At 30.8% G+C, this 72089-nt stretch overlaps 5 protein-coding genes across 11 annotated transcripts; 3 read left to right on the top strand and 2 right to left on the bottom strand.

Moving 5' to 3' along the window:
* The first annotated feature begins 13492 nt into the window (after positions 1-13492).
* Positions 13493-18179, top strand: LOC108331993 (KH domain-containing protein HEN4). Of its 4 annotated transcripts, none has more exons than XM_052875780.1 (8): positions 13493-13666; positions 13849-14583; positions 14912-15340; positions 15427-15681; positions 15980-16285; positions 16934-17013; positions 17137-17245; positions 17863-18179. In XM_052875780.1, exons 2-8 carry the CDS (start codon positions 13882-13884, stop codon positions 18004-18006), a joined length of 2025 nt encoding a protein of 674 aa, XP_052731740.1. In that variant the 5' UTR covers positions 13493-13666; positions 13849-13881; the 3' UTR covers positions 18007-18179. The 4 variants fall into 4 exon arrangements, with proteins under 4 accessions (XP_052731740.1, XP_017422549.1, XP_017422551.1 ...); XM_017567060.2 differs by having other exon boundaries at positions 13534-13692; positions 13877-14583; XM_017567062.2 differs by having other exon boundaries at positions 13535-13666; positions 13877-14583.
* A 4203-nt stretch (positions 18180-22382) lies between these two features.
* LOC108329966 (amino acid permease 6) lies at positions 22383-26558 on the bottom strand. Its single transcript, XM_017564386.2, has 7 exons — positions 26130-26558; positions 25610-25843; positions 25296-25389; positions 24992-25206; positions 24718-24863; positions 23043-23270; positions 22383-22961 (listed from the first exon to the last, which is right to left on the bottom strand). Exons 1-7 carry the CDS (start codon positions 26380-26382, stop codon positions 22536-22538), a joined length of 1596 nt encoding a protein of 531 aa, XP_017419875.2. The 5' UTR covers positions 26383-26558; the 3' UTR covers positions 22383-22535.
* A 12092-nt stretch (positions 26559-38650) lies between these two features.
* LOC108329866 (uncharacterized) lies at positions 38651-50293 on the top strand. Of its 3 annotated transcripts, XM_052875777.1 has the most exons (17): positions 38651-38723; positions 38808-39252; positions 39362-39740; positions 39853-39938; positions 41186-41343; positions 42135-42199; positions 42327-42521; positions 42678-42732; positions 46136-46327; positions 46430-46563; positions 47051-47237; positions 47365-47424; positions 47497-47742; positions 48582-48840; positions 48915-49120; positions 49308-49358; positions 49757-50293. In XM_052875777.1, the coding sequence occupies exons 3-17, from the start codon at positions 39637-39639 to the stop codon at positions 50045-50047; spliced, it is 2289 nt and encodes a 762-aa protein (XP_052731737.1). In that variant the 5' UTR covers positions 38651-38723; positions 38808-39252; positions 39362-39636; the 3' UTR covers positions 50048-50293. The 3 variants fall into 3 exon arrangements, with proteins under 3 accessions (XP_052731737.1, XP_017419711.1, XP_052731738.1); XM_017564222.2 differs by lacking the exon at positions 38651-38723 and having other exon boundaries at positions 38730-38922; XM_052875778.1 differs by lacking the exon at positions 38651-38723 and having other exon boundaries at positions 38730-39252; positions 49311-49358.
* Positions 50294-53794: 3501 nt separating this feature from the next.
* Positions 53795-58594, top strand: LOC108330797 (xylulose kinase 2). 2 transcript variants are annotated; one of them, XM_017565353.2, is made up of 11 exons: positions 53795-53948; positions 54055-54709; positions 54857-54945; positions 55518-55582; positions 55953-56008; positions 56203-56323; positions 56449-56502; positions 56968-57021; positions 57115-57206; positions 57288-57462; positions 58163-58594. In XM_017565353.2, the coding sequence occupies exons 1-11, from the start codon at positions 53890-53892 to the stop codon at positions 58393-58395; spliced, it is 1653 nt and encodes a 550-aa protein (XP_017420842.1). In that variant the 5' UTR covers positions 53795-53889; the 3' UTR covers positions 58396-58594. The 2 variants fall into 2 exon arrangements, with proteins under 2 accessions (XP_017420842.1, XP_017420841.1); XM_017565352.2 differs by having other exon boundaries at positions 56428-56502.
* A 1046-nt stretch (positions 58595-59640) lies between these two features.
* LOC108331832 (tubulin alpha chain) lies at positions 59641-61509 on the bottom strand. Its single transcript, XM_017566798.2, has 3 exons — positions 61283-61509; positions 60574-61179; positions 59641-60442 (listed from the first exon to the last, which is right to left on the bottom strand). Exons 1-3 carry the CDS (start codon positions 61373-61375, stop codon positions 59786-59788), a joined length of 1356 nt encoding a protein of 451 aa, XP_017422287.1. The 5' UTR covers positions 61376-61509; the 3' UTR covers positions 59641-59785.
* Positions 61510-72089: the final 10580 nt, after the last annotated feature.

Raw genomic sequence — 72089 nt, 5'->3', positions numbered from 1 at the left:
GTATACTGGATAACCACACACGTCATAATTTATTAGAATCTGTAGGTTGAATTTATTTTACTTTAGATCAAAATTAGGATCAACTAATCACAGTTAGATAAATTATTTTATGTTTTTCAGTAAATTTAAAGCAAACAAATAAGATAGGATTAACCTAATCAAATGAAATATTTGTTAGTTAACTTGAAATAAGTTATAGTGCATTTAGCCTATTGTTTTATTATATGTGTTTTTGAAAAGATAAATTACTAATCACTTCTTTTAGTTGTTGGTTGAAATGACAGAGGAAGGAAATAAAGGATAAAACATCCTCTGAAAGTAGTGAAATTTGATGTGTTTTTTTTACTCTTATTCTCTACCATTCATCTTGTAAATACTTATAAAATGGTATTTTAGAATTCACATTACATTAAAAATAGTGGAATTCAATTATTTTAACATTAAAATGATTTATTATAAATAATTATGTTATAAATAAGTTTTATTATTTTTAAAACAGATCATTTCTTTATAAATCATTTTTTTTAGATTTTTTTAATTATTAGAAGTTTTTCTTCTCAGTTTGTCTGTTTGAAGAATAGAGATAACAGAAGTGTTTCTCGCAACAAACTCTTAAATTTGGATCAATCAATTTCTTCATTTCCATAAATTAAATTTTTGCCTCTTTTCTCTCGATCTAATTTGTTTTGTCCTTGCATGCATTCCTTTTTTGGTTGTCCTTGTCGTTTAAGTCTTTTTAATATAAGTCTTTGTTGGTTAATGATCATAATGATATAGTTTGATTGTTCTTATGATGTTTCTATGTGTAGATAAAACATTTTGTAAAGATAAATGAGTTATGGTGTTTTTGGAGATATTAAAGTTGTTTAAGAGGTAAGGGAAGCTAGTCTATTGTTGTGATTATGCTTCTATGATGATATTTACATTGCATGTTGATGATGTGATAAATATGATATATAATCTGTTACTAAATCTATGTTATTTATTATAGAATTGGTGATTTGTTGTGAATATAAGTGTTTTTGTGTGTTGTTGGGAATATGATTAAATGTGGTTTGATATAGAAATTGGATGTGAATATTCTAAATTGAATAATTGACTTAATTGATACCAAGTAAAGACTATTTTATATAAGATTCAATTAAAGAAAGAAGTATATGTGTCACTTAGAGTCAATTGGTCAATTGAACAACTTAGAGTTTTCTCATGTTGTGTTTGGTATTTTTCATGACATTAGGCAAAATTAGTGGAGTTGGACACTAGTTCAAAACTCAAGTTTGGAAGCATTTTCGCTCCAGACCGTTGGACACCAGGTTGTGTTGTTGGGCTACACTTTGACAATGACCTTTTGACTTGGTTTTTTCTAAGCGAGCTTGTGCTTTGCTGGTCAAAACCAACGTTAGTTAGCTCACTGACTTTGTACTGTTGAGCACCACCCTATCGTTAAACGCAAATCTTTAATTTCATCTAGAGGTGTTGCATGGGCTTTTCTCTTTGAGCACAAGTGTGGCTCGCTGGGTGTCAAGCCCCTGGATAGCTAGCGTTGGTCGTGCCTTTGATTTTCTCTTGACACCAATATATTCTGCATCTTTTATGAGTTGTTTTTCATGAGTCTTTAAAATTATTTGTTTTCTTAATGTGCATTTGGTTTCTAAATTGGAACAAAGGTGTGGATGAAGGAATTATAGGACATTTCCAAAGAGAAAATCCCTTTGAATATGTGTTTCCCTATGGTGTTCCTTGACGTGAGTACTGTTTCAATTTGTGTAGCTATCCTGAACTCTACTAATCATTTATGCTCGTTATACTTATGTAGATAAATAATTAGGTGGTGAGAGTGACAGGAAGTTCTATCAAGGACGACCCCAAAATTTTTATGACTATGATAAAGATTAACCTTGTGTATATCATCTTAGTATAACAGTTTGGTAAAATAATGTTTTTATCATCATAAGTATATGACTTCATTAGTTTGACTTAATGGCACGTATTCAAATAAATTAATTATAAAGAGTTTGATTGCATGTATGCTTGTGTGTGACAGTTAAATGAATCATTGCATTGTAAATATATGTTATTCCTTTTTTCATCTATAGCTCATCATGTTGTATGTTTTGTTCTTCTCTTTGTAATGATAACTTTATTAATATGAGCAGATGAAATTGTAGGTATATAGATATCTTTTGTGAGTGAGAAGCTAACTATATGAGTGATGGAACAATATTGTATAAGGTTAAGTATAATTTTAGAATATAATTATAACATAGTATCTCAAAATGTACATGTTTTATATTATTGTAATTTTATTTGTTAGACAACTATACTGATATAAAATATACTTTTAATAAACTATTTTTTGAATATCTATAATAAAATATTTTATTTTAGTAATATTATGCTATTAAAGTGAAATACTATACTTGATTTCATTTTACTTCTTATACATATTGCACAAATTATTCATAGAATATTTTTAAAAGAATCTATAACTGATACGTAACAATAGTTTATATTCAATACATTATAGAAACATAGCATAGTATCTTGAAATATACATGATTTATATTATTGTAGTTTTATCTGTTGGACTATAATAATGATATAAAATATATCTTGGATAAACTGTTCTCTTAATATTTATAATGAAATGGTTTATTTTAATAATATTAGATCATACATCTTCTTTCATTTTGCTTCTCGTACATATACCACAAATTATTCAAAACATCATAGAGTTTTTTAAAAAGAATCTACAACTGATGCATAACAATAATTTATATTCAATACATTATAAGTATTTTTTTTTTCTACTTTAACTTTTTACAATACAGTAAATGAAATAAAATGCTTTTATTTGCTAGTCATGCTATTTTTTTTTTCAATCAAACAATTTCATCATAATTGTTGGTATTTTATTATATATATAAAAAAACGCATACACCTGTGTTTTTTTATACTATTTTCTAATATCACGTATGATGTGTGAAAAATTATGTTTGATCATGATTTTGAAGTTAACTTGTAACCATGCATATGTGTTAAATTTGTAAAGAAAAAGGAAATTGAATTGAAGAGATCATATGTGAATCGGGTAAGAGAATACATTATTAGCCTCTAGTTAAACAAATAATCCCATTTAAAAAGTATGATGGTAAAGAATACAAGATATGCATAGTGGTTGTACAATCCAAGAATACCAATTCTAACATCTCTAATATTATTATGAAATCAATCTTTTCCCATCAGAAGATGTAGAAATACTGAATCAAACCAAATAGTTAAATCACACTTAACAAATCTAAATTAAAATGATTTGACTAATTTAAATAATTAACTATAACTAGAGATATTTTTGTTTGCAAAAAAAAAATATCTTCCAGCACTAAAAAACTTTCAAAATGTAGAATTTTCAAAACTTTAACTTATTCATTACAAAAGAAACTTTACAATATAGCATAAAGCTTCCCAACTACACCTGACATGTCATTAAATATATTACACTCAACTTGTTTTAACCCAATGAGAAATTGCTCAAGTGCTCTTAATATTTTAAAGGCCTCATGCTTCACTAGTTTTAGGATAAACCAAAAGGTTTAGATGCACCTCTTTAATAAGAAGAGTGGTACACTTTGATAATGTATTATATTGAAAATGCTTATACTGAACTATGAGTTTTATTATATGGAAGAATCGTTAAAAATTTTATATCGATTAAAGAAAAATTATTTTACCTTAATTAAAAATAAGATTAATTTATAATATATAAATGAATATAAAGTTTACTAAGTTTTACTTAAAAAAGAAACAACGGAAAACTTCAAATACTGTACGAGTTAGCATGTGAGGGAAATGGTGGTTGAAAGTTCCAACTTTTTGGAGTAAAATAGGAATGAATGAGAAACGTGGAGTGGTGTGGATGAGAAAAATGAATTGATTAGATATAGTGGTGGGCATGAGTGCTATTTGTTCTATTCTTTTATGATTCTCTCTTCACAGTAGAAAAGAAAGGATTAAGGTGAAGAATATTCATGCTCAGCTCATAACATTGTAACACAAGTCAACTGCAACTGTTCCAAGTAATCTATTACATATATAATTGCCTTTTAATTCTGCCTTTTTCGTTAATTCGGTGCAATGCACTCAGAACCACCAAGTTTGAGTGGCTGCAGCATCTTCAAAATACTACACTTTCATATTCGATCGTGTTTTCTCTGTAGTGCCCTCTCTCACATGCCATTATCCACCAACAGTTGCTCACTTACTTACATAAACTTCATTGTACTATTCAGTATTTAGATTTGTTTGAACTTTGTACGAAAAATTTCAATAATTTCAAAAAATTAAAATATATAGTATTTATAATTATTATTTTTTGTTTCTTAAATAATTTATTTGAATTGAGTAATTGAAATATATTAGATTTTAATATTTTTGTTTAAATAAATAATTCAATTTCTATTTTAAGGAACGTTTGACTATATTCTTGGGTTCCAGTTGAGTTAATTCGACTTTCAGTCAAAGACGACTCATTTCAACTTTTGATTCGTGATTGACTCCAAAATATTCAACTTAGGTCAACTATGCTCGACTTTTAGTCTTGATTAACTTGTCTCAATTTTCAACAAGGATCGATTGATTTCAACCTTCAATCTATGTCGATTTGGCTTGACCTCTGGTGTCAGCCAACTTGGCTCAAACTTTGAAACAAGCCAACTCGGTTCAACCTTTGGTCGGGTTTGACACAACTCGACCATTGACACGACTTGACTTCGGGCTGGGTCGATCCGACTCGACCTTTAGCATAAACTAGACATTACTAGCACATATTGACTCAGCTCGACTTTTGGCACCAATCGACTTAGCTTGACCTTTGATATCGGTCGACCGAGCCCGACCTTTGGCACCGAGTGACTTGACCCGACCTTTGGCACCGATCGATTCGGCCATGGTCAGATCGACTCGACCTCTAGCTTAGATTGTCTCTGCTCGACCTTCGGTTTGCTCCGTCTTTACTCGACCTTTGTCCCGGATTGACTTTGGTCCACCTTCGACCTTATTGACTTGTCTCGACATTTGGTCACACTAATTTGGCTTGACCTTCAATTTATGTCAAATCAACTTTCATTCGATTTATATCAAATTGACTTGAACTTCTATCTATCCTAAATCGGTTCAATTTTCAGCTTGTGCCAACTTTGGTCAACCTATAGTTCAATCAACTCAACTTGACATTTGACTCAGACCTTTAGTCTAAATTGACTCCACTCAATTTTTGTGAGAAAAATGATAGTAAAAATAGAATGAAATTTCAAATTTCTTTTACTTTTAAAATATTTAAAATTCTTATATTTTATTCATTTAAAATATATTACAAAATTTCTTAAATTTGATTTTTTTTATTTTATCTAGTCATTTTAATATAGAAATAATTAAAATTTTCAAATAAAAAAATTACTCTGTCTCATCCAAACTTAACATTAGGTTTCTCACTTATTATTTTATACTTTTCCAAATTATACAACTATTCACTTTCCACCATATATTCAATTATATATATATATATATATATATATATATATATATATATATATATATATATATATATATATAATTTTTAAGTAATGATTATTTAAACTAATTTTTTTTTGCTTTTTAAATGACCATTAATTTAAATTTAGTTATTTTATAAATTAAAATAATTATTGTATGTTTTTATGCTTTGACATTAATTGTTATTTTTTTAATTAAAGTAATTATCTACAATAAAAAAACATAATGCATATATTTTTATTAGTCTATAGAAGAAGATTCAGGTTTTTAATGTACACCTGTTTTTTCAATAAATATTATTTTACCAATTTTAAGTGAGTAATTATTTAAACTTAACTCTTTATTAAATATGATTTTTTAATTTAATAAATAAAATTATAATTTTATTAATTTGCGTGAAAAAACTGAACACACATGATGTAATTATGTATTTTCACAAGTATTATATAAAAATAATTTATTTTGTGGGTGTGGTCATTATTTTTCTAATTTTACCTTTTAATAAGTAAAATGTTTTTTTCAAATAAAATAATTAACTTATATATTTTACCTTTTAGTGAATTTTTTGAAATTTAATAATTTTTTTCTATTTGATGTTTTTTTCTTAAAATTTAACCATTCTTTAAATAAAATAATCATTTATCTTTTATGATAAATAAATAAAAACTGTTTCTACAAGCCACATTTTTGAGGCCTAAAATAATTTAAATATTTTTTTCTTTAAAACGTTTTTTAAGAACAAACTAATTTTAAATATAATCATAATTCACTATTAAACAACGATTTAATAATTGATGTGATTCAACTTTCAAAACTTTTGAAATAAAATTGAACCTAAATTTGAAGGTAGATTTGGTAGAAAAATAATAAATAAACGTGTTTCGAAAAATTTATATTAAGCAATATACGAGTAACTTATATGTGACATACTATTGATAGAAATTCAAATGTTAATTTGAATTTAACGTTTAATAGAAATAAGAAAAAAAAACTACAAATATACTATTTTGAGAACATGTCATTTTTATTTATTTCTCTTCATCCGGAATCTATGTCAAAACGGGTAATCCGGCCCGATCCGACCCACCATGGGTTGGTCACTTAGTGAGCCAACCCAACTCGACTCATTTATTAGTGAGCCGAAAAAATTCGAACCCGACCCGACCCACCACGGATTGGTGGGTTAAGCAGTTTGACTCATTAGCTCACTTAATTAACTTTTTTCACCCTTTTCTCCTCATATTCTTATAACATTACTTTGGTCGATCAAATTGAAAGAGTAATAATTGAACCAATTGATATAAAAGAAAATGAAACAAAAGAAATATATTGTTATATATATTCTAAGCTATCAAGCATAAAATTATACTAATTTAGTTTAATGAGACATACACAACTGTTTGACCAAGAAACTACATATAACTCTTAACAAAAATATATAACACAAGATAAAACTGTCATGCTTGTAGATAGGTCTAAAAACATGATAAAACAAATGATATATTCTTGAATTATCCAATCTATAATATTATCCATCTATTAAATTGGAGTTCTGAATGGATAAATTATGCTCTCTTGAAGCATCTTCTTCTTTATCTCCATCTATAATATTATCCAATCTATAATCTTAGAGTTTTATTTGTAGAGGGGAACTTTTGAAAAGACAGCAACGCGAAAGGCTATTGCGAAGTAAATGTTGTACATTTTGAATAATTAATTTAATTAATTTGATTTCAATAAAAAATATAGGATTTGAATAATTAATTTAATTAATTTAATTTAATTAAAAAAAAATAGGTGGGTTGGTGAGCCAACCCGACCCACCACGGGTTCAATCTGTGTGAGCCGGGTTCTTAGTGAGCCGGGTCAAAATTGGCTCGCATCAAAAATTTTGCATTTTTTTCCAACCCAACCGGGCTTAAACTCATGGTGAGCCGAATTGGCTCACGGATTTTAACCCATTTTGACGGCACTAATATAAGGTGGTCTTAAGACTAAAGAGAAAAAATTAATTTATATTTATTTCCAATATTTATTTTTAAAGACTAATATATGTTATTCATTAATTATTCTCAATATTTAATGCTTTTGTTTTTTTTTAAGAAAAATTAAAATTTATTTTAATTATAAAAAAGTTTATTACTCATTAATTATATGATTTATTTGTGATTCATAATCTACAAGTTATGTTTCATATACGTCTAATTTAATAAATAAACATATTAATTGAAACACCATTGACTAAGATTAATCTAATCAATTATGATTGCATTAAATAACAAAAGCCCTACCTACGTGCAAAAAATAGAGAAGGGTAAAAGAAAAATCTAAAACAAAACAATAAAATTAAATAATTAAGATTTTAATTTATGTATTTAATATAATTTTAAAATTTAACTTTTTATTTGTTTTAAAATTATAAAAAAATTCGATACGAATATTTAGAGCTGTCAAAACGGGTAACTTGGTCTGACCCGACCCGACCCACCACGGGTTGGTCACTTAGTGAGCCAACCCAACCCGGCTCATTTATTAGCGAGTCGAAAAAATTCGAACCCGACCCGACCCACCACGGGTTGGTGGGTTAAAGAGGTTGGCTCATTGGCTCACTTAATTAACTTTTTTTCACCCTCTTCTTCTCAGATTCTTATAACATATTACTTTGATCGATCAAATTGAAACAATAATAATTGGACCAATTGATATAAAAGAAAATGAAACAAAAGAAATATATTGTTATATATATTCTAAGCTATCAAGCATAAAATTTTGCCAATTTAGTTTAATAAGACATACACAACCGTTTGACCAAGAAACTATATATAACTGTTAACAAAAATATATAACACAAGATAAAACTGTCATGCTTTGTAGATAGGTCTAAAAACAAGATAAAACAAATGATATATTCCTGAATTATCCAATCTATAATATTATGCATCTATTAGATTGGAGTCCGAAATGGATAAATCCACAGTATTATGCTCTCTTGAAGCATGTTCTTCTTTATTTCCATCTATAATATTGTCCAATCTATAATCTTAGGATTTTATTTGTAGAGGGGACCTTTTGGAAAGACAGCAACACGAAAGACTATTGCTAAGTAAAGGTTGTACATTTTGAATAACTAATTTAATTAATTTGATTTTAATAAAAAAATAGGTGGGTTGGTGAGCCAACCCAACCCACCATGGGTTCAACCCGTGTGAGCCGGGTCAAAATTGGCTCGCATAACAAAATTTTCATTTTTTTCCAATCCAATCCGGCTCAAACCCATGGTGAACTGGGTTGGCTCACGGATTTCAACCTATTTTGACGGCACTACGAATATTTCAATATATACATAAATTGCATAGAATATTTCAAGTTTGATATTAATCATCTGAAATTTAATGTTGTAATGTTAACAAATAATGTGTTGGATCACTATACATCACAATTTTGATACATGAGAAGAAGTTGGAACTTTTAAGAGAAACTATTTAACATAATCGGAATGTTTAAACTAAAATTCTACCATTACAATATCTGAACATCAACATAAAATAATTATAACAATCCAAACTAAGGCTGGGCATAATTAACTTAGTTACAATAAATTATAGATAATCTATACTATTTTGTACTACAAAAACTGAACTGTTTTTATAAAAACTGAATTATACTGTTTTTTAGTGAAGTTTAGAAAAACTAAAATTTTGAGTATAGTTAACTGTTTTAAACTCTGAACTGTATTTTAGGTTTGATTTGAAACTTTTACTTGTTTGCTTTTTTTTTTCAGCAACATAAAAAAATAAGAAACAAAGAAACAAATATACATGTCCGAATTATCTTTTAAATTATATATATAATATGGACAAATAAATAAATAGCTGGTTTTTAAAGTTCTTTAAAAAGTTAACTATAATTATTATTATAATAAAATAATATTATTAAATTTATACTAAAATTCATTAAATATTTTAAAAGAACTAAATTTTATTAAATTGTAATTATGAATCGATAATTATTTTGTAAATTAATAAAATTATATATATATATATATAATATGGATAAATAAATAAATAACTATTTTTAAAGTTCTTTAAAAAGTTAATATAATAATTATTAAAATAAAATAATATTATTAAATTCATACTAAAATTCATTATATATTTTAAAACAACTAAATTTTATTAAATTGTAATTATGAATTGGTAATTATTTTGTAAATTATACAAAATTATAATTATGGGGTGCAGTGAGCAAAAGCCTGACACTTATTACCATTCATAAACAATTTGCAGAAAAATTTGGATCACTGTTAATTTTGGGCGCAATACTAATATTTAACGGCAGTGCCAAAACATTCCGTTAGTTTGAGTTAAAATAGTTTACTGAACTAAACTATAGTTAACTAAAAAAATATTTAGTTCAATTCAGTTAACTGAACTATTTTTTAGTTCAGTATAGTTTTCATAAACTAATTTATAGTTAATTATAAATTTGTATAGTGCAGTGAACTATAGGGCAGTTTGCCCACCCCTAGTCCAAACAGATATAGGCAGTAATCAATTACACGACAAATAAGTTAATGCAAAAAATCGAACTTACACTTTATAAGTTACAGACACAACACAAAATCTGTTGTACCGTGTGATAGTTTAGTTAATCTTAGATTAAATGGTCAATAAAGTTATGAATGTTACGATGATTATCAAAGAGATCGAATGATTGTATCTTACATATTGAACGGTGATCCCTCTTAAACAATGATTAGGTCTAATGGATAGTATTGTCAAAATGGGACATTCGATTTGATCCAGTTTGGTCAACTACGAGTTAGTTACTTAGTAAGTCAAGTTAACCTGATATACTTATTAGCGAACCAAAGAAATTCGAACTCGAGTTGGTGGGTTAAACAGACTGACTTACTTAATTATAATTTTTTTAAATCCAAAAAATACAATTTTTTTTGTAATTTAAATCTAAATATATTTTACTCTAAAATGATGTTAAACTCAAAAGACAATTTAAAAAAAAAAAGTAACATACAACTCAAATGTAATCCAAAAGTAAACTCAAAAAACGAATAAATAAGTTTTTATTATTAATCATTTTATGTAATTTATTCATTTATAAGATTAGAGTATTAAATGGATAAATCTATAATATTTTATTCTTTTGAAATATTTTTTTATCTCCATTTACAATACAATAAAAAATGATTAACTAATAATATTGAAATACAAAATAATAAATAATTAAATTAAATTAAGTTGGTTGGTGAGCCATGACTCACTACGGGTTGAACCCAGGTGAGCCAGGTTCTAAGTAGGTCAGGTTAAAAATTAACCTGTATAAAAAAATTACATATTTTTTGAACCCAACCCGGTTCAAATATGTGATAGGATGGGTTGGCCCGCGGATTCTAATCCACTTTAACATCACTACTGGCGAAAATTACTCTATGGTAAAACATGAATAAAATCAATTGAATCATAATTAAGCCCCCAATAATTCAAAATTCATTCTGAAATTTATAAATACAAATTTAAAATAAAAATAGACGATTACCTTTATTATACATTAAATAGATATTTGACTTTGACGTTAAAATACTTTCTACAATTATCCTTTCAATTTGATCGAACGGACAAAAACAAACACCAAAACTCAAAATACTTACACTTTTTAAATGAATTTGGGAGAGACTGATTGAATGAATTTGAGAGAATTTGAAGATAAATTTTTTATTGTTTATTTGGGTGGATTTGGAAGTAAGTGAAAGTGAATTTGGAAGTAAATTTTTTTAATTGCCACATCAATCAAATTCTATACTAATTCTCACAAACTTTATTTCAAAATTCACTCTCATTCACCTTCAAATCCACTCAAATCTCTAAATCGATTCAAGTAAACAAACGAAGAGAAAATTACAATCCATGAAACAATAATGAAATGATACAGCTGTGAAAACTGATGATTTCTGATCCAACAGCTGCAACTTAGGCACATTATTAATCATGAATTTTAACCATATATATAGAACAGGACTTTTATGAACGCTTCAACATTGAAGTGAGATGCCAAATGCAATGAAACAATTAAAGGTAGAAAGAAACAAAATCATGTTTTGTTTTGGTTTCAAAGATGTCCCCTGTCGTATCTCGATAAGTCACTTCTTAAACAGATGCATTCGTTGTCATTTCCTATCAGAAGGTTGCACATAAATATCTACTTGGTCTCATTCAAGATTTGAAATCTCACCTTTTAAAAGTGTGTTATTTTTTTTATTATCTGCACATATTATCATTCGCACTTAATTGCATGTCTTTTATAGATAGTATATATATTGTAAAATTATATGAAAAAAATTCCATAAATGACAGTTAAGCACATGCTAGAAATTGCGGGAATCAATGTGACAGAAAAATATATAACATAAAAAAGTTGTTCAGAATCACAATGGTTTGAGAGTTTAACCCAATAAACCTTAATGTTGTATAGTAATTTTCTAAGCAACTCTTAAAGTGGTTTGCTTCTCTTTTGTGTTTTTTTTTTTGGCTTAATACCTTATTTTGTATCCAGTTTCGCTCGAAAATATCAAATAAAAATAATTAACGCTGTTTGTACGGATTTAACGGAAGAGATTTCATTGATATAAATTTTATTAAGTAAGGACGTAATTGACGCGCTTTTTAAAGGATGGACTAATTTGACATTTTTGAACGAAACTAGAGACAAAATAGGATATTAAGCATTTCTTTTTTAAAGAAAGGAGAAACCTGTTATGCTTTTGGGTATCTTCATCCACTTTATGGAGTGAAAGATCACATTTCCTGCATAACAATGTCTCTTCTTGGAAAAACTATATATAAGCACTTTTATTATTAAAGAAAATTGCTACTCTTAAAATTAACTTATAACAAAAATTTCTATTTCTATTTTTTTTATTTTCTTATTTTTAATTGAAAGTGAGATTTCCTTTATATTTCTTTTATAATGAGATATATATTTTGAATGTCAAATTAAATAATAATGATTCTATAACGAATACCGTGATAAATTCAAAACAATATATTTTTTTATAATGATAAAATAATAGATTTAACAAATAACAAATTTTGTTAAAATAAATTTTAGATGACGTTAATATATAGATTAAATTTTAAATTTAACTCAATTCTTATTATATCATTTCAAAGGGTAAAAAATATATAATATTTATATTATTTTATCCTCACTCTTCATTTATGATAATTTCAATTATAATCATGATCCGAATTTAATTTTAATTTTTTAAAATTGTAAGGAAAAGAGATTAGAAATAAGTAAGAAGTATTTTAATATTAACGTGTAAACTACAAATATGAGAAGAAACAAAAAAAAGACAAAAGAAAATGAAATCAATGACAGTTTCAAATTATCAGTTAGTATTAAAAAGTCAAGGTAATAAGAATTATATTATAAATAGTAAATTTAGAATATATAACATGTCATCCTTCTATATATATATATATATATATATATATATATATATATATATATATATATATATATATATATATATAAGGCACATATTATCAGTATAAATAAATTCAAACATAAAAGAAAATAACTCTTTTAAAGCGTGCGGATATTTTACATATGATAAAATTAAATAAAAATGTATAAATAAGATTCAAGCATTATTTTGTAAGTTAATTTGATAAGATTAAATAGATTGTAAACCTATTTATTAAGATTTCATGTAATTTAAAATTATAAATATATATTTTTTAAATAAGTACCAGCATTGGTCTAAATAAACTTATCTTCCACAAATACTCCGGATTGGATGCTTGATTTCCGATAAAACCAATAAACCCTTTGTTTATATCCTCACAAAACCAAACAAATAAAATTCAAAAACCACTTGGGCCAAATCTAGCAACCAAAAGCGGGGGCCCAATTAGTGACTTTGGGCTCTTCGACTAGAAGAAGCCCGTTCGCACTTTTAACTTTGCACGAGTTCACTGATTGCTTAGGTCACAGTGCAGAGGCAGAGGGAGAATTTTTTGGCGACACATTTCCGTCGTTCTCCGCCGTTCATAATCGACGACGTCGCTCTTTTGTTTCCGTGGGGTTTTGGAAGGTGTGGGGCGTACGTAGATCGACACTGTAATTTTTCTTGTTCTTCTTCGACTTTTATTTGCTTATGTTAACTCTATAACCTCACAGACACCTAGGATTGAATGATTTCACAGGATATGTTATTAACACTTTGTTATTTGTAGAAACATGCTTGTATTATTGCATTAAACTGATGTAGAATAGTGTTGTCATTGTTTTGGACTTGTGTCAGTTCCAATGGCGTCTTCTAAGAGGCCGAATGTAGAGCCTAACGGGAAAGGGAAACGCCAAAAATCTTCCGGTGGTTTTTCGTCGTTGGATGTTTCTCCAGGGACTGCGGTTTTCCGTTTGCTCTGTCCCGTTTCAAGAATTGGCAGTGTTATTGGAAAAGGTGGTGCCATCATTTCACAAATTCGCCAAGAAAGTGGTGTGAAGGTTAAGATTGAGGAAGCTATACCTGGGTGTGATGAAAGGGTTATCACTATCTCAGGTTCTGATAAAGAAGCGGAAGAAGTTCATGCAGAGCAGGTAAGGGAGGTTAACAATGATAATGCTGGAATCGAGGGGAAAGGGGATGAAGAGGAGAGGGATGGTGGTGATGGTGCTGGTGATGATAATGAAGAAAAGGAAGATAAAAGTTCGGTTCTCGTTGAAGATTCTCCCAGTGAAAAAGGGAATTCCGCCATTCGGAAGGCTATATCATTAGTTTTTGAGAGAATGGTTGAGGGAGTAGAGGAGATGAGTGAAGGGGATGAAGAAAGTAATAAATCTTCTACCCTTGTTTTTAGGTTACTTATTCTTACTACTCAAGTTGGATGCCTTCTGGGAAAGGGTGGTAGTGTGATTAAGAGAATGGCAGCTGAAAGTGGTGCACATATTCGGATCCTTCCTAAAGTCAAACTTCCAGCGTGTGCATCAGCTTCTGATGAGATAGTTCAGGTAGATGTTTGTGTTCCATTATCCCTTTTCGGTTCAGGGTTATTTAATTAAATCATAGTACCATAGGTAGTTTTATTTGAAGTAGAAAATATCTGGCTGGAATGTTTGCTTTGTCAAATGTTATTTAGTTAACTATCTGAACCCTGAAATTAATTTGATTGATACCTGCATCTATGCATTTTGAGTGGTACATAATGAGGCTGATGTGCAGAAAAGGGGTTCTATAACTTCCATGTTGGTGCTTGCTTGTTATGATTACTCATTTTAAGACCTGTTCATGGGAGTTACTTGTTCCGGCAGTATTTTTTATATGTATGCTATGATGTAGATCTCAGGAGGAGTAGATGTTGTCAGGAAAGCTCTTCAATCTGTTTCTCATCAACTATTGGAAAATCCACCACGGGATCATGAATTGTCAGCTAATTTTAACGGGTCTTCTCATTCATCTGGACAATTCGCACCTCACAGCCGTTCTTTTGGCGGTCAACCTTTTGGTGCTGCCCATGATATTTCTATTTTTCATTCTGGCCCTCCATTGATGTCCAAGTTTCATGAAGCTGCCATTCACGGTCGCACGAGACCTATGCAGGAAATGCTTACTTTTCGTTTATTGTGTCCTGTGGAAAGGGCAGGAAATGTAATTGGTAAAGGTGGAACAATCATAAAGACACTTCAGCAAGAGACAGTAAGTGATATCAAGATTGTAGAAAGTCCTCCAGATTCAGAGGATTGTGTTATTGTTATATCTGGTCCAGCGGTATGGTTCAAGTTTCCATTTTCTCATCTTGGCTATTGTTACGGAGCCATGTTTGTTTTTCACTTAAGTTAGATTAATATTTGCAGCACCCAGAAGATAGAGTATCCCCTGTGCAAGAAGCTGTATTTCGTGTGCAAACTAGAATAGCCAAGCCTATGCCTGATGCCAAAGAACATACAATGTTAGCAAGGTTTCTTGTTTCTTCCAATCAAATAGGTTGTCTCCTTGGCAAGGGTGGTTCCATCATAACTGAAATGAGGAAGAAATCAGGGGCCCATATCCGTATATTAGGAAAGGATAAGGTTCCAAAGTGTGCTTCAGAAGATGAAGAAGTAATTCAGGTGCAAATTATATCTTGTAATTGTTTAAAGATTAAATCAAACTCCTCCTCCTTGGATTCATGATTTTATTACAGAATAGAATGTTTGAGATTTATTTGGGAAAACTAGAGTGGATATGGTCATACTGTGAATTCCTCTAGTTTTCAAAATGAGGAGTCAGATTAACTTTTTGATTTCATGGTAGTGTAATTAATTTCATTAATTGGCATCACATATGCTTGGTGGTCAGTTTTGGTTAGTTTAGACTGGTTTTACCTTCTAGTGCTATTTAATGTTTTTCCTGTATATTTTCTGACAGGTAAACGGAGAAATTGAGGCAGTGCATGATGCTCTTATGCAAATAACTACTAGATTAAAGCATCATTTCTTCCGTGATTCACATCCATCTGTCAATTATCCTTCAAATTCTCCATTTGTGGATCAACTTCCTCCATTCCCACCTTATTTAGGAAGACGGGGACTGTCACCTCCTGGGATGTATTCTGACCTTGGTCCTCCACCTTATGCGGGTTTTCCTCATGATGACCGTCCTCCATTTTTGAATAACATACACAGACCAGGCATTCCTCCTCACATATCTGAAAGGAAGCATTGGGGTCCTCAGGTATTGGACTCTAGTTACTTTTTGTATCAGTTTTGGTTTAAACGCTACTGTATCATTTAAATTATAATCAAACACTTGGGCTACATGTTGAAGTTGGTGTAGTTAAAATAAAAAATTGAAATGGATAAGGGAGGGTGGGAGGAATGATCTTACAGGCTTGGTTAACATCAAAATGAATATTTATGATTGTATGTAATTGTAATATATTTGTTATATTTTTTTTCAACTGAAGGCATGTTTGCTTTTTAATTCTGAACTGTTTAAAGGTGCTTATTTTACAAAATATTTTCTTTCAGTTGTGACTTGCATAATTACTAAAGAGATACAAACAAAATTGCAACATAGATCAATATCTCGCACAAATTTTATTTTTAATTCTGGGGCCTTTTGGCAGGCTACAGCCTGAGGCTGATATAAGCTTTGTTCAGATAAATACCAGTCAATAGAAGAGTAGAGTACTAGACTTTGGACTAATATCCGGTTGTCCAGGCCAAATTAGCTGGTCTGTATCTCCCAAAATGGAACCTTCAGAAGGAATGACATTCCACTCTTTAGCTTGGATTTCTGAGAACTGATAAGCCATAATGTCTTAGAATTTCTCATTTATGAACTGATATGTCTACGTGTGTTGGTTTTTTTTATTTCTAGGGGGTACTTGAAGGTGGCTCACGCATTGGCTTGCCAGACTTTCCAGGAGGTCCTCCTAGAAGAATTTCAGGATTTGCAGGGTTTGTCTAGTCTATTGCATCATCACTGTCAATATGCTTGTTTTCCTTATTATTTCTTCTGAATTTTCAATTTGTCTTCTATTCTCTGTATCTCTCAATACTGAGGTTATTTACCCGTTGCAGGGGTAGCCAACCAATTATCACAAGTACCACTGTTGAAGTTGTTGTTCCTCGAGCACTGGTGCCTGTAATATATGGGGAAGATGGTGAATGCCTGAAACAAATACTTCAGGTGAACCCTTTGCATCTGATAATTATGGATGTTAATTTTGTAGATTTTATCTGATGGTTAGACCTAGTGGGATAAGTTTTTGTTGTATTTGGTTGTTAGATGATTTTAGTGCTTTACAATTTAAATAAGCTGCTTGGCCAAACATGCATCCACACCTGCACCAACACTTTATTGTATACGTCTGTGTTTACTGTGGTCAAGGAACTTTAATTTTTGGACCCTTAAGTTTGTTGTGTGTTGTCACGTAGCGGAAATCACTTTTTGATACAAGACTTTTTTGTTGTTATTAGTTTTTACTGAGTGATTTTGGCCCCTCTAGGTGTTTCTAGCAATTATGTCCATCTATTTTAAAATTAAGCGACCTTGGTCCTTTGGATGACTTACATTTTTTATACACTAAATGCTTTAATTGTTTAAAATGAGAGAAATTGAACATTCAAGTTAAAGAAGTGCATCCTAATCTCTAACCCAATACAACATGACAGCAGTAAAAATGAACAATGAAAATATTAACTCCTTAATTTTAATTAGAACATAATTTGTTGGATGGTGGGATTATGATGATATCATTATATAATTCCTTACGAATTTTGACATTTACTATGTGATCTACACAGATCTCTGATGCAAATATTACTATAACTGATCCAAAACCCGGAGCTGTGGAAACTAAAATTATAATATCTGGAACCCCTGAGCAAACTCATGCAGCCCAAAGTCTTATTCAGGCATTTGTCATGAGTGAGAGGGAGTCTGGTTGATCTCACTATTTGGGTAATATACTAATAGGTTTGTATCTTTAGTCCGGAAGTTGTAATTGAGCCTTTCTGCTTAATTTTCTTCCTGTCTTATTTTTTAGTAGGCATGTGGTATAATCTGTGAAATATTATCCTATAGAAATATGACTATGCCCCCCTCTGTGCTTTTATGTGCATTTATTTGGTTTGATTTTTTCCATTATGAAGTTACAACATATGTTTAATAGATTTCATAATGTCCATGTCCAAGCCTTCTAAATCTCACAGAAAACGTAGGTGAAGTGAATGAAGATAAGGGGTTTCAACGTCATTGGTATATTTAGCTTAAGCAAATTGGTGTATGCTTTATTCCTAGTCTTGGACATGTAAGAATACTAATTAGCCGTCTCTTCTCTGCATTTGGACACCGCCAAAAGAAAGATACAATTATTTGCTCTTCTCTACAATCACTTGATCTGCTGTACAAGAGACTAGCTCAACTATTAGCATGATCTTAAGAGTTTAATGTCTTGTTTAGATTAGATGGCAACTAGTGATATAGAGAAAGGAGTAACAATAAATAAAAGTGAAGCTGTTTGTATTAGTTGAAAATAGAGAAAATGAATGGAAAGAGAGGTAAATATTTTTGTTATCAATAATTTTTATTTTAATATATTGTTTAGTAATTAAGTCTTATATGATAATAATTAAAAACTTAAATAGTAATAAATTGATATAATTAATTATGTAATGAAAAATTGTTATTATGGTTTTTACATTATATATTGTTGACTTTGAATGGAAGCTTTCTCGTCTTTGCATGAAATCGACTTCTAACATCGGCATTCCCTTTTTCCTTGCTTACATCTATACTGAAATGGAAATGTAGTTGAAGCAATGAGAATGGGAAATTGAAAAAATAAAAAATGTTGACGTCGTGAGCCTTCCTATAGTAGAAACCTGCTCAAAGGATCATGTTTTCTTTCCTTGGTGTTTTAGCTCGTAAAGAAAGGTGGAGAAGCATTTTTCTCATCAGCTCGCCCAAAACTATCCTGCCAACAGTGATGAAAAAAAATCCTTGTACTTCTAGCAAATGGATGTCTGCGGACAAATTACAAAAAAGGAAAATGTTCGAATTTATTATTTCAAAAAATGAATTTAAATTATCAAATTGGGCTACGATATCTGAATATATTACTAATTTAATTGAAATTTAATTTCAATAAAACCATTTCTGTTCATGTGAAGGAATTCAAATAAAATAATAACATTAGCAAACCACTATCTTGACTTTTCAGGAAGACATGGTAAACCTTGTAAAAATCAATCGGTTGTGGTTCTTGACTAGTTGGGTGGGAAGGACGGCATTACTTAGTCTTGTCCATAATTTAAGGCAGCTTTTTTTTCCTGCACATTTATACCCTTTACAATTCTAATTTTACTCTATTTTCATTGAGTTTCTGAATAATTCAGAGATATTTTGAAATGTAGAAATTGGAATGCAAAATCTAGATTTCGAAATATAATGATTACATTTTGAAATGTATAACCTAGAATATAAATTACAAAATTGTATTTTGATTTGAATTGTATAATCTGTAATACAAGTATTTGGGTTAAATATGTTTTTCGTCTCTGAATTAGTATGCTATTTTGGGTTTTGTGTCTCTTCAGAAGGTTTGTTCATTTTTGTTCTTAGTTTGAAAACTCGTATTTTCAGTCTTTAAAAAACAATGACATCGTTAGATTTTCTGTGAGGTGATTAACGGCGAGTGACGTTTGATTTTAGTTTCCCTCATAATTGTGTGTCGTGTTGCTCTTTTTTTTTTTTTTTTTTGAAATGAGCAATTACAAACCGATAACCTCGTACTCACCGATGTCGGTCAGTTGCAAGTATGGTCCACCGACACTGCCACCTCGTCCAAACAAGTTCGCTTACATTTGTATGACATCGACAACCTCGTACTCTTCAAAGATTCCTCTGACAACGTTGTTTTGTGGCAGAACTTCAATTTTCAGACTGTCACACTTCTTCCAAACCAGCCTTTGAGAGGGAGCACCAACCTCGTTTCCTTGGAGCTTCAGCAGAGATTGACCTTCGATCATGATGGTAATGTGAGGGTCTACAACATGGTAGATGGACAAGAGAAGTGGATGGCGTTAGGGCCGTTTCACCCAAAACCTTGTTTTATTTATGGCATTTGTGGACCCAATAATTATTGCACAAATGACCCAACAAGTGGTAAAAAGTGTTCTTGCCTTCCAGGTATTTCAGGAAACTGGTAGAGGAAACTTTTTGGATAAAGTTCTTATGAAAAGTGGTAAATAAGAAGTTAAAACACATTGAGTTTCTCCATTTAGAGCATGAAGAAGACAAACCTACTTGTGCAGCACTCATGGTGGCTGGTGGAGGCAAGCAACGACACAATTTTGGGTTTTTCGCGAAGACAAAGATGCTGCGGTTTCTGGTTTCAATTTTTTATTCAGGTGAATCTTACGCGACTAGGGTTCACAAACTTGTGGTTTTCTGTTTGTAGGTTACTGGATTTCGATGTGGAGGCGCGAGACGCGATGCATGGTGGTTGTTGGTGACAGCGTGGTGGTCCGATACGAGAAGGATGGTGACTCTAGGGTTTCTTGGCAATTGGGATTTTCTGATTTCTAGTTTTGTAGGTAATGAAGATGAATGTGCTGCAGTGATGGAGTTGATTTCACGGTGGTTATGGAGGTTGAGGCGTTGTCTGTAGTCCATAGTAAAACTGTGAGTGACTTCAAATTTAATCGTATTTAATCTCATTTCAGAAAGAAAAAGCAACGTGGCACACAGTTATGAGGGAAGCTGACATCATACGTACTCGCCGTTAGCCACCTCACAGAAAACTTAACGCCGTTGCTTTTTAAGGACTAAAAATACGAGTTTCCAAACTAAGAGGACGAAAATGAACAAACTTTTCGATGAGGGACGAAACTTAAACTTAAAACATATTTAACCCTTTGTATTTTAACTTGTATATTTTGGATTATAAAATTTATATTTTAAAGAAATACATTTTGTATTTTGGATTGTAAAATCCAGAATATATTTTTCTCTTATAAAAGTTGAAGAGGTGGGAGAGAGGGATGGGAGCGGAGGAAGGGGTGTCATGGGAGGTGGAAGAATGAAGGGTTTTGGTGGAGAAAGAAGTGTTTCAGTGGAGGTTGAGGAAGGAGCCTTGGTGTGTGCAGATCGGAGATGGAGGACGAGCACCGGTGGAGATGGAAGAAGCAGTGCCGATGGAGGAAGAAGAATGAGGAGAAGGGTGCATTGGTGGAGGAGGAAGAAGATAAAGGTAAATATTTTATTTCAATAAAGTTAAAATCTACTGAAGTGCAACAAGAAGGTGTCATGGCTGTTTCACCTGTGCCTCCTAATATTTCATCGTGCAATTTTAGAGGTTATATTTTCTTTTATTAAATTTTAAAATCTGATGAAGAATTTTTTTTATCGGATTTCTGTATCACGCCTGTGTATATCAAAGTAAATCGGCATTTACAAGTTGACTTAATTGAGTCAATTCAATTTAAATTATTACATGTTAACTTTAATTATTTATTAAAAAGTAGTCAAAACGTTAATTCAACAAATAATATTATTAATATTGTAAATAATATTATTAAATTGTCAATTTACATAATTTACATAATTAAGAATAATAAATAATTATAATAAACAAATATTAAAAATGATAAATGGTGTAGCTATTAATGAATTGTGAGTAAACCTATTTGTAATCCGATTTTGTTTAACCTATTAAGTAAGTGAATTTCAGTTTTATCCATATTTTAAAAATTTAATCATTCTACGCACAACCTGACTTAAACTGGTTTTAAATTCTTTTTGACACCTCTTCACCTATTTCTTGATTCCACCTTTTTCATCATTTTTTCGCTCACAACTAAGTTACCATGTAACATGAATACACCGTAATAAATTTTGTTTTAAAAAATTCTTCTGTTTATGATATTGGAGGAAATAAACATGCAAAAGTAGTTGTTAGAAATGATTGACATGGAATGAGTATGAATGCTGAGAATGGACTTTGTTACCATGCTTGGTTCCACATGGACGGGTCTTGCCATCAGAAGCTTAATTAGATTGTTTTCCACTGACACGTGAATCACGGTTTGGGATAGTTTTCCACTGCAACTTCATCATTATACTTGTGCCATTACAGGATTTCTTGACCAGTTAGTGAATACGAGTCTCCTCACTCTAGAATTTGTACTACATACGTTTAATGTAGATACAAGCCTAGTGCATACTCCACTGAATCAACACTTTGAAAGGATGATTACTGAGTTAAAGGATGTATATATATTATGCATGTACTGTATGTAGATTACTGAGTTAAAGGATGATGTAGACTTTCAACACTTTGAAATTATTTCTGACGTTTATACAGTGCAGTGCAGATGGGTGTTATGTCTATTGTTTCTTCTATAAGCACTTGATATAACAATTCATTATCCCATTCACAAACTTAAACTTATTAAAAAAAAGTTACAGAGAACAACTATTGGTGGGCTTTAAAGGGCTGATATTTCTTGAGATCTTGAGCGAGGCCTTGAATGGAGCCAGCAGCTGAAATAATGGAAACAATCAAGCAAACCCAGCTCAATATCTTGAGCCATGTCCATGTGAAGGAAAACTTTTTCATCTTGGACTGCTTAATGTACATCTCTATGGGGAAGTAAACGGTCAATGGCCAGAAGGACACCGAACCAATCAGTCCTAGGAAGTCATTGAAGAATGGAAACATCATAGCCAAGACAGCAGTGATGATAACATATGTCGTTCTCCACACCACCCTGAAAAAGTTCACACTGTAGCTTCCACACAATGGGAACTTCACTGTATGCTCCCCATTAACAAATTGGCTGTTGGGCCACCTTTCCTTACTCCAGTTCTCTACGAATCCAAATATTGGCTGACAGAAAACCTGATGACAAACAAGGCATAAATGAAACACCATTCATCAACAAAATAAGAATTAGGAAATGTGTTTGATTGTAGTTGTTACCTGATATGCTCCAACCAAGTGCACGGCTATGCAGATGTTAGCAAAGTCTATGAGCCAAAAGGGCTCGTAGAAGCCGAACCCGGTGAGGAAATTTCCTGGTGCTTCGTTTCCAAATGCTGCATAACCTAAGCAGCCACATAGTACATAAAACAAGGTTGTTGTCATGATGCCAATCAAACTTGATCTTTTCATGACCTTGTTCTCTGGAGGGCTCGATTTCAGGGTATCCTGCAATTATATTTGATGGGGTGGAACCAAAATGTCATCTTAATTATAGGTAGAAACAAATCATAATAATTCTTCTTGGACTGTTACATAGTTACACATGTACACAGAAAACGTTGATGAACACTTATAATAAATGATAGATTTATAGGATGTATAATGTGATAAGAAAAAGAAGATAGGATGAAAAAACAGGTGTATGATAACTGTAGATGAAATCAAGGTAGATGTCTATTAACTAAGTAACGTTCACATAGATGAAATCCTATTGAAATGAATCTGGCAACAGTTTTCTAGATTTTACAGTGTATTTCATTTCTCTTCTAGCAAAATAATTTTTTCCAGATGTAGTCTTTACTTTTTTGATAAACAGTATAAAGGATTTTTTTAGTGATGCACTAACTACAGGAAAGTGGTAAATGCTAACACATAAACGCCGAGTAACGAACATCATGAGAAGATAATATAATTTGACTTGGCATCTTTCCCATGATAGAATAATTGCTTTTTGGTTAAAAGGACATTCATTATATCATATATAGTGTGCTTTCCACTAACAAATAGATACATAAAGATTGAGAATATTTAGTTTTCGATTGGAATAGATTCTGCCACTTTAATGGATAAATAAAGTATCGTTTTTGACAAAAAACGTGCCAATGTTATATGTTAACAGTTAAGTATACACATATGTAAAATGTTTATTAATTTATATAAACAATGATAAACATACAACTCTATTTAATACCCACGAATTAAATACTTAATTTTTTCTTCTTATAACATAGCATATCTTGAAAATATCATATTTCAATTTATGTTAGATTTGATTGATCCAAAAAACCATTTTAATAGACCTATATAAAGATAAGTTTGTGTATCTGTCATTTCTCCAATTATTTAGATAAGTATAAACTATTTTTTAATTTAGTTCACTGAGTTAATCAATTCTAATTAAAAGGGATTTTAGTCAATAACGTTTTTTTATTCATCGATATCATTGATATTGACCAAGTGGTCAATATACCAACCAAGCCATTTGTCACCCCTGCCATACTTTCACGTTTTTCTTGAATTATGCATGCATTCAATCATGATTCCAAAGAACAAATGAACAATAGTTATCTACTGCTATAGGAAGCATGGAAATTTATGCTTAGACACTGCCACTTCCAAAATCTTTTCTATATTTAATAGATCTACTTGTATAAAAAAATATAGTAGATATATAATTTATTCGTTAAGATTACTTATATTTATAAATATTGATGATTAAATCTCACTGGTTTATGTATGTAATCATGCATGCAAAACCAGACGCAATATATAAATATATATATATATATATATATATATATATATATATATATATATATATATATATATATATATATATATATATATATATATATATGTTTGATAAGAAAAAGAGAATATGAGTTATAGTTACCTGTATCTCAATGAGAACGTTAGAATAAGCGTAAGCAAAGGCAATGTCACCAATAGCTTGAAAGGTCCTCCAGACCTTCTCAGATCCTGTAACATCCACACCAACTTGCACCCCAGTTAAGGTTGTCCGTACATGATCTCCGCCACCTTCACCATTCACCAAACATGATCATTGTAACAAACTAATGTAAAGTAACTCACTCTGTTTTTGTTTTTTAGCATCCTACTACCTAATAATACAAACAAATTACAGTTCATGTTATGATTGCTATTACCTGCAACTTTGGCAACAGAGAGGCCGAGTCCAATGGAAGAATAAGCAAAAGACATGACTGCTGCAACAATAGACAGCCACCAGAGCTTGCTGAAATTCGGTATCTGACTAAGCACGATTTGGATGCACGCAAAGATAATCATGAAAGGGTTGTTTGACGTGAAGCACTTCTCATGGTGTCCATGTTTGTGAAAACAGTTTGACCTTTTCACCGCCCTGGTTAAGCAAACAGAATCATTTATCACATAGTCCAAAGTTTGGATAATGTTAATTAATATACTATACTTTATGCGGTTTTTGCTTACACCATACTGATTGATGCCGTTATTGTGTATCCGATAGTTACACCGACCAGATTTATATACTGAGCTAATCCACACAGTTGGAATTTCCTCCCACCTACCAAAACGGCAAACGACAAATTATACCACAAGTTAAAGTTTCTGGTCGGTGCTACCTTCATTTAATGACCTGTTTTCTTTGTTCATTCAAAGTTGTGAATAAATCTAGTAAATTAGTAAAGTTACTGGGATTGGATGATCTAATTTCAGAAAAACACACCTGACAACTACCCTATTGGATCAATTGCATGGATGTCATAAAGTTTGAATTTTTTTACCTAAGACGGATTTCACAACGTCAGAATAGGTGTAGTTTCTCTTGCCATGAACAGGGTCAGGTGTACGATAACAGTCTGCCAGAAGAGTTGATGTGAAGTATGTGATGAAAGAGAAGGCGAGGAGAACCGCAGGGCCAGCCACCCAACCCAACTGTGCAATCGCCCATGCAAGCGACAACACTCCAGATCCTATCACTGCGGTTATGATATGAGCACTCGCAGTTATCCATGTTCCTTCAAACACAACCACAAAAAAAATCAGAATCAAACCTTAATTTCCACGTAATCCAATGCAAAACTCAGACAGAAACAAAAAAGTAAAACCAGACACTTTGATACTTAAAATAATGATATCGCACAAGTCATTCTATGATTACATGGTCGTATAAAAACATTTTATACTGATACGAGGTATATAATATTTTATGTATGACTGTGAGTATGTCATACGTATGTGTGTGTGTCGGATTTTGTGATAGTTATATCTAGCTATAGATATGTGATCAGGATGTGTGTTTACCAGTTCTCTTGTCACGTCCATCATCGTCGAAGTTTTTGTCACCTTCACCAAAAGCTTCTGGGGTTTCCACGTACATGCTGTTTTTCTGAAACTGATCAAGATTCATGTTTCGGAGTGAGAGCAAGGAAAAGGGAAAAAGAGAAAGAGGGTGTGTTTGTTTGTTTTTCTGTGCTGATGGTTGGTGTGGTTGGTTTGGTTTGGGAGTACTTATAAGAGTTTGGATTAAGATGATAAATGGCAAGATGACACACATTTATATTCATATTTAATGTATATTTATATTTATTTGACACACATAATTAAAATAAAATAGTATAAAAAAGGAAAATTTCTTTTAAAAAAGAAATGAAAATATAATCTTAAAAAAGCATTAACTATAGCATTCATTATGGTTTGAGAGAAAAGAATAGATAAATAGAGAAGTCAAAGAAGTGTGGTTAGTGGAAGGTGTGGCACATGTAGATAAACGATAGGTGCAGCATTTATGGAAAAGAAAAGTGAAAAGCTTAGGGAAAGGAAAAGGCCATGGAAGTTGATAAAGGTGATATAAAATCTGAAAGCTTTTGTGTTAATGGTTAGTTGGAGGTTCAGATGATAGGTGGTGTAAAAAGAGTGGAATTTTAGACGCGTATTAGAACCATTGAAGGTGGCAAATCTCTGGCACATGTTGAAACCGTGGTCCCCACACGTTTCTTCATATTTTGTTTTAGTCCATCCATTTAGAGAATTTTTAGATGGCAACCACTCATCATGGTTTTCTCCAAAGTGGCAGAAAATCCTCTGACTAATGCACCATGCATGCCCGATTCCTTCACCTTTTTGTTCTACTCACTTCTCTTATTTCACTCTGCTTGCCTACATAAAGATAATAATAATTTCTCAATATTTTTTAACAACGTTTTAAAATTATTTACGTTTACGTGTTCTTATGTAATTATGTAGGTTAATATTTATGATTATTATTATTAATTATAAAAATGAGATAATTTTAAAATATTGTAAATTTTTTTTTTCAAAATCCAACATATATATATATATATATATATATATATATATATATATATATATATATATATATATATATGCTCTGACCTAACTTCTACGTTTTCCTGAATTAAATAATTATAGGGATATGATGAAATCGAAGAACCTATACATCAGGCACATGCATCCATTCAATTTCTGAATCTTTGTGACGATTTTCGATAAACATCAATTATACCTTTATTCATAAACTGTTAAAAAATACAACACTGATAAAACATGAAAATATAATTTCATATGCGACATTATTGATACTAATAAAACAATAGAAACAAGTGCACCTCATAACAAATTTTTGGCACTATTCTGAACTCATAACTTTACATTCATAGGAATATTTTTTTATTGTAAATTGTTTAATAAAACAATATAAATTAATTGTCAATTTAATGAATCAGTTATTACTAATCAATATAAATTTGTCTTTAAAATTGAATATATTTTAAAAAAATAGTTTGACACAGTTTTTCTTTTTACAATATAATAACACATTAGTTATTTATTATTATACCGATAAACTTTAAATTGATAGAAAAGTGATCAACTCATTAAAATAATGACACGTGTATTATATATTTTTCATATATTTAATGATTTTATTGTAAATTCACAATTTTTTGTCTCATCAATTCCATTATACAATACTTAGAAAATGAAATCTTATAATTGTCAAAAAAAAAAGAAAAAAAAAACTTCAGCTGACTTCTTGTCTTTTTCATTAGAAATATTAAGTTAAAATGCATGAGTTGGCACTGATGGTCACATATGAATTAGACAAAAAATATGCAGGAAATTCCAGAAAGTGGCATTGGAACTTGAAGAGTTCTTGTGTATCAGTGTGCTTGCCATTATGTCCAGTGGTTGATTAAGATGCTGAATGAAACCTGCAACATTTTCGGCACTAACTTTCTTAAAATTCATTCTTATCCACACTTGTACTCTGTCTGTCCTTTTGAACAAACTCAAGTGTTCCAATGTTAAGAAACTAAGTCTTATTTTTCCTTTTTTCCTTTCAATAGATGAGACTTTCAAGCACTGAACCAACATAATGTTTTGGCCAGGACAATTAAATCCTAATAAAGGACATTAACAATCATTATTTTTTCATATTTTTTCTTTACACTTTTATCAAAACCTTTCTTTTTGTCTTTTTCATCTCTCTTTCTCACACTATATTTATAAATGACAAATTATATAAATATATTTTAGTTTTACATACATTTATTAGGTATATTTTTTTATCACATCATACGTCTGATAAAGTTATCAATTCTATTCTTTTTAAATGTGTATTAAATGGTAATAAATTCATCTATATATATATATATATATATATATTTTTTTTTTATAATTAAATATTTGACCTGTTATATATGAGTGGGTAAAAGAGTAGTGCAGAAAAATTAAATGAACCAATTCCCTCTAGTTTCAATGATCATTTATCATTACTGTTTAAAAGAACAATAAAAATTGTTTGAAAATTGAAACTCATTTATATTACAAACTTTAATATATTTTAATTCTTAAATTTTAAAAAGTAAATTAACATAAATTTTTTAATAAAATATTATCATTTTTTTAAGTGTATGTGATAAGTTATAAATATAATATAATATATATATATATATATATAAATTAGATAATTAAAGAAGTAATTGATGTAATATATCTTTTTTACTACAAAGCGTGAAATTTTTTTTATCTTTAAAATTGTTGGTCTATTGAAGAGAAGTTTCATCGAGGAGATATGAACTCAAAGGAAGACTTTCAGTATATGGACCATTATATTTGTTTGAGTCGGTCACCAAAATAAACCATCGGCTCTGATACTATTATTGAGTCTATCGAGAAGAAAGTTGATCACTTGGGAGATACAAACACCAATGACGTCTGAGCCCAACCATATAAGGAATTAACATCATTCTCTATTCAAAACCTTAAGGCAATTGATTAATAGTTCTTTCACCTTTATATACTACTCTATTTTCTCATTTTTTCCAATGTGAGATTTAGATTAACTTGGATTCCCAACAACAACTTCTTGCTCTTATTATTTTTCATTTCTTCTAGAGGACACTCGTCACGTTGCTATCATACCCTATCATTGTCACGTCATGATTCAGTAAACTTTTTTTTCTTTTCCAGGCCACTATTTAGCAACTGATGCAGCAAGTTAGTATTTTTCTACTCATTTTCTTATGCCTAGGGTTTTTTCTTTTTTTGAGAAAGTTCTCTTCGTAGTTGTTTCTACTTGGCACTTTCCCCATCTTCATATGCAAATGATGCATAATTGTGATGTAGCTACTCTATCAAAATGTGTACTAGTTCCTATGATGTTACACGAAGTCTCCTAATCAACTAAGTGTATTGTCCATATGATACTTTGTCGTTGGATGTGATATTCTTTATGGTGATTCATTAGTAATTCATCAGTGGTGATTCATTAGTGTTAGTCCTTAGCAGTTTGTGTTCTCTTTTGCATTATCACCCTCTATAAGAAGCACATATCCTTATATGGTCACTCTCAACAATATTTTTTTGTTAAAAATATTATGTTCGTTAGCTCAAATCAATGACTATATTATATGTAACATCCCAAAAATACAGTGTAAAACTATATAATAGAATAATCACATCGAATAATATTACAGATCAGTCTTACAAAATAAAGAACATACGCTTGTGGCCGAACGGACTTACAAAATGACAAGAAAGTTAAAACTGTACAAAATAAGTAAACCCCGACCGAACGGTTTACAAAAGATCTATACCGGACGGTCATACAAAAGAAAAGAGAAAAGATGATCGAACGATCATCTTACAACTAACCTAATATACTGACCAAACGGTTATACTGTTCAGTCTTAACTTTTACCTCAACTAAATTTTCTTCTTCCAGTGCTTCTTCCAGCAGCTCGTCTCCTTTTGCCCACATCCGCATGGATGATCATTGCAACAGAAAGACAAACGAACGTACAAAACAAATAAGACATGAAACATAGGGTAAGCTTATGTAATTCAATTCCAGTATCAACATAGATTTCACACAATTCAAAATAAACGAGCTAGTTCATTCACTTATATATGCAAAGCCTAAGACTAGACTCTGACTGTCCGGACTGTATGAACTCTGTGTAGCTACGACGTTCGTGCACCCGAGTGATGTAGTTACTGGGATATCCTCAACAGCTGTCATCCGAGGTTAGTCCGTTCGTCCAAATTAACCATAAGGACGAGCACCTCCTGCCATTCTCACGCATGACTTACCCTTCTCTACGTGAGAAACAAGTAATCACGAATATCAGGATGAACCGCCAGCTTAGCATGCCCACATTCATACTTTACCAATTTCCAATATACATTCATGAGTTATTCCTCCCCGGAACGCTCGTTCATAATTCAATTCATTTAGTTTATATCATATTTCATCATCTTTCGTTAATAAGACCTCAATGAGATCAATTTGAATAAACGTCTCTGAAGATACCAAATGCCGAACGTTAACTTCGACTCTGAACAAGACTGAACGCTTGGAGTGAGACCAAAGGTCTCCAGTTCCAAGCGGATCAAAACAGAGAGAGAGTGAATCATTAGTTTAAGAAAGGGAGTGATTAACATAATATTTCTCGAGAACGACTAGAATCAAACGTTTATATACTAAGTGAGCCAATTGGATGAATTGACTCACGAGTTAGACCGAACACCAACAAGCCTAGGCCGAGTACTAAAACTCTAGGCTAGAACCAATTTAGACAGATACTGAGGGACATCAAATAAGGGTACTTAACTGGATCCAGTGAATAAATCGAACGTCAATAAATATACTTAGCCTTTGAATGAGTTAAACATCAAGAACAATCATAATGTTAGTCAAAGATCGAGCACCGAAAAGGGCGAATCCCTATTGAGTTTGGATGAACATTCTTATTATATATATATATATATATTACAGAAAGGAGAAAGAGTGCCTAGTGTAAGACTGAGCACTTACTCAACACGAACACTTGGTGTAAGACCAAGTACTACTAACTTATAGAGAAAAGGTTTGATAAATATAATGGATACCATTTTTTAGTAATGTTTAAGAACAAACGAATTATACAAATACATATAGATATACTTGGGTTTATAACCAAATACCAAGGGACGACTACCCTTGGCCGAACGCTCATGTACAAGTATTACAAAACAAGACGCTCGTCCTCAACTAGGATTCTTCCCAAATGAAAGAATCCAATTTCAACCAAGTCCACTAGAAAAACCGAACGGTCAAAGACCATTCAGTGATGAACGTACACTTTCATAAGAAATTTCATACTTATAATTCTTTATAGCAATTCATTTCTTCAATATCTATTTTCATACATTCTCATACATCCATATCATAGTAAATATTTATACAGTCAAAACATATCAACAATCATACTTCATATTCATTCAGCAACTCAACAAACATGTATTCATTCAAAACGAACGTATAAACGAACATACAATCAAATTATATAAGTTTCCCTTACCTTTGAGCGTGACCGAACGTTCACAGAGAGAGAGAGTACAGTTTCACCACTACAAGTCCTTCTACCCTCAACGCTCAACAATTTTCCAAACTAAACCAAGTAAAACCAAAACACTATTAGAACCCCTCATTTTAGAAGAGCGATCAACACATGAAACCAGAACTTGGTTTGCATGTAAAAGAAAACACACGACTAAGTGAAGAGAAGAACTTACCAGTTCAGAACCCAAAATCGATCGGCTTAAACTGAAGCTCTTGACACTGGAGGAGTAAAAACGTTGCCTGAATGGTGATCGGAGGAATAAAAGGTGATAATTTCTTAGAGAGAAGTAAGATCCTTTTAGAGAGAAAGAAGAGAGAATAGAAATTTTCAGAACTCTGGGAAAGAAGGGTGCATGTAGAGAGTGGCGTGGAATTCTGAAACTTAGAGTTTTCCTTCCAACGTCAAAACGAAGGGTCACTCAGCTGCTCACACCTGCCTTTCACATCTGAGTGTCGAACCCCCTTCTTGACACATATAATCCATTAAGACGAACGTTGAATTTTAATGGTTCTTACATTATATCATTACATAATCTAAGTAATATGTTTTTGAATATATTAATATTCAAAACAAATATATTAATATATCAATCACATCAACATATATTAATATATATTAGATCAATTGCGAAATTAATATAATATGCACACGAAAACTTATATAATTTACATATTTTGCACTGATTGAAAATAAAAATATATTAAAATTAAAGATATAAAAAATTTCAGTACTTTACATTCAAGTTTATAGAAACATATTTAAAATTTTTATTTTTCATCTTATTTCTCTTTTACGGTATAAAAATATACAAAAAGCACTATAAAAGGAGAGATTCACTTAATCATTTAATATGGATTAATAAAATTATTATTATACATAATCTGTTATTTTTTATTAGTTAAGTCAGTTCAGTTTGTTAACATGTTATATATATATATATATATATATATATATATATATATATATATATTTGATTTAATAATTTTTCTTACATTCTTTTTTTTTCTCTTGCTTAATAGTAAATTTATTTCAATGTTTTTATGTCATTCATTCTGCAAACCCTATTGTTTTCTATTGTTTTATAGGTAGTTCATATGAGCAGTCCTTAATTATGTAATGGTTGATTGCTTTTGAGTGTCTTCGTCATCACTCATCATCCCAGTCTCCTTAGGTGACGAAATGCTTGTGTCACCAAAACAAGTTATTGGTAAAGAGAAAGTGACAAGGAACAATTTGAGTACGACAGATTTTTGACTCAAATGGGTATATGTATGGATTTTGTGTTGGAACATGTTCATTGGAGAAAACAAATCTTCCTGGGATGTCCACCATAGGGGGATTTTTTAATACAGTATAGCAGAGTTACTGAAAGGCTGTTCAGGGAAGAATGATTTTGATGAAGGTTAGTATGATAGCTGTTTTGTGACACAAATGATAATGTATCACCATCTTGAATTTCATAAGAAAGGATGTCAAGCTTGAATTTGAATTCTAGGCTCAACAAATCTTATAGTAATTTATACAAATGATTTTAAACAAAAATGAAAAGTAATGCATTGAAACTTAATTAACTATGTATTATTAAAAAAAATAGTTCTCACTAATTATTGAGTAATATGAAGTTGTCAAAATAAAAATTTTCAAAATATTAACATGACCCATTTGACTAAAGTCACCACTGAACTGCCACTGATATCAGAAAGCCATAGCATCAGAATATGTCTCACTTTTTTTTGTCTGCTGATACCTCAGTTCGAACATGTAAAGATATTTTCAGATTTTTTTACCAATAAAACTAAAATAATTATGTACGATAAAAACTTTATTAAAAATAGTTTCCTTGTGAACTTAAGAGTATGTTTGAGAAAATTTACTCTCAAACAGTTAAACTGTTTCAGTAAAAAGAATAATTTATTTATAAAAGAAGTATGCAGCTTAGGATATCAGTTCAAATCATAACTTTTTTACGAAAAACATTTTTTTTTATAATTTCAAAAAATACACTTTACGATTATTTTTCAATTAAAAAAGTGCAATATGCAAATAAGAAACACATAATTGAATGATACTTGTGAGAGCATATTTCAAATAGTAACTTTTTCCTTAAGGAAGGAACATTTTGGATGGTGAAGAGAGTTGGTCCTATAATGATCAGAGGTTTTTAATATTCGGACTCATCCTCAGTTGTTTCTTAATCTTGTTTTGTCGAACATTTTTTCAATTTTTATGACAAAGATTCTTTCTGGGCTAAGACCGACATATGAAACGAATCTGATTCTGGAATTTATATAAATATATATATTATAATACAGAAACGTCTCCATTACACACCTTTTTATTCTTTTTCTTCGGTTTAAGAAAGCCAAACTCTGCGAGGTATTATAGCAAACCTTGTTTCTGTTCATTTTTTTGTACGTCAACACATGCATAAATGGTGGATTCATATAGATAAATAAATACTAATTTAAGTGTATTGAAAAAGTACGTGCCAAAAATGCACCAAAATTAAAGTAGTGACTTAGACAAACTCCAAATACTCCATTTTATTTTTTTCTCAACTCATAGAACTTCCATATTTGACACTATTATTAGTTTAGGAAAAAGTTTGTTTCATACTCTCCTTAAAAATACATTCATTTGACAATCCTTTTTAATAATATAATAATATTCATATATTATATGTTTAAATTAAAAGATATTGTAAAACTAATTAAAATATTATTATTTTTCCATATCAAATAATGCCATTTTGTAATGTCAAAGTAGCACCACCCATTAGTTTATGGTAATATATATATGTGACATTGACGTGCATGTACTTTATTTGGAAAAGAAAGTGTTAAAATAAGCAACTTGCTCCATAAAGGTACAAATCACAAAGTAATAATATCTTGTGTTGCTTTTTTTTTCTCTCTAAAAAGGGTAAAGATAAATTATAAGATCTTATACTAAAGCATATAATTTTTTCGAGAACATATTTGTATGAAAATTTTAATGAAGGACTTGCCGCTTTTTTTAGTAACCAATTTGGTTTTTTCTTAATTAGTCTTGTTTCTCTTACCATCACTTCGATAAATTTATTCAGATTTATTATGAAATTATATTAAACAGTTGAAATTAAATTAGATTTATAGGACCAAAAAAGTATGCCACGTTTATTATGTTCATTGATGAAAAAGATTGTCGTGTTCTAAGAATAAACAGTATTAGGAAAGTAATAAGTGTATTTGGTTCTTGTAAACAAGATTTCGAATTAAAATTTAAAAAATTAGAGACAAGGATTAGTTAATTATCAATAAAAATGATTAATCAATCTTTTAGTGTAATATTAATTATTAATAAAATTAGTAAGAATTTCATAATTATTGTTAAAACGAACAATATCACTAGTGTAAGCCATTCCCCATAATTATTTGTAAATCCCTTAACTAGGAAACCAATTAAAAAAATAAAATAAGACCCTTAATTAATACCGTAAACTAATGTTTATATTAGTGCTGTCAAAATGGATGGTAACCCGCGAGTTAACGCGACTCACCACGGGTTTGAGTTGGGTTGGGTTTGAAAAAGATGTAGGTTAATTTTTTTTTATTTATTTTGAATTGTCTTTTGAAGTTTAACATCATTTTAGATTGAAATTTTTTATATTTGAATTAAAAAAATTATAATTTTTTTATTTTAAAAAAAACTTATAATTAAGTGAGTAAGTGAGTTAACTCGTTTAACTCACCAACCCAGGATGGATCAAACCGAGATCAAATTTTTTCAGCTTGCTAATAAATGAGCCAAGTTAGGTTGATTCATTAAATGACTAACCCGTGATGAGTCGGGCCGAATCGAGTCAGATACCCGTTTTGACTGTTCTACTTCATATTAAGTATGACTAATCTTAATTTAAAAAAAAAATCCATTAAAATATAATAGCTTACAAAATATTCTTATTAGACAAGTATATAAATATGTTTGTTGATATAGAAACTTGAAGTTTACATATTTAATGTTTCTAAGCTTAAAATTTGATGCTTCCAAATATAATATGCTATGTTGAGATTATATAAGGGTTGAAGATATTAATATTGTGTTTGATCTTGAGTTTGAACTGTATTTCTTTATCTTTTATTTTGATTTAGTTACATATAAGTAATTTATTTTGAAGCATTTTATCATTATTTAACATGTTAAATTTTCTTTGCAATTGATTAAAAATTATTTATTATGTTAAAATGTTCTTAGCTTTGTTGGGTTTATAATGAAAAATATTATAATAAAATAAAAATAAATAATCAAATAAAAATTCATTATATGATGTTTTTATTATTTTAATAAATTAAAATAACATTTTAATATATTGAAATTGTATTTTAATTATAAAAAGCTAGTGGAAACACACGCGTAACGCTCTTGCGATTGTGTATCGTATGTATGTGTAATCGCATTTTTTAAAATATTTATCATATATTATATTATGAGTTGATAATATTTATATTTTATATATAATATATTATATTATGAGTTGATAATATTTATCTTTTATTTATAATATATTATATTATGAGTGATAGTGTTTGTGTATTTGCATTTTTTAAAATATTTATAACGTATTATATTATGAGTTAATAATATTTATATTTTTATGATAATATATTTATACAAAATTTAAAGAAGTGTAAGTAAAGATTATCAATATTAAGAATAAAAATATTATCAACTCATAATATAATATATTATAAATATATAAAAATGAAAAATAAAAATTATGTATAAATATAAATATTAAAAGTTTCATATAATATAAATATAATATTAAGAATTATATATATATATATATATATATATATATATATATATAGGTAAACGTTAAAAATTATATATAAGCATAGATAAAGATGATTTTTTTTCAAAACTTGTTTGGAGTGGACCAAAGATCACAGTCAAAATACTCCTTTATACTTTTTTTTCTAAGTTTTTTTAATGTTGTCCGGGTTTTCGTTACAAAGTTCTCCTAGGTCCTTAGTGTTGTAACTCTAAACCGTGCGGAGACACTTGTCAATGACACTTTGACACTCAAGTCAATTACGTTGCTGATTGGTTATCATAATAAAATCTTAAATTCATAACAAATGCAATCACTTACTTTCTTACTTTTATCTCTATATTTATAAGTTTCGAAATGAGCTTTTAATTAAAGTTGACTTAACGATAAATGTATTTTACTTATAGACGTGTTTAATTAGAAATATAGATGTCTAATGGGTGTTTGATCGAACAATAAGTCACTTTTTGGAGTGATTGTTCGATTTGTAAGAACAATCAATGATGAAAACATTAACCCTTTAATCATTTGAGACGTCCGATTGATAGGTGACGATTTTAATTCATTAAAACTAATAATTTTAGTTAGTTTTATTTTTATTAAGCTTTGAACAATCAATTTGTAAAAAATGTTTTAAATCATCTATAAACATTGAGATACACTCCATCCATAAGATAGAAAAACGCTTCTTAGAGTTACTTTACTAAATCAATAACTTTATGACCATAGATTAAGTAAATCGCATTGTGACCACTTTAACATCTTTTCTTCTCATCTTTTGTTACAACATGCTCTCATCTTGCTCATTTTTCTAATTGCTTTGGTGTATTGAACTTTGTCCGACGCTTTACTTGTGATATACAGTTCACAATGATTAAAAATCTTGTTGTGTATGTTTTTTTTTTCTCTAGATATAGTTGATTGGTCTAATCCGAATGATTTGGAATGCATTTTTCAAATTATCATATATTTTTATGTATAAAATGGAAGATGATTTTGTTGGAAAATCATAGGTTGATTGGTATATAATTGAAAGTAAGAAGACATAACATCATTATGTAACATATGCACTTAGTCTTGATGATTTTTTTTTTCGCAATGGATGTTTTATTTGATGAATCTAACACTTAAAAAGCAGGGAAGTCTTTTATTAATGCATGTGACAAATGAAGAAAATATCTTAAATAGTATTTTCAAAATTAATATAAATGGAACTAAAGAAAAATTTGTGTCTGCTAAACTTTTTAGGAAACACATGCTCTTGTAGTAACTAGGTTGGAGGCTGTTAGATTCTTCAAACATTTTGTTGGAAAACCATAGGTTGAACAATTAAAATAACAATTTAATCGATAAAACAACTTAAAACCAAATTTACACATTTAAATTTTTTTAATATAAGTAAACAATTTTTTATTTAATTAAAATCATTTAAAAATCTCAAGTTCGTTTTTGTTAAACTTTTTAATCAATTAAAAAGTTTATGCTTTGTTATTTTTCAACTAATTAAAATTTCGTTTTAAAACCATGAGAGCTTAATTTTAAATTATACTTTAATCAGTTAAGCTAGTTTTAATTAAAACCAGCAAATATAATTTTTTTATGCATTTATGTGAATTTGAAACATTTATTTGTACATATATTTCATTTGGACAATTTTTGTATTTTTTAGTTTTATATATATATATATATATATATATATATATATATATATATATATATATATATATATATATATATATATATATATATATATATATATATATATATAACTAGTATTTGATTCTTTTTCTTGAAGAATTTTCATTATTTCAAACTATATGTCACGTAAGTTTAATTGTATAATTATTTATCAAACATATACTTCAATTATTTCAATCATAATTTTTTTTGGCTAATATTACCAGCTTTCGTAAATTAAAAATTTCAATTGGACTAGTTTTATAAAAGAAATAAAAAGTTAATTTTTGAAATGTTATGAATATTTTTGGAAAATTAAATTATGGAGAATTTACGTATTATCTGATTTTTTTAACTAAAAAAAAGTATGTAAATAAAAAACGGACATGTGAATGAATTCTTAAATTAATAACTATAATATGAATCCATTTTATCGCTTATTAGGATTCTTCATGAGTTGGATTCAAACAACGTCCAAAGCCTTGTGAAAAATAGAAAGAGGTTATTTGTGTTTGTAATGACATTGCCTAATGAAGAACTCACATTTCACATTTCACGTTTAAACGTTTCATTTTCATTTTCCAGGATCAAGAACCATCACAACTCCACACAACCAACAAGAACGATGACCAATTGGAGATAGGATCAGTCAACCGTTCATTCCAAACCTCATTTGATAATAATTTGAGCCTCCCACACTGTGCGACAATTACGAACCCTAGAATACCATTCCCTTTATCTTTGTTTTCTATCCTTTTCATTTCCGTTCATTGTTATGTCATTATCGAGAGGATACATAATAACATTGCTTTGTTAGCTATTGGCGCTGTTTCCTTTCATTTTTTTCAGCTTCATGTCATAATCTTGAATTTTCTTTTCCCTGCTACTCCATCAATTAATCAGTTTTTAGTGCATACTAAGGATCAAATCCCAGGACAACAAGGAATCTTTTCTGTTTTGTCTTTTTCCTTAATCGTTAATTTGAGTCGGGGAAAGAGTTACATTAATCGTGAGAGAGAATTTTTTGACAGTAAGTTAGAAAATCAAATATTAATTTAAAATTATATTAATATGATCATATTACTTGTAAAATTTTAATCTCACTTCTGGTTGTTCCATTATTTATATTTACATTGCAGGTTTAGTTTCACTGGCCTGCTCCTGTGTGTTCCGCATAATGTCCATATCAACGGATGAGTTTTATGGGTTAAGAATCAGGGTGTGCTTGAGATGTGTGAAGGTTTGAAAGGGGCAAAGGAATTTGCTAATGGCTGCTAATCATGATTGATAGTATTACCTACAGGGGAAAGATGTCTGTGTTGGTTATTGTGGTATATGCATGATGCATCAACCAGGGGAGGATGTTTTGTCGGTGTGTAACATTGAAGCTAGTCGGTAGAGTTCGCCTGATTTAATGCCACCCTCTGTGAAGGTCAAGTCGGAGGCAACGTTGGAGACTGTACAGGAGATTGCCGTCTATCTTCATAGGTTTCACAACCTTGACCTTTTTAAGCAGGGGTATATTGCGTATACATTCCTTTTTTTCTTTTTACTTTTCTTATTTTCTGATTTCTAATTTTGTTTTTAAACTTCTAATCTGGTAAACCGATGCATGTGTTGTTTTGTATAGATGGTATCAGATTAAGATTACCGTGAGATGGGAGGACAGTGAAAACGTATGTTTCGGTATTCCAGCAAGTGTTGTTCAATATGAAGGTAACTTAATGAATATACTGGTTAGCCACCTACATTTATTATAATTTAGCATTTATTTAATCCACTGTTGATTGGTATTATAGTTCGTTATAATTGTTTTATCTTTATTTATGGAAAAATTGCATTAGGATTCTTTAAACATTAACTTATTTGCAAACAGACCAAAATTATACAATCTTTAATCCAATTTCAAAATTATAGTAGCTTGTTACTGATTTGAAATTGAGTAATTAGGAATTTCAATCTCAAGTGATGGTCTCTCCCAGCCCATGTTAGTCCTCTATGAAGTAGAACGGAGGGGCAACGAGGCATGATCCTCACCGTTCATAATTAAATAATCTTTGTAAGAAACATCTAAAAAATAAAACTTTGTATGGTCATGTGTAAAATTCTTCCTAGTTTGCTCCTCTATGACTGATAACTAACAAGTTAATAGAAACACTTTATATAATGATACATTAAGTGAATTGAATAGGTAACAACAACTCATAGAATCATACGTATATAACAATAAGTCAGCAACTCCCTTAACTCCAAAAGAATCACACAAATATAAAAATAAGCAAATCATCAATGTTTCTCTTTACTTTTCTACCTATGATTTGAAATACTTTTCTCTACCTTCTTTATTTCATTTGAAAGAATTTTGAATGACCTCTTTTGATCTATCTATCACTTCAGAAATGTAAATTGTTGTGGGTTTTTTCTCATGATCAACTGTTCACAATTTGAAATGGAAGAAGAGATTAAAACTTTGCATTTCTCCTTTAAGGATAACGTTACCCTAAATTAACTCTAAGAGAATTACTCCTTATCTTTACTTTTCATTTTTCTCTTAATGTAACAGTCATACAAAGTCTTTTTATTATAAGAAAAGTGAAGAGTGAGGATGTTAGATTTATTCTTAGAGTAATCTCCTTACACACACACACACAAGAAGGAATCATGTTATTTGAAGAGTAATTTTCAAAGAGTTACTCCTCATCCTCACCCTTTATTTCTTGTAATCTAATAATTTTAAGAAATAAATTAGATGTTATATTAAAAGAAAATGAAGATTAAAATGAAAAGTTGCTCTTGGAGTGATTTGATCCCTCCTTTATCTCTCTCTCTCTCTCTCTCTCTCTTGTGTGTGTGTGTGTGTGTGTGTGTAGTGTATAATAGAATTTTTTTAGAATGAAAACTATTGGATAAGCTTTTCTTATATGCAAAAGTGATACTGAGGTAGAGAACCTTCGGTTATGCAGTTCCTCCTGATCTGGATCCTAGCAGCATATATGGCGTATGGAGGATTGATGACACAGATAACAGTTTCTCAACGCAGTCTTTTCGAATAAAATATGCTAGGCAGGATGTTCATTTGTATTTGATGATCGTGTTCAACTTACGTCGTAATAATTTGGTGGTAATGATCACTATCATTTATTTTCTTTGCATGGGTAACAAAGTGAAAGAACACCTTCTAGGAATGATATTGTATCTTGAGTGCCAAGTATCTATTATTGAGGCTTTTAGGTTACTCAATGTGGGTTGGCATATCAATTCTGTATAAATTAGTTTATACACATGTCAGCGCATTGTGTAACCACATACACATGTATGTATTGATGTTGGCCGCATGTGAGCCACAAAAAGACCCATGACGTATTTACTACGATTTAGTTTATTTAAGGATTAAGAATGATGATAATAGTATTAGTTAGACATTAGAGTTATTAGCCTTAAAATATTTGTTGTTGTATAAGGGTTATGTTAAGATATTATGGTTAATATCTATATTGCCAGTGAGTGACCTATATTAGTAATACTACTATCCTGTTATTTGACGTAACTTACAGTACAAGCAGAGGGGTTAAGTCAGGATATTGTAACACTTACTGAAATCTAGCTTTGTATCAGAACTTATTCTTAGGGAAATGAATATGGAACTTATTGGCTAGTACTTAAATGTCAAACTGAGGTTTACAATACTTATTTTTCACATGTGTAATAAAGCTTAAATGAGTACTGGAAAAAAAAATATACAAAACTAGTTTGCATATGTCTGAGAAGGGGACCTATAAAATCCCACCTCGAAGGTTACTCAACCTTTTATGTGAAACAAAGTCTCATAGCTTTTACATTATACATAACTCTCTTTCCTCTAGTTCAATATCCTTATCAAATCGACCTGCTTTATGTCGCTCATATTTGCAGGATTTAGCTACAACTGCTGTTATTTTAAAATTTGAGCTTATATACGCTCCCACGACTGAGCAAGGGTGAGTCATAAAAGTGGTGTCTTCATTGGTCTAATCTGCCATATAGACACATGTGTTTCTTTTTTTATTGATATCTACTAGGTGCAACTGACATGTTGATTGTTGATGGGGAGTATGTCATCTACAGTGTCGAATTGGACCTCCCTCTGGATGCTTCCTCTGCTGCTATCCATGAATTCCGAATACCTCCTAAAGCTCTTATAGGATTGCATTCGTATTGTCCTGTCCATTTTGACGCTTTACATGCGGTGCTTGTTGACGTAAGTGTACATGCCAGTATACTGAAAGTTGCCACTCATTCATTTGCATCAAAGCTACCCAGGTTTGTAAATGTTCTTATTTTCGGTTTGAATCTGCTAAATTTTCGTTTAGCATTATCTGTCTGTTCGAAAGTTTACTTTTGAGCACTTGTGACTGCAAATTTTTTGTTATGCATCTTGGATTATATAGAGTAACCTTTTCATTTGATCCATTACAGCAATTCTGCCAACACTGAAGTCATTGCAGATAAAAGCAGCGACGCTTCGAATAAAGTATGTTCTAAGACATTAGAGTCTCTTTTTTTATAATCACACTAAAGTGATGATCAAGTTGACTTCATGCAAAATATTAATTGCCAACATTTTCTTGCATTATTTCATTTTTGAGCTCTTTGCTTGCTTTATTGCTTATATGAGAAGCATGGATATAGATATGAACACTATAATGGCATGGAACTGGTACATGAACATGATAATGTCTAAAATTATAGGACATATATGGATGATAAGGGATGACAATAGGTTGGGCGGGGCACGGATAACGTCTACTCTCTATCCGACCCACAACGAAAAAGTCTACTTATTATTCGTCCCGTTACCTGTCCGATACCGGTTTATAAAATACCCATGGGTATTTTAAAACTCACATGTATGTGTGGATACCTACGAATATTTAAAATAAGACACTTTATAAATTTTTTAAATAAAATCTAAATAAAATTACAAAAAAATATAAAATATAATATAAATTAAATTAATTATAAATAATTTTAATTAAATTTAACCTAATAAAATATAGATTAATTTTAATTTTAATTAAATTTAACTTAATAAAATATAAATTAAATTTTAATTTTAATTTTTTGCAGATAATAGATATTCACGGGTATGAATAGTATGATACCCGTACTTGACCCATTTATAAACAAGTATTAAAATATCCGCGGGTAATAAATATCCACACGTAGTAACAATCTGTCACGGAATTTATTCGCGGATACTCATAGACACAAATATTTTTGCCATCCCTAGATGATATGTCATATATAAAATAAATGCAATATCAACACAAAAAGACATACTAACTTATAATAAATGCATCAACATTTTTTAAGTTAGTTTTATTTTACAATAAAACATTATCATTATATAATCAATTTGCTATTGCACTTGTATTGATACAAAATTTCACAATTTAAAGATGTAGCCAAGAAGATCCCAAAGAATTTGAGAAGTGTATGAACAGTATATATTGGATAGCATTTTTAAATATTAATGGCCCCTAATAGTCTACACTTGACTTCAAGCACTTTGGCACCTACTTGGCATTCACCATGGTAACTTTATACAATTATGATGACTTAACTACACTCAATTGTATACAGACAAAACGGGGACATTTCTTATGTGTACGTATTCACCTATGGACATGAATATTTTTTGTTCCTTGTTATCTTTTTTTTGGTACAAGCACATTCAGATATTTTATGGGGACTAGTATAGCAGTAAAGTTGTGCCTAGGTAACCAATTGATCATGGGTTTGAATTTGAAAATAGGTTTTCTTTCATATACAAGGATAAGGTTGTGTAATGTACAATGACTCCCTCCCATACCTTTGTATGGTGAGGAGCCTTCTAGCATTAGGATACAATAGATTTTGTGAAGTGGATTTCTTGTTTTGTACTTTATTCCATCTCATCTAGGTCTATCTCAAAGTGTATTGTGATTTTATGCTTTGGAACCTTGTTAATATGCTTGTTGAAGTCGTCCAACGAGCTTAGGATGAATTCTATTATTTCTATTGGTTAGTCAGGAGTTAGTTATTTTTTTGTCGACTATCTCTTTCAACTAAAATACGATAAGTTTGTGATATATTTCAACTCCATTTGTATATACGGGTGGCTACTTAAGAAACTAAAATACAATAATTTTGTGATTCTTAGAGTACTTATCACATTTTTCTAAGTGAATCATTGTCATTTATTTTCTGTTGATTGCAAGTCCTATAATTGTCCATCAGACTCGTCCAGTTTAAACAATTTTTTTTTCTGAGTCTCTTTCTGTGTTCTTTCTTCCTTCTATGTTCTATATTGTTACTTCTTGCGTTCTTTATATTGTTTTCACCAATAACATGGTACTCAAGCTTTGATTCTTATCCTTGTACCACATCTTTGGAGTTAGTCTCCCGTCAATATCGCCTTTTGTGTTCGTTATAATACTTGTATTCGTTATGATACCTGGATATTTCTTTGAGGAGGAGACATCAAAGAAGATGAAAAATACTATCAAGATCAAGAAGTTCTTAGACAATGTAGTCAAAATCACGATTTAAAACATGTAATGTTTTATTCATAATCCTTATTCAGAATTATACATTATGGAATCTTATTCATAATCCTTATTCTGAAATAATTTTTTTCATAATGTTTACAAAACATGTAATCCAGAAGCTTTTTAATATATTTCGGATTGCATTTTTTCAAAAAGTGTAATGATTTGGAAAGATCATTTTCGTCTTACACTTAACGGGCAGGTGCCCAAAAAGATATACGAGAATGCAGGTAGCAATTGCCTAAAAGAAATAACCATTTTGCCCATGAAAAAATGTTTTTCAGTTTATATACTCTAATACGAAGACTAGCTCCCTACACCAAAAATAAACTCTGGAATGATACAAGAAAGATGATGATAGGATACTGGATGATAGGATAGAAGGCAGGGGAGCCGAACGGTAGGAGGCAAAGGGAAGCAAGCCGAATGGGGAAGGCGGTGAAGAGCTGGAGCCGAACAGTAGAAGGCAGGGAGAAGCAAGTCGAACGGTGGAAGGTGGTGAAGAGTTGGAGCCGAACAGTAGGATATAGGGGGAAGCAAGCCGAACGAAGGCGGTGAAGAGCTAGAACCGATCGGTTGAAGAGTGACTAACAGTTAGGATGGACGGGAAATAAGGCCATATCCTAGGGAAATACTCAGTATAAGTTAATTATAGTAAATAAGGCCATATCCTAGGGAAATATTCAGTATAAGTTAATTATAGTAAATAAAATTATATTCTAGGGAAATATTCAGTATAAGTTAATTATAATAAATAGAATTATATTCTAGGGAAATATTTAATATAAATAAAACTAGATGCTATTGTTTAAGGCATGCTTTTGATTATTGAGTCTTGTGACAGGCGGCTATGCTCCTGCGAGAGTGGTTATGCTCCCAAGTAATTGAAGGAGGTTGTGCTCCCAATTACCCTTGTTTACTTTTGTTTATTCAGATATTACCATCAATAAAAGAAATTCATTCGTTCATTGTTCTGTTATGTTGTGAGTGTGTGAGAGGTTGTTCTGGTTAGGTTTCGTACTTAGGTACGTAACAAATGAACAAATAAAAACGGAAATTACTTATCAGAGAGTCTTCCAACTTAGGAATGGCCAATCCCACCCAATACCTCTATCTATGCAAAGCTTCTCTATTCTATCACTTTATTTGCCTTTAGACATTTTCTTTAACTGAATCTTCCACACAAATCTCCCCCACTGCTACTTGTTAAGGAAATTATCAAACATTATCATGTACTTCCACCTCATATATCTTTCTCAAGCAAGAGATTAGTCCACTATCTGAATGTTTTAATCTTTCATATTTTTCTTCCAAGCATTAACTGAATGTTGTGTGGCTGACCAGGGCTCTGCCGTGCTTGTTAAAGTATTATCAGCTTCTCGTGATATATTGTTTGAAGAACTACACAAAATTGGCAGAGCAATTAGTGAAGCTTTAGATTTTTCAGACTTTGTGTCAATAGTGAGTAATATGAAGCAAGAGAATCCATTAGCAAATGAAGTTGTAGGACAAGGCAAGGCACAAAATGGTCGTAAGGTTCTTGCTTTTATTTCACTCTACAGACTACAGAGTAATACCTTTTTTTGTATTTATATTGTTTTAAGGTTCTTCTTTTTTAGTTTTTGTCCTATTGTCCAGGGAGGAAATGAAGATCTAGATTTTGAGGATGTTGAAAAACTTTGTTCCCTGTCCCAGAATGAGCTGATGGACTGTTTTCATTCGCTGGGAGATCAATTGTCCTATTTATGGAAAACATTTTTAAAGTACCACAGGTTTGCCTCTTATCCTATATCATGGGATTCATAACAATTCAACAACGATGTCTGATATTTTAAATTCTGCATTTGAATCTGATTGAAGTATCCCTTTGTTTTCCCTTTTTCCAACTTCATTATTTGAACAACTTTGATACTATTTAAATCATGGTTTATACTTTGACTAATAAATTTATTACTTATTCTTACTGCCTTTCAACTACCATGAGTCTATATAGCTTATTATAAACCGTATTATGAACCTTTGTTTCCTTCAATTGTGCATCACTTCTAGATTTAGTTTCAGAAGATAACTTTGCATCAATACTTAGAAAATTTAATCTACAATCAGGTTTCATACGCTGAAAGGTATAATATAGCTGGATATTATTCCAATGAGAACTACGAGTTATGGGCTTTGCATTGGCTCTTACTCAAATGTGTTTTATGATTCATGAAACTTTATCTTTCCTCGTTTAATAAGCTAATATTTACATTTTACTAGGGATAACAAAACAAAGATTATGGGATTTTTACATGAGACATGGATTAGGGAGCGGAGAACTGAATGGTCAATATGGATGTTATATTCTAAGGTAGAAATGCCTCATCAGTATACAAACAGTAAGGGTGATGAGACTTCCCAGCGTGCCACCAAACGAGTGGCCAGTTTGTGGAAGTTACCTGATGATGTAAGTGCTTGCGTCTTCCTTCATATTTTGAGTATCATGCAATTTTGAAAACAGGAAAGTTGTGAAAGTAAGCAATTTTCAATGCAATAGACTCAAAAGCATAAATTTTATCTCATAAATCATACAGCCTATTCAGATTGCAGCCACACGTGCAGAACTTCATCGAAAGAGCATTGAACAAATGCGGGTAATCTGTCAACTTGAATGTTTGATATTTACATAAGGCCCATATAATGAAATATTGATCACTATTTTGCAGATTAACAACCGCTCAATTCAAGACATGCAGATATTTGGAGATCCTTTGCGTACACCAATTGTTATTGTTGAACATGTGTTGAATGTACCGCGGCGTTTTCCAAGTGAAAATTCATTACTGAGACATATTGGGCATATGGATTCTGATGGCTTTCCACTTAACCTTTATGATAGTATAGGCAAGAAATCGGCACAACAAAGTAATGATCGTGTGTTGAAGATTGTTGTCTTTGTGCATGGGTTTCAGGCATGTCTTGTAGATTTTATTGCAAACTATACCTTCTATTTTTAATGTAGGATTTGAGTTTGTTAGGTGTTTCTTTTTTTTGGACGTTGGTGGCTTGAAAGTGATTAGGTTTATCTACCTATTTTAGAGTCAGTGGCAAGTCATATACTGTTGATCTCTTTGTAGCATTGTCAAAATGGATCATCCTCTAGTTCCTTTTTCTTAAAACCTAAGCTTAAAATTCTTTAACAAGATATTAGACCATATTAGTTTATTTCCACAATCTTTCGTCTTGAGTTCAAAGATTTTATGTTTAAGTTTAAACTAAGAAAATGAAAAACGAGGTTCTGCACTCTGTTCTTTAATCTTTTTCAGGAAGGCAATAGCCATGGATGAGCTCCGGTGTTGTTTTTGGTACATCTGAGCATGAATTAGTTATTTATGGATGTGGTTTGGTGCTTTCTGTGTGTTCTTAGTTGATCTTTCCTCTTCTTAGTTTGATCTTGCTCATTCCTTTCGAGTTTGATAGAGAACTGTAACAATCTGTCTTGATGATTCTGAAAGTAAAAGTAAAATTTACTTGGTGATGACGAACTCTCAGAAAAGCAACAATACCGTCCGGTAACGTGTATATTGAGTTTTAATAAACCCGACTAACCATACTTTAATACCCTTAATTGAAGGCTTTGTAATTCACTCTGACTGTGCTCTTTGGCTAGATAAGCCAGTGTTCTTTGTCATATCTTTGTGTGTTTACTACTTGAGGGGCTGTATTAGATAACATTTTAAGAAATATGTTTTGATTCTCTTGGAAAATCTTCTGTTTTCTTATTCTAACAGGTTTTATTTTGTTATTTTAGGGGCATCATCTAGATTTACGACTAGTCCGGAATCAGTGGCTTTTGATAGATCCCAAAGTAGAATTTCTGATGTCAGAGGCTAATGAAGAAAAGACATTTGGAGACTTTAGAGAGATGGGAAATAGGCTAGCTAAGGAAGTTATTTTATTTCTTAAAATCAAAATGGACAAAGCATCAAGATTTGGGAGTTTGACAGATATTAGGCTAAGTTTTGTTGGACATTCTATTGGTAATCTCATTATAAGATCAGCGCTAGCAGGTAGTTCATAATCGTAGAAGCAATGATATTCATCAGTTTGACATTTGGTGCTAAGTTTTGTCCTGTGTTTGCAGATAGCATTATGGAGCCATTTCTAAGTCACCTACATACATATGTTTCAGTATCTGGTCCACACTTGGGCTATCTTTATAGTTCAAACTCATTGTTCAATTCTGGGTTGTGGTTTTTGAAGAAGCTAAAAGGCACACAGTGCATTCATCAACTCACTTTCACGGATGATCCTGATATCCAAAATACATTTCTCTATAAACTGTGTCAGGTAGGCACTGTGTCCTACCATGATTGGGATAAAGGCATGAACTCATAGTCGTGTTTGTTTGAATAACTTATTGTGGGATGTATTCTTGAAAATAAAAACTGCATGAGTCATTTATATATTTTATGGAACTATTTATTTGATGAGGTTCTGATAGAGTTCTTTCCTCCCGTCCCCCTCCTTTTTTCAGCAGAAAACCTTGGAACATTTTAGGAATATTATTCTGCTATCTTCCCCCCAGGTATTACCTTTTCTTCTTGTCTTGTATCTTGCAATAAATTTTAGGAATTTTATCAATTCTCACTCTAATCAGAAATTGGGTTGTTATACATTAGCATTGGCATTATCATTCATGAGTTTAATACAAGTCTGTAAAGTTGGTCTTTGTTTGTGGATCTGTAAAGTTACATAATGAAGTAAATTTTTTACAGTATACTGACAGATGAACTTGATTTTCTTAGTACTAAGATTTTTTAGCGTGGAAGCTAGAGTGTGGTAATGTATTATTCTGAAGGAAGTAAATTTTCCTTCGCACTTAACCTTTTCCCCTGTTTTTCGTTGCTTCATTCTCTTTCCTTGTGGTACGTTTGTTTTCACTAAATTTTCTTGGTTTGGTGTTAACTGATACGGCATTTTCAGGATGGTTATGTGCCTTACCATTCTGCTAGAATTGAATCATGCCAAGCTGCTTCACGAGACACTTCAAAGAAGAGTAAACTGTTCATGGAGATGTTGAATGCTTGCCTGGACCAAATTCGTGCCAACTCCACGCAACACCGAGTCTTCATGCGTTGTGATGTGAACTTTGATCCATCTACACAAGGCAAGAATCTGGACTCTATAATCGGTAGAGCTGCGCATATTGAGTTTCTGGATTCTGACATTTTTGCAAAGTTCATAATGTGGTCATTCCCAGATCTTTTTCGGTAGCAGTGTGCCCTGATTTTTGCCTTCTCTGCACTCACTTATAAAGTTTTCAGGCATAACCACTCACCCTTGTATTAGATTCAGTAACCAAGAGTGTATATTCTGCCCTCAAAATGTTTATTTGAAAAATAGCTGTATATCTTTAGGGAAGGGATGTAATTATTTGGTTCGGTAGATCATTAATAACTACAAGTTTTATTAAAGAATATTTTAAGAGAAATTAGAAAAATGCTTCAAAAGATTAAAATATATCCATAACTTGTATCTATGTAATTATTTTTAGACAATGCATCGTAAAAGATAAGGGTTATATATATATATATATATATATATATATATATATATATATATATATATATATATATATATATAATTAGCATTCTGGGTTATATAAATTATATATTGAATTTGTAATCAACAGTTTTAATTTTGATAAAAGGTTGTTTTTAATTATTTTAATATTTCTTTAGAAATTATTAAAATTCAATTTGGTCATATAATTAAAAGATGGTTAAGGGGTGAATGTTAAGAAGATTATACATGTGGAGAGAGACAATAGTAATTTTAGATGACTAAGAAAATTTTGGCAGTTGATAGATTTAAAATGTGCTTTAAAAATATAGTAAAGAGCTAATATTGATGATAATTAAAAGAGCTAGTTCATAATGTATCAGTGGATTTATAGTATACATTTGAATGAAATTGTAAGAAAAATTGTGGTGGCAGGTATAAAATTTACCAAAACTTGTATATAGTAAACAGCTAATATTGATGATAATTAAAAGAGCTAGTTCATAATGTATCAGTGGATTTATAGTATACATTTGAATGAAACTGTAAGAAAAAACGTAAGTGGAAGGAAAATTAGTTTTCACTAAATTCTAATTTATATGTACCAGATAAACTTATCTTTTTCAAAATTAATATTTTTTTTATCAATTTAATAGTCTACGTAACTTATCAAGACTTAAAACACTTATTTCTCCTTCTACATTTTAATGTGTCTTTCAAAACAAAATTGTAACGAAGTTTCACATTTCAAAATAAACAATATCTTAAAAATAGTGACTGACTATAATAACATATAACTTAAGATCAGAATATTATCACTTACCATGGAGCTGATAACGAGAAAAGAAAAAACTATCCTTTAAAATATCTTTCAAGAACAAAACTATGACAGAGTTTCATACTCCAAAACGAATAATATTTTAGGAATGTGGTGATCAACCCTAATGATATATCAACGCTAATGATATATCGACGAACTTGGGATTGACACCACCATGGAGCCGATAACGAGAATGCGGTTATCGATCCTAATGATATATTGATTGGATGAATCTGTCCAAATTTTAAATAGCTAGGAATTGAATTGGTTTTGTTTGTGTCATTACTATCTATTGTGAGCATGTCCATATCTATTGTGAGCATGTCCACCGTTGGATTGTTACTTTTTCCAACTATATATTTTTCTCCTACACCTTACACATTTTTTACATGTTTATTTTGCCCTTTGTGATTTATGTCTAAAGTTAAACAAAAAAAACTCCATTATGTTCTCCTCGTCACATTGGCACTTGAACGATTTTTTTTAGTTAAAAGTTAAGATAAGTATCACATGTTTTTCTTTATTATATTTAAAATCATAAAAATGTTTAGTGAATCTGACTTTTCGGTGTAAGTATAGTTGAGATCAATGTTGTCAAAATCCCGAGATCACAACATACTAAAGGATCATTTTGTTTAGAGAAGGAATACTCAAACTACTATCAATTCCATTTTTAAGAAAAATGAGAGAGAGGATGTTTGTTAAGAAATTGCTTTACTTTTCTACAACAATACTATTCCATTTAATGTAGCAAACAATAAAGAGTTTAGAAGGATGCTTGAGTTGGTAGCAAAACATAGGGGTGAATTTAAGCCACCATCCTACCATGAGATTAGGGTGAAATATTTGAAGCAACAAAGTGAAAAGATCAATTTCATTTTGGAAAAATATAAACTATTTTGGAAGAAAAATGGATGCACAATAATAATAGATAGATGGACTGATAGGAGAAGGACTATACTTAATTTTTTGGTTAAAAGTCCAAAGGGGATTGTGTCTTTATGAAAAGTTTATTGATGCATTTGATATTTGAAAGACAACTAACAAAATTTATAGGATCATAGATGATGTTGTTGAGGAGGTTAGGGAAGAAAATGTGATCCAAATTGTAATTGATAATGCAGAAGAGACAAAAGTTATATTAGACACCTTGTGCAACCTACTACTGCATTGATTTGATGTTGAAGGATTTTGAGAAGAAAATTTCACTCTATCATGATACAATAACCAATAATAAGACAACCACAACCTATATCTATTAAAGAATAAGTCTTATTTTCTTGTTGTTCAAATTTACTAAAGGGTTTTGCGATTTCTTATTTGACTTTGGAATGCTTGAATGAAAATAAAAGATAATTGATTATGATGTTCACATATAGAGGGTTTATGAAAATTTTAATATTGAATAAGAAATTTTAGAAAAATATTTTGAATTGCCTAGGGGTGCTCTTCTCCTTAAGGTGTTACACATGGTGGATTATGGAGAAAAATGAAACAAGTTCAAGTTTGAATACTTCATATGAAGACATTAGTTGAAGTTGGAATAAATGAATATGCTAATATAAAGGTGGTGGTGTTACACCTATGGATAATTTGGAGATTTCTCACATTGATAAGGATGAAAGTCGTGAAAGATAAGACATTGATGAAAATGAAATTGACTTGGAGGAGGACAATGATGATTATTCTATTTTTGATATAATTTTTTTTATGGTTTGTATTAAACATTAAACAATATATTAGGTCAGAATTAAGAAACTATTTTAATTGTTATAAACTCATTTTATGAATTATGTATGATTTGCTTTTATCATTTATATTATTTGAAATGATACACCTATTTAAAAGTATAATTTTTTATATACTCGTAACTCTTATAAATTAAGTTAGGATATCGTGTTATAAGTTGTCATTCTCTTTTTCATATTTTTACGGTTTTTTAGTTTAACAATATTAATTAAATATTAAAATTTATATTGATATTTAATATGAAATTATTTGAAATGTTTAGTGTTTTTGTTCAGTTAAAATTTTTACATATTTTCAATTAAATATTTATTATTTAATTTAAAACAACTAAATGACATGATTTTTTTTTCATTTTATTAATTTATTTATATAATAACCTATAAAGTTTTATAATTAATATATAAAATAATATTTTCATTAATATAAAAACATATTTATTTATTATTATTTTTATTAAAATGGTGTTAACAATGATATTATCATGTGATAATATTTTGGTAGCTTCCACGTCATTATTTACAGCTAAATAATCATCATTACCATAATAACAGTCTTCTTTTATCGAACAATGTTTTAGTTAAAATTGTAAAATCCACTTACGGTTTTACATTATCTATAAAATCCCTTAATATAAACAAGATAATAAGAAAATATAACAATTACATCATTAATTGATTAAAATTAAATAACAGTTATTCAATTAAAACATATAAAACTTTTAAATAAGAAATAAAAACAAAAAACTCAACTAAAAGTCAACTCAAAATTTAATTAATTTTTTTTCTTTAAAGCTTATTTAGCAGATAGAACGTTTTTATGGTTTTAATTTATGGGATATTACCTGTTTGATGTCTATCAAAATTTGTTATTATCCGATTCCAATCCAAAACTCGTTTATAAATAATAATCACAATGTGGCCAATGGTTCCCTCTTCCCATATCTATTTACAAATTCATCACTGTACTGAGATTTGTGAATCCTACAATGGCCGAATTATCTCTTCCTCGAGACTCCTACTTTCTCGGATTCGACAGTTCCACTCAGTAAGTCCAATTGCATCATTATTTTCAATTTCAATCATGAGCAATAAATTAAATCTTTTAGTTTGATGTGGAAGAAATTAAATTTTCAATTTTTATTGTTTTGAAGGTCGTTAAAGGCCACAGTGTTGGACTCCAACCTCAAAATCATAGCCTCAGAGCTTGTTCATTTTGATTCCGAATTGCCCCATTACAAAACCAGCGATGGGGTTTACAGAGACCCCTCTGGCAATGGCCGAATTGTTTCACCCACCTTGATGTGGGTGGAGGCTCTTGACCTAATGCTTCAAAAGCTTTCAAAATCAAATTTTGATTTTGCCAAGGTTGCTGCTGTTTCTGGCAGTGGCCAACAGCATGGTAGCGTGTATTGGAAGAATGGTAGTTCTCAGATACTATCAGCATTGGATCCTAAGAGGACATTGTTGGATCAGCTTGAACATGCTTTTTCCATTAAGGAATCCCCAATTTGGATGGATTGTAGCACTACTGCAGAGTGTAGGGCTATAGAGAAGGCTTGTGGAGGGGCCTTGGAGTTGGCTCGTGTAACGGGATCGCGTGGATATGAGAGATTTACTGGTCCCCAGATCAAGAAAATATTTGATACACAACCAGAAGTTTATGACAGCACTGAAAGGATTTCGCTTGTTAGCTCATTTATGGCGTCTCTTTTTGTTGGTGTTTATGCTGCTATTGATCATACTGATGGTTCAGGCATGAATTTGATGGACATAAAGGAAAAAACATGGTCTAAAGTAGCACTTGAGGTTTTTATTGCCATTTTTAAGTTTAACCTTATGTACTGATTGCTGAATTGGATTTCGATGTGCCTCCGAGAATGGGGGTTTAGTGACTGATTGATATTTTGAAGTTCTTGTTTAACCAATGTATGTGCATTCTAATGGTGGTTGCAGGCAACTGCCCCTGGTTTGGAGTCAAAACTTGGAGCCTTAGCCCCTGCTTATGCTGTTGCTGGAAATATTGCTTCCTATTTTGTACACAGGTTTGTTGGATAGTTTTTCTTATCATATTTCACATTTGAAAAACGAGAAAAATTAAGGTAGTTTGTTTCATACTCGGATGTACTATATGCAATGTTATCAACTTTCACTGTATTTTATTGTTTACCAACTAGATTCATAACAAATCAACACTCAGGTGACACTCTAACATAGAACCCACAGAGCCAGATATTACATGCTGGAGTGTATGTATATTAGTATAAGGAAAATTTGACTTTGTTAAAATTTGAAATAATTGTGGAGACTATGTTAATTCTAAATTCACTGATCACATAATTCCTACCAATTGTTGCCTACTCGAATTACCTCCTACATGGTGTGTCTTAGTTATATTTTTTTATAAATATGTTTCTGCATAATCTGCATTTCAACAATTTATATGATGCTATTTGAATGCTATCTGTATGAAAGAAGTATCAACAAATGTTATCCTCAACCCTTCGCTGGCCAAAATGGTCTGTTACGGACTTGTGGTTTCGTTACCTACTTATTTGTTGCACGAGATATGTCAAAATACTTAGATTGATGACTTATGTTTATTATTTTGTATTAGATATCACTTTAACAAGGATTGCTTGGTTGTTCAATGGTCAGGAGACAATCCCAATAGTTTGGCAGGTGCCTAATTTCTTCATTAACTTATTCTATCATCTATCTATACTATGGTCTATTTCTTATATCACGACTAATAATGAGTCGTGAGTAAATTCATAAGGATTAAAACACCACCTTCAACCAAAAACCTTACCACAATAAGTTTTTGGGTATTTTTCCTTATATATTATTCAACTTTTTTTATTTTTATTTAATGCATGACTTAAACTTACACTTGGATTCATAACATCCTATTTTTTCCTAAGGAAACAAAAGGACAAAATACGACCTTATTATAGTGTTATTTGCTAAGTGTCATCCATATTAGAAAAAGTTTTTATATTGTCTATATTATCCCGGCTTATCTAACAAGTTAACTCCAATTTATCTGCAGGTTTGACCCTAAATATTCCTGGAGATCTCGCCATCAGCCTCGGCACTAGTGATACTGTAGGTTAAGATACATAGTGTTATAGGGTTACCTTGGAAATTATTGTACCTTTATCAGTAGAAGAATAGTAACTGTTTTATAAATAAATAAATCTCATTTCATGCTCTCTATTCTAGTATTGGAGCTATATCTTTAAAAATGCCCATTAACACCTTTGCTTTTAGTGACAATTTCTTTCTGGCTTATCTCTCAGGTATTTATGATCACAGAAAATCCTAATCCAGGATTGGAGGGACATGTGTTACCTAATCCAGTTGATGCAGAAGGTTACATGGTAATGTTGGTATACAAAAATGGGTCCCTTACCCGAGAAGGTACTCTTTTTCTGATTCTTTGTCTGAAACATGTATTGTTTGCTTATAAACCCATACAAATGTTTCTTGTAATTTGTAATTCTTGATTCTATTTCAAATGTCAGATGTGCGTAACCGTTGTGCAGAGAAATCATGGGATGTTTTCAATAAATTTCTGGAGCAAACACAACCTCTAAATGGTAGGTATCACGAACTCTTCCTATGTTATCCACTCTCTCTAACACCCGTTTCAGACCTCAAGACCATTCCCAGGACAGAATAACATAATTCCTAAATAGAACCATACAATTCACGTAGCTTGCCTTTACCGCAGAACCCCTTCACCTTGAGTTCCATACATCCATATCCACCATCCATCCATCCAAATTCATTTGATTATATCATTTACTACAAATATATAGGCACGTATGTACTACACATCAATAACAGCATAATTAAAGAAATAAAACATTTTAGGTATTCCTCGGTGATTGAACATATGACCAGTAGCCTAACAAGGACTTTCACTAAGCTACACAATACTTGTGAAAACATAGGCTTTCTTATTAAAAAACATCTAGCAAGATCAGATCATCCTTTTATTACATTGGATTTTTCCCGGGTCTTACACTATCTCCTTTCTCACAATGTTTTTTAATTAATAGGTGGAAAGTTAGGTTTCTACTACAAGGAGCATGAAATTATACCTCCTCTTCCAGGTGGCTGTTTAATTCTTTCACTGATAAAGTACTTGTACTATATAATAAGTGACTTTGCCGGAAGAAGTTACTAACTAATTTTTATTGTCTTAGTTGGTTTCCACCGCTATGTCATAGAAAATTTCTCAGATTCGTTGGATGGACTCAAGGAACGGGAAGTGGAGGAGTTTGATCCTCCATCTGAGGTTAGGAAAACCATGACAGTTTCTTTGGGTAGTTAAAATCCTAAGAAAGATATTCTTACTGATCAAGAACTTAAATTACAGGTACGGGCATTAATTGAGGGTCAATTTCTCTCCATACGGGCTCATGCTGAAAGGTTTGGAATGCCTTCTCCTCCAAGGAGAATAATAGCCACTGGTGGAGCATCAGCAAATAAGTGCATCCTTAGCTCAATAGCTTCAATTTTTGGCTGTGATGTTTACACAGTTCAAAGACCAGGTAAGCAAAAATTCACAACTTTAGCACTATACACTCTTGATGATGTGAAGGTTTGTGTGATCCCCGGATATAAATGTTATTGTAAAACGTTTTGGAAACCTCTGAATTCTCTGTCCAGCTATGATATACCGATACTTTTAGTTGTGTCATGTCTTCATATCTTACATCTTTATATCTAATACTTTATCAGTCAGTACTTGTGATAAAGTATATGATCTATAAAGTACTACTATTTTTCTGATGACAATAATAATAATTTATAAAGTAAATAAGATTCTAATTTGAATTTGCATAACTGCAATTATATATCTATCTGTTTTAAGAATCTTTATACATTTTTCAACATGTATATATCATGCATTGTATCCCATTACTTAAAAAAAAATGTATTCCTGCATTAGATACGCATCGTATTCAAGATACATATGTCCAATCCCTTCTGTAGTTTCTTTTTCTATAATGAAATATGAGCAAGCTTGGGCATTTCTTTTAACAAGATATATTAAGTACTTCTAGTTTTAAGTTTACACGACATTTCATTGAAAGAGAATAGATGGTGTTCTCCTTTTCTCCAAACATATGTATATAGATATTCCTGTCTCAAATACTTCATATAGATAGTTGGGGATTTGTTGTTTTCCTTGTTTCAAAGTGATAAAATAAACTAATCAGATAAGAAAATTCTTGAACTTGATCACAGATTCAGCTTCACTTGGAGCTGCACTGAGAGCTGCTCATGGCTTGCTCTGCCACAAGAAGGGAAGTTTTATACCCATATCAGAAATGTACATGGACAAAGTGGAAAAAACTTCTCTGAGCTGCAACCTTGCAGTGCATGCTGGAGATCAGGAGCTGGTTTCCAAGTATGCATCCATCATGAAAAAGAGAATTGAGATAGAGAACCGTCTTGTCCAAAAGTTTGGACGATGTTGAAACATCTAACTAGTTAATTTTGTTATCATTTAAATGTTAGTTCGGAGTAATTTGTTAATTGAAAAGTTGAACTCATAGCCTCTTAATTTTTTTTCTAAATTTATCAAATTAATTTTATAATTTTCAAATGTTAATAGGAGAGTTGAACCAACCATCATCACTCCAATCTTTTTTTAGTGTGATATTATTTTTGCTATTATTTTTCTGTTTCCCATAAATTAATAGAAAAAACGAAAGAAAGATGAAACATTAAATATCTTTTTACTATTTTATTATCTGATTTTATTTAGTTTTCCACCCACTCCCTCTCTTGCCACCTTATGATGGTGAGAGGAATTGAGTTTCAGAGGCCTGCAAATTATTCTATTGCATATGGTTCTTACTCACATTAAAAAAATAAGAATTTTCTTGACAGTACCAGCACAGTTTTTATTTATTCTTGATACACACAAAGGAGTTTCCTAGAAGCACTAAAGATCGAGTTACATGAAATTTGGTTGGTGTGCTCTTTGAAATGGGTGAACGGGGAATCTTAGTTTCATGTTGAGCATAATGAGAAAGGCCAAGTAAAAGAGAGGATAGTGTATGATAAAATTTGATAAAAATAAATATATGATAAAAATAAATATAAATAGAATATTGTAAAAAAAAATAATTCATAAAATTTGAGTATAAAAAAAAATTTGGAGTGTGAAATTATAGTTAGAGTTTAAATTAAAAAATTGTGAGAGGGTCCCCACTAAGGTTAAATTATAAAATTGTGAGAACAATTGTCTCCCCTAACTTTTTAATTTTTATTATTATGATGTACTTTGACCAAAAATGTAAGTTTTATAAATATGACAGTTTCATTTCAAAAAATTTGCTAGATGTTGGTTTAAAACCATTATATAATTGTGAGAGTACTCAATTTCAATTATTAAAACACAATAAGTCCAATTTTATTAAGCAAAACAATAAAAAAAGAGTATATTGATGGTGACGAATTAGAAGTATTTAATTTAATAAAATTACAATAAAGTACTAAAAAGTTAGTTGAATTAATTATTTTTCTTCATCTTAATCATGTTTATTTTAAGCCACTTTTTACATAATTATTTACCTTTCGTTATTTGAGATCCCAAATAAAATAAATATATATAGACTTTGTCCATCTGCAGACACCCTATCTTTCCTTAAATTTTCAAACATTACCAACTATTCATATGAACTATAAAAAAATTGTTAGACCAGCACACACAGACGTAGGGAAACTTTTGTGCTATACAAAGCACATATATTGATATTTGATAACAACCAAACATTCAAAAACTCAGCACACAGAATTTGATCCCAGAGAAAACGAAATAGTTAACATCAAACACATGATATCAGACAGATATTCCAGATTCTAATATTCCTCATCTCCGTCAACATCCTCTCCATCGCCAGACTCAGCGCCAACCTCCTCGTAATCTTTCTCAAGAGCAGCAAGGTCCTCACGAGCCTCTGAGAACTCACCCTCTTCCATACCTTCACCCACATACCAGTGCACGAACGCCCTCTTCGCATACATCAGATCAAACTTATGATCAATCCTTGAGAACACTTCAGCCACACTGGTTGAGTTAGAAATCATGCACACAGCCCTCTGCACCTTCGCAAGGTCACCTCCGGGAACAACAGTAGGAGGTTGGTAATTGATACCACACTTGAACCCAGTGGGGCACCAATCCACAAACTGGATGGTTCTCTTGGTCTTGATGGTCGCCACTGCAGCATTCACATCCTTCGGCACAACATCACCCCGGTACATCAAACAACACGCCATGTACTTCCCATGGCGAGGGTCACACTTGGCCATCATGGAGGATGGTTCAAAAGCACTGTTGGTAATCTCAGCAACGGAAAGTTGCTCGTGGTATGCTTTCTCAGCAGAGATAACAGGGGCATAAGAAGAAAGCATGAAATGGATCCTCGGGTAAGGAACCAAGTTGGTTTGGAACTCAGTCACATCCACATTCAGTGCTCCATCAAACCTCAAAGAGGCAGTAAGGGATGAAATCACCTGCAAATTCAATACCAGTTCACATGAGGCCGAGTGATTTGAATGATATCCTAACAAAATAAGATTTAAAACACGCTTTTAAAAATTAATCAATCATATGTCACATCTGTTAGGATTAGGATTCATTATACCTGAGAAACGAGACGGTTGAGATTGGTGTAGGTAGGGCGCTCGATGTCGAGAGATCTCCTGCAAATGTCGTAGATTGCTTCGTTGTCGAGAAGGACGGCAACATCGGTGTGTTCCAGAAGAGAATGAGTTGAGAGAACACTGTTATATGGCTCCACCACGGAGGTCGAAACCTGAGGAGATGGGTAAACGGTGAAACCGAGCTTGGACTTTTTCCCGTAGTCAACGGATAGACGCTCCAAGAGAAGCGATCCCAAACCGGAACCGGTGCCGCCACCGACGGCGTTGAAGACGAGGAAGCCCTGGAGACCGGTGCAGTTATCGGCGAGCTTACGGATCCTGTCGAGGCAGAGATCGACAATCTCCTTTCCGATGGTATAGTGGCCACGCGCGAAGTTGTTGGCGGCATCTTCCTTGCCGCTGATGAGCTGTTCTGGGTGAAAGAGCTGGCGGTAGGGCCCGGTTCGAACTTCGTCAATGACCGTGGGCTCAAGATCCACGAAGACTGCGCGTGGCACGTGTTTCCCAGCACCGGTCTCGCTGAAGAATGTGTTGAAGGCGTCGTCTCCTCCGCCAACGGTCTTGTCACTGGGCATCTGTCCATCGGGCTGTGCACAAGAAAACAAAACAAACATTCAAGCCCAAGCCCAAGCCCAAGCCCAAACCAAAGCCCAGAATAGAACCCAAAACAAATCTCATTGGAAAACGTACCTGAATGCCATGCTCGAGGCAATAAAGTTCCCAACATGCGTTTCCGACCTGGATACCGGCCTGACCGATGTGGATTGAAATGCACTCTCTCATTTTCTCGGAGAAGAAGATGAAACCCTAAAAATTGGATTGGAAAATTGGAAGGAAAAAAAAAATGAGAGGTTTGGGGTGGCGTTTATGAAGACGCCTTTTCCCGTTGGATTGTGAGGGGGTAAGGTTTGTTCTTGGGCTTATATAGGCGCAGACGTTGCCTAAATTTGAAATGTTCGGTTAGAAACTAACTACGGTTGGGTTAACCCTGGTTCGACAACTGGGATTGGAACAAAAAGGGGTTTGGGATTTGTGAATGTCACGCTGGTTTTCCCTCACTACTAACCGTTGCTTCATTTTGAATTTTGATTCATTTCATTGCATTCCCGTGTTACTCAAATTCCAAGAATGCCATTGCTTTGCTTGCTCGCAATCCAACCCCCACATAACACCCTCGTGCTTTGTGATGTAAAAGAGACCGAAAGAGGAAAAGAAATATTAAAATAAGGTTAAAAGATTAATTTAGTTTACATTTTTTTGGGTTTAATAAATTCAATTTTAATATTTTTTAATGATATATTAATTTTTAAAAAAAATTTAATTTAGCTTTTTTAACATAATTTAAAGAATCGTGTAAGTTACGTTTCAATTCATGATTATTTTTTCTTTAAAATTTTGTTAAAAAAATGTTAGTAGTGTTATGTCAACTTTAATGAGAGAAATAATTATCAATGTTTCAATTTGATTTGTATGGTGGTTATTTTTGTTTACTTAAGTTTTTGTAAGTAAAATAATTTTATTCACTTTCAAATTAAAATTAAATTAAATTTTTATATAATATTATACTGATATTTCATTAAAATTTTAAAAATATTATATATTTCTAACTTAGGATTAAAATTAGTTAAAATTTAGACTGAAAATTTTGAAGGTTAGAATTTATTTGGAAAATTTTAAAGGTGAGAACTTATTTAAAATATTAAAAGGTTAAAAATCACAAATTATTTAATACTTTATGTAACTTTTGGAAAGAAACAAAATATTTTCATTTTTTTAAAAATTGAGATAAAGTCGAACAAAATATAAATAATAAATATAAAGACTAAATTAAACATAAAACATTAACAGTGATATTGATATTAACAAGTAACACTCAAATTAACACATGATTGTGTTGGTGTCATGTGACATAATGAACTTGACACATAAATATATAAAATTATTTTTTCATACGAAAGCGTCTTAATATAAAATATAGTTTTTTTATCACACATACATGCATTTTAAATATCAAAATATAAATAGCGTAATTTAAATATTTTATTATTATTTAAAAACAACAAAACAGTTTTCAGTCAAACAAAATTGTTATATTTAAAAACAATTAAAATCCACAACTTTAAAAAAAAATTCCAATACGTAGCAAATATATTACTCCATTATTACTATTTGAAATGAGTTTCTTAATCTTTGTGCTCGAATTTGAATTTAATTTTCCATCTAATACAAGATGATAAATAAACCTATTTTTATAGATAATATCTAAACTTGTTATTGAGAATCTCTGCATTAACTAAAGAACATAAATATAGGTATGAGTAATAATACAATACTTTTTCAATTGAAAATAAGAATAATGATAAATTTTTATTTCACCGACGGGAATGAGATAATAAAACTTGTCTCCATTTGTCATATTGTTGTTATGTTACATTCTTATAAGTAATTATCTTTTTCAAAAGCTTGTAGGTAATATTTTTATTAGAATTTTGTTTTAATTAACAATAGTTATATATTGAATTATATTTCTTAAAAGTTTATACCTAATCATTTTTATTATAATTATGCTTTAATTAGGAGTAATTATGTATTGAACTTTTATGATCTAATAAAAATATATTAGAGCTAAAATTAAATATTAAATTGATTTTTTAATTTAATTTATATTAAATTAAATTCATTCAACATAATGTTACTAAATAAAATTTAAATTTAAATTTCAATTTATCATATTTAGGTTTAACTAACTATATTTAATCTAATATGGATTTGATCTTATTAAATTGAATTTAACATAAAACTAATATGGTTAGATCCAACTTAATACAATTCTAGTCCAACTCAATCTAATTTGAGTTGAATCTAATTTAATTCATTTTTACTTGAGCTAAACTCGATCTAACCTAACATGTTTAGGCCTAGTCTGACTTTAGCTTAGTTTTACTTAACTTGACTTTACATAACCTAGCTCTAACTCAACTTTTTACAATAAGAATTCAACTTAACCTAAGTCATACTCACCTTAACCTAATTTGCATTTGGCCCCACCTGGCTTGGGTTGACGTGGATCATCCTTACTTGATGTGTACCCAACTTGACAAAGCCCAACTTGACTCAACTTGGATATAGGATGACTAACTTGACCTGCGTTGTGTCTCACCTTACTTGACCCAACTTGGGTTTGACTCGACTTAACATGGAATGACCTAAATTAGACTAACTTGGTTCAATAAGAATTCAGGACAACATAGTATAATGTGGACTTGGGCTGATTTTACCCAAAGTGTGGTTCAATCTATGCACTACTCAATGTGGAACTAAGTCAACTCAACCCAATCTAAACCCCTTGCCAATTTGATTCATATATGAATTGATTTGTACACCCTAATTTGACTCGCACTGATCTCATATGACTTAATCAAACCTTGACTCGACCTGATCTATGTTTAACCTTATGCAATTTCATCTATACCCAATATAACATAATTTTGGGCAACCTTAACTTGACTTAGATTTAACCATCCAGATCAATCTAGATTTGGCGTAATACAATCTAACTTAGGTTTGATCGAACTTGAGATAAGATCCAAATTGATCCATCTATCTTAGGTTTGGTTTTAGTTAACCTAACTTAATTTTAATGTGACTTGATTTGTCTTTTCTTAAGTCTTACATAAGGCAACCTCATAATTTAAGTATATTTTAATATGATCTTATATAATTTAAATATGATTTAATCTTATTTGAATTTGACTTAACTTAAACCTTGATTTCAACTAATTTAGATTTATTTTAGTTTTGAATTTTTAAAATCTCAAAACTTATCTAATTCAAATTTAACCATGAAAGTAAGATAAAAAGAAAATAAATTTGAATTGAAGATAAATTCATTAAAATGAATTTATAGAGATATAACTTTAAGTAATTACAATGGGAGATGTTCTAAACCAATTTAAATATTAGGTTCGATAAAATTTACAGACACAATTAAAAAAAACTAACTAAATTGACAGTATATAATCCTTTTACATGTATTTTTTTTTTTCGTTTGCAATTACGAAAGTGGGGTGTAACTTTTGTTTATTGCTTTATGCATATGAACATGAGTTGTTGTGCACTCCAAAGTTGAAAAAAATTGTTTAACTAATAAAAAAACATGTATGTATTTGTTAAACTAACAAACCATTACCTATGTATTATCATAAACTTAATAAAGTAATCACTTATTATAACTTTTATCATGTTTTGGTAAGCTTGTTTGAAAAAAAAGAGAGTTCAAATGAAAAACAAAACAATTTTCTCCTTATTTTTATTCCTTGTAGGAGAAAGTAAATGCTGTGATAAAATAGAAAGAATATCAACAAAATACGAATATATCTTTATGTATTTTGCTAGTATTAATCTTATTCTCCCATTTTTGTTTCCCATCTTTTTTTAAGTATTGTTTTTATCGTAATCGAACAGATACCGTTTTCTACTTGCATAAGAATCAGTTATTTTCTTTAACACAAATAAACAAACCTAAAATATATAACATTATTTCTCACAAGTTAATATAACATTACATTATTAAAATGTGAAAATCACCTTAACCAAATAATCCCACTTACATTGAGTAATTAAGTTATTAACACTCATGATATTTTTAGTTATGTAAGTTTATTAATTTTAATTCTCAATTTCTTAACCAATCTATTTATATAAAAAAACATATATTTTTTCAATAATAATCTAAACTTTCATGAACAATTTTGAGAAAAAATATCATTTAATAAAAATAACAGTTATTAATAAATTTGAAGATACCATTTATAAATAGAGGTGTCTTTCACTTATAAATTTATTTTGAATTTGTAATGAAATATTGTCAAATTATTGAATTATTCTTAATTTGTCTATAAATCATGGTTAGAGCACCCCATGAGGTCCATGTAGCCGCCAATCTCTAGAGTCAATCAAACCTTTCTAAAAGTACCATCAACCATCTCCATTTCACCACTTAAATCTTCAAATCGAGTGTCATCACCACTATCTCTATAGCTTCCGCGCCACTTCCACCTCTGTGCCTTCATTTTCTTGTTTTGACTCAACCTTGCTTCAGGAGGAGATTATAAGGCTATCTTAGATACACCCAATCAGTTGGAAAACAAATTATCCAAACAGGGAAAAGATAACTAAGAAATAAGTGATATTGTTTGTTGGATCCTATACCCAAAAACATGTATGATTTAAATCACGAAAAATATGTGAAATATTGTTGATTTAGTGTTATCTATAATAAATATAAATGTTTTATTAAAAACACAAATTGATATGTCTTTAATAAAATTTATGTTCATTAATAATAGCTTAAAATTTAAACTTTGATATAAATATAAATATTGTTTAAAAAATAAATTAGTAAATATAGATATAGTTGGGATTTTTAAACAAATTATACTCTAAACATTTACCTATTTTATCCCACATAAATATTTTAATACTATTCATACATTGATTATTGTATTGAAAAACTTTAAAAAGGAAAATTAACAACACAAACATGCATCTTTCAGTTAAATTTTGTTGGTACGTATTCACTCAAACCAATATTTATTTTTAATATGGAAGACAACAAAATACAAATCAGGATGAAAAAGAATATAGATAAATGTTAATTTATAGTTTCAACCTTATAAGCACAAAAATATATTAAAATGTTATTAGTTAACTTACATGAATTTTCAAATGTGATATAAATTAAAATGAACTTTTATATATTAAATTGTACGAATAGGAAAAAAAAAGTTATGATATGTTTTTTCTTCCTTTACCTTATTGTATTTTTTTTCTACATTATAACATCATCCAGAATCCAAACCCTAATTTCTTTTGCAACTATCCTGAAATATTATATTTTTATAAATTAATCTTCCAAAATATGATAAAGTGTAATAAATTTCCAAATTAATGCATGCTAAATTAACACTAAAATTGAAACGAATTCATCCAACACCGATATTCCATATTATAATATGATTATTTCTAAATATAATTTTATTCTTATTACATTACTTACAATATAATAATTTTCTGAACTAATGTTCGTTAAATTTATGTTAACATTTAAACAATTTAATTTAAATATTTTTCCCACTTAAGTTTGAGGTAAATTTCATCAACTTTGATATTATAATACGATATTTTTAAATATATCTTTAGTTTTAAGTTTTTTACTTTTGGATTTTCATTTAATCACGATTTTGGAATATTTCAATTCAGTTATAGATACTCTTACACGGAAATAACGAAGTGATGTAAGTTGAGATGGAATGTTATATGCAGAATTTGATTTTGAAAAATATTAATAAGGTAACACATTAGAAACATTCATTCTATGACTTTGTTTATATATTAACATAATAATGTAATTAATTTTGAAAATAATTATACGTATCCTCTTTACTTAACGTACTAAGTTATTATAAAAATGCTTGTCTGATTTGTATATCAAATTAATGAAATTATTTCTTTGTCTTGCTTTGGTTACTTCAAAAGGAAATGAGAAATATATTTAAAGATTTTTTACATATATAATGTATTAAGTAATTATAAAAGTACTCACATAATTTGCAAGCCAAAAAAATAAAATTTTCTTCTTTAAATATGACGTTTTCATTTTTTAATTTTATGAACAATGTTAATTATTTTATTTTATTTACCAATTTATTTTGATATATATTGTCGAAAATAATTGAGGAGAAAATTTTACCTTATATTTGATTTATTTTACAATATAAGATTTGAGTGAACAATTTGACCATCCAATGTAATTATAAATGCTTAAACGATTGAGAATTCAAACTTTTAGGAATTATTTTATCTTTCGATTAATTTAAAAAAATAAATTTATCCTTTTTTACAGTTTTAAAAACGAAATCGGTGATTAACTGAAATATTCCTTATTAGTAATTCTTTAATGAATTTTTTAGTGGCTCTTTTTAACGGACAATGTTTAGTATTTCTCTTTTATTTATTTATTTATTTATTTAGTTTTAGTTGTTCTGGTTGGGTGAGGAGCACGGATGAGATGTATTTATATGGAAATTGATGGGTCCAGATTCTGGTCACATGCCATATCATCAACTGTTGGCGCGTCAACATTCACTAGATAATACATTTCTTTTGCGGACCCAACTTTTTATCACTCATCAACTAAAATCAATTTATCATCAAATAAACAAAAACTACTTTCTCTTCTCATTTATATTTTATTGTAAAACTTTTTAAAAATGAAAAATAGAGATAAACAACAAATATAATGTTCATTAATAATATCAAGGAATTGATGATAAAATCAGACACAAATGAATCTCTATATCGAAAATATTCAAAGTGAAGTAAATGGGTCTTATTAACAATTAGTGTTACAATAAAATGGCACGTAAGCGACAGAACGTTTAAATAATGTATTGAAAAACTTGTCAGATGTATTAACTTCAACCGTTTGTTAAAAAATATTAAAATAAATAATTTGCACTTTGTTTGAACATAAAAGTGACAGCGCACTTTGTAGTTTGTTTGCTCCGACATCACATTCATAAGATTAAGATATTTTTCGTGCATCATAGCTGGGATATGCCGCTATGGATTTCAAATTTCTTAAAAACAAAAGCGATAAATTAATTTTCATTGCATGACACAACTCTCTGTTTCTTTAAAAAGGGTTGTAAGGAAATGTTAAGATAGAAGCTGGGATCCAAATAATTTTTTCAATAAGCACAAAAAAGCTGGGATCCAATTTTTGGGGCATTGTGACTTAAACGGCCCATAATTCTTGATCCTAGCAGTGCCCAGAGCGAAGGGCACTTGGATCATCTGACATTATTACCAATAATCGCCACACAACTATATAGATAACATTGAGTTCATGTGGGTGCAGAAAATGAAAGCTTTTAAACTGGAACACTGTATTATTGATGTGAGGTAAACATAAAGTTTTCTACTCTGACTTTTGAATCCAAAAGCTTTTACTACATTAAATTCAAGCGTCACCCATTTTGCCGAAATTTGAATATTTCAAATGTGGCTTTATTTCAAAGGAACTTCAGCCTAGAAGGTGTTTATAAACCAAAATAGCGGACAACAAATATCAATACTTTTCCTAGATAAACAATCCAGTCTCAAAGTAACCGAATCATACAGAAAACTGCATGTACCAGATTTCCACAAGAGGCAAAGAGTAATTGGAGAAAGAAGACAGAGAAGTTTGTTATGCATATGATTGATTACCAAATGATGCATAGCATGACACTATGAAAGTCTTTCTGGTGAGAAAGTATATCTCTGCACCCAGAAGTGATATGCTCGTATTTTCATCTCCTCTTACTTTGAAGAGCTATGTCCAAAATCTCAGGGCAAACAGAATATATCAGCTCACAGACTATGTTTCTTACCATGGAATCAAATATGGGAAAATATCGAATGTAGCAACAGCCTAATATACAATTACTGCCTACTGAATCCTGCACTTAAAAGCATGTAGAAATTACAGTTATTTTGTGTGCTACAGATTAAAGACAGTAAAAATCTTGAGAATACCAGTAAGAGTAGAAGTAGAATTTTAAGATTATCATGGAAAACTGGAAATTGCAGCTTCCCTGACCCAACAGTCATAAAAAAACTGACCTAACATGAACAGATGAAATTAGGAAGGCTATCATGAGGAAACACAATGACTGAAGCACACAGTGAGTCAAGGACAAAGGAAATGTTATTATATGGTTAGATTATGAAAATGGAAGTAAAAAATTTGAGGCAACGGGAAGGAGTTTTACGATCACATGACCAAAACTGAACAAAATGTATCTAACAGTAGAAAACTTCGTCCAACATATGGTGAAGATGATGATGATGTATGCAGGTTAAATTTACATATGGAGAATCTCCATACTATCCTACGGGTGTTCAAACATTCAACAGCATGCAAATTAATTATCAGAACAGTAGCTGATGTCAATTCCTGTCGTAGACATCATGTGTCGCTACACTAAAACAGATACAATACCATAGGATGCAAATAATTGCTTCAAGGACGAATGAGGTGAAACTATATCGTATGATGTGACGAAACAAAAACTTATACAGGACTCTAGCTAATGCAATTGCACAGAAGAACTGCTGAGGAATGTGAAATTGGAACATGAATGAATCAAAATGGTGAGTGAAGTAATACTATTCAGTTCACTAAAAACATTTACAGCTAGAGAAAAGTTTCTGTTTTTAACTTCTTTGGACAAAATACTGTAGGCCAGCGATTCTTCTTCCAGAGCTCTTGCATTGCACTTATCATGACGAGGTTATCGTGTTCACAAACAATGAACAATGGATTGCTCAGTTCATTGCAAATTCTAATCAGACAATGCACGCACTAGTCATATACAAAACAGGTCCCACTAGAGTCAAATCATGCGGCTACTGCTGCATCAGTTAAGAATAAAGGTTGGAACAGTGACCAAAGATTCAACTCCACCACATACCATCCTCCCTGACATTCTTGGACCACATTCGATCAAATCTTTTTGTTCTTACTCCCTCTTCCCCGTACACCATTTCACAGAACATCAACAAAAACAGTGACATCTCACTTGTTCAGAGCCAAACAAAATCGTTTCAACCTCAAGGGATTCAACAAAATTTATGCCACCGCCAGAGAAAAACCACAAATGCAAGAACACTATTCGAACAATATCAGAAATTGACAAACAAATAGAAAGAAAAAAGAGCAATAGGCAAATTGAAAAACAATATAATCTATTAAAAAATGGAGGAAAAACATAGATACATCATCATAGTGATCATCGGAAATGAAAAGGAGGTTACATACAGAACCGAAAGTCAACAAATGATTAAAAACCTGAACACAGTGTCTCTCCTAGGCAATCTAATGTAGCTTAACCAAAACCCATGATCGATGACGATTCACATGCTCCTCTTTCTTCCTTTAAATCTCAGAGCACCAGAAAAGAAAACAAAAACATAAAAAAAGATCCCGAAAAGAAAGGGGTGGGGGGTGTTGTTGCCGTCGCAGCAGCTTTTGAAGAAAACCCAAAAAAAAAAAAAGGAAAATTTATAAAATGGGAAGAAAATATATAGAGATAGTATTTATAAAATATATATAAAAATATGGTTTATGCCTGGCTCCATCCTGTCTGCCTTTTTGGACGCAATGGAAGAGAGAAGGGAGAGACTGAGACTTCGACAGAGAGAGAGAAGAGAGAGCTACATTGTACTGCTCGTGTCCGTGTCTCATCTACGAAAGGAGGGAAACGATGTTGGATTTACAAAGGGAAGGTGAGCAGGTACCTGTTTGAGAGAAAGGGCATAAGGGTCATTGCATGTTGCAGAAGGAGAAGAACAAGAACAGGAGCAAGAGAAGCTAAGCAGCGTGTTATTCTCCTCCATGACAGCCATTGCAGCAAAAAACAGAATCAGAAGAATGGTAGCCAAGCCTTGCCGCTATCACACTGGGGGTTTGTTTCTTTGTCTCACTCTCTAAGGATTTAGAGAGAGAAAGAGAGAGAGAATAAAGGTTCCAAAATGGGGAAGTTTGATTGGTTGGGGTAGGAAGCTTATGCAGGCATTGAGCATTTTGGGTTTGGGGAAGGCCGGTGAAAGGCCATTTTCAACTTTCTCTTTGTTCCTCTTTCTGGTAATACTCACCCTTTTGTCTCTCCCATGCCACCACTCTACCCTATTTTTTTTCTCTCTCTCTTTCTCTTTCTCTGGGTGTGTCTGATTTTTGGGTTTAAATATAGAATAAATTTTTGGTCGTGTTGACAGTGGTTATGGTGGTGTCTTGTGACTAACCAGGTTTTAAATTAACCCATTTGCATATCCGTGTTATTTAAAAAATAATAATAATAATAATTGAGAATAGCGTATGGAGAGGGGCACTTTGGGGCTGCACAGAAGAGAAGCAGTGGTAGTAATAGTACTATTACTTCGTGGCTGTTTGGCCATTTTGAATGTGAAAGCCTGAAATGACGTGAGATCAGTGTCACAGGAATTTTTGACTTGCTTCCCAAATCGTATCCATTCTGCTTTTATTGCATTGCCCCAACATTCATTTTATTATGTAACCCCTTTTGCTTTTTCACCTTCTACCTCTCCTCTACCCTAATGCTTCACCTCACCATTATTATCTTCTTTCTTTCTTTCTAATTCTATGTCTCTCTACTAAGTAAAATCCCAACAATAAATCTATTATTATTATTTTTGCAAGACCACGTGAGTTTTATTTCCATCCTTTTTATTTAATATTTTCAAATATTAAATTATACTCCATGTGAATAAAAACAGGAAGCACAAAACCGGATTTCTATTGTATTGTATTGTATTGTATCATAGTTAACCAGTTTTGTTTTCTGAAACCAGCGCCTATTTAATTGCGAGCCTTGAAAAACTAAACTTGCAAATGTATGACATAACATTAACCTTTTTCGAAGGAAAAATAAAC

This window comes from Vigna angularis, chromosome 4, assembly GCF_016808095.1.
Source record: "Vigna angularis cultivar LongXiaoDou No.4 chromosome 4, ASM1680809v1, whole genome shotgun sequence".
NCBI lineage: Eukaryota > Viridiplantae > Streptophyta > Magnoliopsida > Fabales > Fabaceae > Vigna > Vigna angularis.
This window is presented reverse-complemented; position numbering and strand designations above follow the sequence as displayed.

Bases quoted from the DNA above. Each gene is read 5' to 3' on its own strand.
- LOC108329866 (XM_052875777.1), top strand. From the start codon at position 39,637: ATGCCACCCTCTGTGAAGGTCAAGTCGGAGGCAACGTTGGAGACTGTA. The intron at 46,328-46,429 runs GTTCTTGCTTTT...CCTATTGTCCAG, and splicing joins AGGCACAAAATGGTCGTAAG to GGAGGAAATGAAGATCTAGA. The intron at 47,425-47,496 runs GTAATCTGTCAA...ACTATTTTGCAG, and splicing joins AGAGCATTGAACAAATGCGG to ATTAACAACCGCTCAATTCA.
- LOC108331993 (XM_052875780.1), top strand. From the start codon at position 13,882: ATGGCGTCTTCTAAGAGGCCGAATGTAGAGCCTAACGGGAAAGGGAAA. The intron at 17,014-17,136 runs GTTTGTCTAGTC...TACCCGTTGCAG, and splicing joins AGAATTTCAGGATTTGCAGG to GGGTAGCCAACCAATTATCA. The intron at 17,246-17,862 runs GTGAACCCTTTG...TGATCTACACAG, and splicing joins GCCTGAAACAAATACTTCAG to ATCTCTGATGCAAATATTAC.
- LOC108329966 (XM_017564386.2), bottom strand. From the start codon at position 26,382: ATGTGTGTCATCTTGCCATTTATCATCTTAATCCAAACTCTTATAAGT. The intron at 25,844-26,129 runs GTAAACACACAT...TTGTGTTTGAAG, and splicing joins TGGACGTGACAAGAGAACTG to GAACATGGATAACTGCGAGT. The intron at 24,864-24,991 runs GTAATAGCAATC...TGAATGGTGAAG, and splicing joins CTCTGTTGCCAAAGTTGCAG to GTGGCGGAGATCATGTACGG.
- LOC108331832 (XM_017566798.2), bottom strand. From the start codon at position 61,375: ATGAGAGAGTGCATTTCAATCCACATCGGTCAGGCCGGTATCCAGGTC. The intron at 61,180-61,282 runs GTACGTTTTCCA...TCTTGTGCACAG, and splicing joins GCCTCGAGCATGGCATTCAG to CCCGATGGACAGATGCCCAG. The intron at 60,443-60,573 runs GTATAATGAATC...TTGAATTTGCAG, and splicing joins TCAACCGTCTCGTTTCTCAG to GTGATTTCATCCCTTACTGC.
- LOC108330797 (XM_017565352.2), top strand. From the start codon at position 53,890: ATGGCCGAATTATCTCTTCCTCGAGACTCCTACTTTCTCGGATTCGAC. The intron at 55,583-55,952 runs GTGCCTAATTTC...ATTTATCTGCAG, and splicing joins CAATCCCAATAGTTTGGCAG to GTTTGACCCTAAATATTCCT. The intron at 57,207-57,287 runs GTTAGGAAAACC...CTTAAATTACAG, and splicing joins AGTTTGATCCTCCATCTGAG to GTACGGGCATTAATTGAGGG.